The sequence below is a fragment of the Triticum aestivum genome, chromosome 7A (assembly GCF_018294505.1).
Source record: "Triticum aestivum cultivar Chinese Spring chromosome 7A, IWGSC CS RefSeq v2.1, whole genome shotgun sequence".
NCBI classification, from domain to species: Eukaryota; Viridiplantae; Streptophyta; class Magnoliopsida; order Poales; family Poaceae; genus Triticum; species Triticum aestivum.
Window position 1 is genome coordinate 170,951,112 of NC_057812.1, and position 72,089 is coordinate 171,023,200.

A 72,089-nucleotide genomic window follows, 5' to 3' on the forward strand; every position below is an offset into this window, starting at 1 on the left:
GTTAACAGCCATCGATCGATCGCTCGGGTTCAGTAACACGTAGCCTGCAGTGCAATCGCTCGGGTTCAGTTAGAGCCCAACGCCTCGCTCGGGTTCAGTTAGAGCCAACGCCTCGCACACATGTGCATACGTGTACGAGAGAAATGCACATCGCTCGGCCCCCGACCTCCCACCATAACCGGGAACTCCCCGAAATTTTCCTCCCCCTCGCTTCTACCACGGTTTTTTCTGTCATGGACGGCCCAAAGAATGTCATGCAGCTGCGTCTTCGGCCCGCCCAGGACGAAAATCCCATTTTCTGTCATGATTTTTTGTCATAGAAGTAGGAGCCCACCACATCTATGATGATATCGGGTTTTGTCACAATTATCGTCATAGAAGTGTCATATGTATGAGAGAGAAAAAATTCGTTCGACCCAAAATGTCACGGATGTGTCTTTTTTTGTAGTGGTAGATGGAACAGGACCCGACGAAGGAGCTCTCTATGGTCTCGATGGACCTCACCTTGCTCCACTGCCCCTTGTGCCTCCGCCCCTTGAAGCCTCTAGTGTATGAGGTTCGAATACACCTCGTTCGTTTGGCTGATCGAGCAAGGTGTGGGTTTCTTGATTGATGTGTTGTTCGATTGATTTCTGCAGTGCAAGGGAGGGCACCTGGCCTGCGCGGACTGCCGTGTCGAGCGCCCGGGAACTAGCGGAAGTGACAGAAGTGTGAGCGTGGCGGTGGCTTCGACGTGCGGAACACGACGGTGGACGTAGTCCTCTCCTCGGTGAGGGTGGAGTGCCTGCACGAAGGGTGTGGGCTATATGTCACTTACCACAAGCTCGCCGATCACTAGAGCGTGTGTTTGCTCGCACGCTGCAATGCCTCGTGCCCGTCTGCAGCTACAAAGGCCCGCCGCCGACGCCCTCCCACCACATTAGCACCGTGCATCCCATGCTCGTGCACCAGATCCAGTATGGCAAGGTGCTCCAGCTGCAAGTGACACTGTCGGAGCCACGGCTCTTGCTGTTCGCGGAGGAGGACGGCTGCATGTTTTTCTTGGTCGGCACCGTGCTAGACATCGGCGCTCCTATCATCGTGTCAATCATCTGCATCAGAGCGGGGTCGTTCCCACTGCCGCACTACGTGGCCAAGCTGTGGGCGAACGGCCCGCCGGGGGAGCCCAAAGGCAGGACCGACACCGTCAAGGTGGAAATGGAGGTGACAAGCAGCAAGGATCCCGACGACGTCACCGTGCAGGAGCTGACCTTCTTCACAGTTCCTCCCAAGCTGCTGGCCGGGGATAAGCTGGTGTCCCTCCACATTCAGATTGACAAGCTCACGTCCTAAATGATTCTACAGTGCCTTCTGTTTATCTTAGTAATATGCTAATATAGGGGTTAGCTCGGTCTAGTTTAGCTTAAGAGATGGTGGGTTTTGGTGGCGATGCAACAATTACTTTGACATTAGATCAGCAGTTAAAGTAATTTTCAACGGTCGGACGGATATTTTGTGTCTGTTGGATATAAAGATCCTTTGGGTAAGAAGTATAATAGCTTATATGCTTGTTTGTTCAGGAAGTATTGCATACTTGTGCGAGTTGACGCAACACATCAAAGTAGTACTACTACTAGTAGTACTCCCTCCGATCCTAATTTCTCTGCGCATAAGGTTGGTCATAGTGGGAGTAACATACTAGGTAGTAACATAGATGCCACATAAGGAAAAATGATGAGGTGGCAAGTAATTAATGAGGAGAGGGGCAAATAGAGTAACGTAAATATGTTACCATCACATAGCGCTTTCCAATGCAAAATGAGTCTACAAAGTAATAAATGAAGACATCTATGTTATCACATACTAGCTCCTTTCCGGTTTATAGGGCTCAATTCAAAAATCTCACCAACCAACATAGATGGTGAGTGGCGGAACAATTTTTGCAGTTTACAAAACCACTCAATTAATGCGCTTGGTTTCCTCAAAAATTATGTTTACCAATGCATTAATTGCAATACATGCATGAATAAAGTACATGCATTGGTCAATTTTCTCTTAATACTTGCATGCAATGATTTATTGCACCTTAAAATCTGAACATGTGATGGGGAACAACCAAATTGAGACTTATAAAATGGGAAAACTAAAATTTTGAGATAAGCACTATAAACCGGAAAGGAGGGACATATGCATCTTAGTACTAGTCTATGTTACTATCCACTATGAAGGTAGTAACATAGACTAGTAGCATATGCATGTTAGTACTAGTCTATGTTACTATCCACTATGACCAGCCTAAGTCGAGGCACAGATACCAAGGAGGGCCTGGTTGTGTCTATACTTGGACAACTCACCCGATTGCATGCGCACTAGGCAGACGAAGCTCGTTTCGTGTTAGTGTCGTGTGCAGCCCGCACATTAACCAAAACATCACGCCTCCAGCTTAACCTCCGCGTTTTAAACTTCTCAATCTCAAGGCCAAGGAGCAACGTGAAACCTATGATAGAGCCAATCAGATGGTTGACAACACTAAAATTTGTAGCTATAGATGCGTGTGTGAGAGAGGACGAGTGCGTGCGTGCACCTCTTCTCTTCATGCATAACGTACTAAACTAATAGTACAAGTGTATGTGGGTGGCATCGACCTAGGGAGAAAGAGATGGTGCGCACGAGAAGTCCTGAGAGATAGGTGTAATGCGTCTGAAAAAAAGACTAGTCTATAGCTCGCCACGAGGCTATTCCTGTCGAACGCCCCAATAACTGTAAGATATGTATCCGACGATGCCAGTTATTGCACGTACACAGCAGTAGAAAAAGAACTACCATGGCATATGCTACACCACGGCCGAGAACACGTGCCCACGTTACGCCATCTGGGAATAGTTTGAAACTAGAACCGTCAATAAATTTTGAGCTTGTGTCTCGTCACATTCCAAATTACTACTACCACGCTATATTTAATTGCAAACCTGTTCATACCGATCACAACCTAAACGGTTTCCCACTTAGGAGTGTATTAGTACTTGGTTATAAATACTATTATGACAAGATGACTGCACAACACACCTCAACTCCTCATCCACAAAAACAAACAAGTCATTCAGCATCCTTCCCTTGCGTCTGCCATTGCCATCTTGAGTTCTGGGTCGAGAGATTACCACCAGGGAGAGGCGAGTAGGGGGGAAGCGGAAGCACGAGAGATGTCCTAACTCACCACAAAAGCAGATGACATGTCCCGCCGCGAGGAAGTAGCAGCACAGAGGTCCTGCCGCGCCGCCAAAGAAGCACGAAGGTCCCGCCACGCCGTCGATGCGGCAGACTGGTCCGGTCGTGCCGCGGAAGCAGCAGAGATGTCCCACCGCGCTGCGAATGCAACAGAGATGTCCCGCCGCGCCGCGGTGGCCTGGGAAAATGTCTCGCAGGCAGGCGACGACTCTTACAGGCGCATGCATGCGATCGTCCATAGCCAGATGGATCAGATCTTCGGCTGGGCGAGGTTGCAGGACAACATGAAAGCCTCGTTTGAACAAGCTACCGGTGTCATCCGGCAACTAAGGGAGGGCAATGAGAGGCTCTGGGCCGAGCGCGACCTGCTGAGGGCGAAGATTGTCCGAAGTGTAGAGTAGCAAGAGGAGACCAGTGCCTTATTGAAGAGGACCGGCGTCATCGTCAAGAAACTTATGGACGAGAATGACATGCTTCACATCGAGTGCCAAAGGCTGGTGGAGGCATCTGTGGATGCTCTCAAGTAGCGTCTTGAGGACACGACAAAGCTCATCGCCGCTCGCCGCGGAGACTAGTTCCCGCGGCCTGCAACAACACATCAAGAAAGTAGAGATCAGCGAGCCAGATCGTTGTCTTCTTCTTTTGCCCTTGTGTATTTCGGGCGTAGCCGCATGTGATTTTTTAATCGTCTTCTTAATTATGTAGGACAATTATTATCCACTATCGTCGTCCTTATATATTCATCGGTCTTGCTATAAGTCACAGTAGATGCTATATAGGTCCGTCGGATCTTACATCAAGATCCGTGCAAAAATTTCTTTTCAGATTTTCTTTTCTCTCTCTTAAATCTCAGTTGAGTGAGACATAGACACGCCATTAAATAGAGGCTCGGGCGCCATTAATGGAGACCTTGGGAGAGAGGTGGACGACAAACGGAGGTCAAAGGGCTCTCCTACCGATAAGCACACGTAGGGGTCTGATCACACGCCTCCCGTACTCAAATAGCTACCCTGCATGGCGCCTCCTAGCTAATAAAAAGGGGATGCGTGGCGGCACGTAAATGGTAAATAGAACGCCCACGGTTTCAATAATACTTGTGTTTCCGATTGTAACGTGACAACACTTGTTCCAAAATGACTTTGTTGATTGTTAATGTGTGCACCTTTGCAAATCGGACAGCAAAATTACCACGGCATGTTGGTGCCATGTCATGACACCAAGCCAAGTTTCATGATTTTCATGCGTGTTTTGGATTTAAAGGAATTAAAAAAAACAAGTTTATCAATGTTTCCAGCCGAGCCACGATGCCCAGATGTTTGAATTTCATTCCCATTTCTTGCATGGGACCTAGAAATTTACCCAAGGACACACATGTGGATTTAAAGGAATTAAAATAACAAGTTTATCAATGTTTCCAGCCGAGCCACGATGCCCAGATGTTTGAATTTCATTCCCATTTCTTGCATGGGACCTAGAAATTTACTCGAGGACACACATGTGATTTTTCAACCAACTTTGGTGCACTGGAGCATGTGCTTGTATTTCAAATTTGAATTATGCACACAAAGGTGACACGTTCCCTCTTAGAACCACGAGCCTTCTTGAGAGAAGCTCCAGTTTGCAAGAAACTTATACCAAACCTTGTTCCTATTCTGCCTATTTTTTTACCACGGCATGGTAGTACCATGACATGACACCATGCCAAGTTTCATGATTTTCAGGCGTGTTTTGGATTTACAAGAATTTTAAAACCAAGTTTCTCAATGTTCTCGGCCGAGCCACGATGCCCAGATATTTGAATTTCATTCCCATTTCTTGCATGGGACCTAGAAATTCACCTGAGGACACACACATGATTTTTCAACCAAATTTGGTGCATGGGAGGATGTGCTTGTAGTTCAAATTTGAATTATGCACATTAAATGACCAGAAACTCAATTAATGTATAAAAAGGCCAAACGAACCCGGAATAATTCCAAAATTTAGCAGGGCAGTCATGTAGTTCTATGTTGCCTCTCTAAAGAAACTCAAGGGGGCAGCGTATATTGTTTCGCACTCAAAGGTGACACGTTCCCTCTCAGAACCATGAGCCTTCTTGAGAGAAGCTCCAGTTTGCATGAAGCTTATACCAAAATTTGTTCCTATTTGGCCAAATTTTTTACCACAGCATGGTAGTACCATGACATCACACCATGCCAAGTTTCATGATTTTCAGGCATGTTTTGGATTTACAAGAATTTTAAAACCAAGTTTCTCAATGTTCTCGGTCGAGCCACGATGCCCAGATGTTTGAATTTCATTCCCACTTCTTGCATGGGACCTACAAATTCACTCGAGGACACACATGTGATTTTTCAACCAACTTTGGTGCATGGGAGCATGTGCTTGTAGTTCAAATTTGAATTATGCACATTAAATGACCAAAAACTCAATTAATGTATAAAAAAGGCCAAACGAACCCGGAATAATTCCAAATTTTAACAAGGCACTCATGTAGTTCTATGTTGCCTCTGTAAAGAAACTCAAGGGGGACAGCATATATCATTTCACACTCAAAGGTGACACGTTCCCTCTCAGAACCACAAGCCTTCTTGAGAGAAGCTTCGGTTTGCAAGAAGCTTATACCAAAACTTGTTCCAAATCGGCCCAATTTTTTACCACGACATGTTAGTGCCATGACATGACACCATGCCAAGTTTCATGATTTCCATGCGAGTTTTGGATTTACATGAGTTTAAAAACCAAGTTTCTCGATGTTCTCGACCGAGTCACGACGCCTAGATGTTTGAATTTCATTCTCATTTCTTGCATGGGACCTAGATATTTACCCGAGGACACACATGTGATTTTTCAACCAACTTTGGTGCACTGGAGCATGTGCTTGTATTTCAAATTTGAATTATGCACACAAAGGTGACACGTTCCCTCTTAGAACCACGAGCCTTCTTGAGAGAAGCTCCGGTTTGCAAGAAACTTATAACAAAACTTGTTCCTATTTTGCCATTTTTTTACCACGGCATGGTAGTACCATGACATGACACCATGCCAAGTTTCATGATTTTCAGGCGTGTTCTGGATTTACAAGAATTTTAAAACCAAGTTTCTCAATGTTCTTGGCCGAGCCATGATGCCCAGATGTTTGAATCTCATTCCCATTTCTTGCATGGGACCTACAAATTCACTCGAGGACACACATATAAACCCATCTTTTTATCCTCGATGGCAACAATACAATATGTGTCATTTCCCTTTCTGTCATTGGGATCGAGCACCGCAAGATCAAACCCAATGCTAAGCACTTCTCCCATTGCAAGAAAGATCAATCTAGTAGGCCAAACCAAACTGATAATTCAAAGAGACTTGCAAATATAACCAATCATACATAAAAGATTTCAGAGAAGAATCAAATATTGTTCATAGATAGACTTGATCGTAAACCCACAATTCATCGGATCTCGACAAACACACCACAAAAAGAGTTACATCGAATAGATCTCCAAGAAGATCGAGGAGAACTTTGTATTGAGATCCAAGGAGAGAGAAGAAGCCATCTAGCTAATAGCTATGGATCCGAAGGTCTGAAGTAAACTACTCACACATCATCGGAGGGGCCATGGAGTTGATGTAGAGGCCCTCCGTGATCGATGCCCCCTTTGGCGGAGCTCCGGAAAAGGCCCCAAGATGGGATCTCTTGGGTACAGAAGGTTGCAGCGGTGGAAATAGGGCTTCATGGTGCTCCTGGTTGTTTTCACGGTATATGAGTATATATAGGAGGAAGAAGTAGGTCGGTTGAGCCACGAGGGGCCCACGAGGGGAGAGGGCGCGCCCCCTACTTCGTGGCCACCTGTAAGTGCATCTAGTGCCACCCCTAGTTGGTTTTGGAGTATTGACGACAAACCTAGTTGAGGGACTAATGTGTTTGTGAGAATTGCAGGATAACACAGGTAGAAGTCCCTCATTGATTCGGTTTTCCTACTAGAGATGACCCCTAAAAATGTATGAAGACATTGAAGTCAAAGGTGGTATATGAAGACATTCACATTGAAGACTATGACAAGAGAAGACATCGCATGAAGCCTATGGAGCTCGAAGACATAGATCTTTCGCAGTTCTTTTTCTTCTTTGTTGAGTCATAGGAACCACTGTACTATTAAGTGGGGTCCAAGAGAACCAGTCAGAATGACTGAAGTGATGCCTAACCAAAACCTATGTCTTCGAGTGAAGACTATGAGAGCGAATCTTGTCCAGAGTCGGACAAGTCAGCTTTGCTTGCAGCCCAAGTAAAGTTGTCGTGTGAGTTTGAACTCTGACCGTTGGAACACGTGTCAGTTCCTTAGTGACCCAGGGTCATTTCGGACAAATCAGGTCGGATTGCCTAGTGGCTATAAATAGCCCACACCCTACAACCATAAACGGTTGGCTGCTCAGAGTTAGTGTACGGCTTTTGTCGTTTGAGAGCAACCCACCTCGAAGCCTTTGAGAGAGAATTCCTTGTGAGGATAAAGCCCTAACCACCCAAAGCCAAAGAGAATTAGGCATCACTTAAGTCTTCTTGTCTGTGTGATCTGAAGACTTATTACACTTGAGGACTGTGCATCCTCCAGCCGGTTAGGCGTCGCGTTCTGAGCATCCAAGAGACATTGTGGATCGCCGGTGAACGAAGTTTGTGAAGGTTTGGGAGTCTACCTTGAAGACTTACCAGAGTGATTGGGCGAGTTCTGTGTGACCCTAGCTCAAGGGGAATACGGTGAGGACTGGGTGTCCTGAGCTGCGTGTTCAGGACTGGGTGTCCGGGACTATGTGTCCTCAGGTTTAAATACCTAGCCGCCCTAACTAGACGTACAGTTGTCACAGCAACTGGAACTGGTCCAACACATCATTGTCTTCAACAAGTCACTGGTTTCATCCTTCCCTTCTCTTTACGTACTGTTACTCCTTGTGAAGACATTGTATGATTGCACTATCTTTTATCTTCACTGAGTGACTGCGTGTTCTATTTGGCTTCATAATTTCTTCCTACTTGATCCTTACTACATTGCTGATCTTAGTCATTGTGCTTTCACTCTATTGAATACTTGACTATGGCTTGCCTAGTGTAGTCTACCTTCCGCTGCAGGGTAATAGGTTTATTTCGGTTGTTTGTCTTCATAACTTCCATGTTTTGAAGACTTTCATAAAAATCGCCTATTCACCCCCCCTCTAGTCGATATAACGCACTTTCAATTGGTATCAGAGAAAGGTACTCCCTTGTTCTGTGTGATTCGGTTTAACCACCTGGAGTTTTAGCTATGTCGACTGCAGGGATAATTAAAGTCTCTGCTGCGTGCCCCGTCTTCGATGGAACTGAATATCCCTACTGGAAGAATAAGATGTGCATGCATCTTGAAGCCATTGACGTCGACCTATGGTATGTCGTCAAGAACGGCGTTCCCAAGGCTGGAGAAGGTGTCACTACTGCTGACGTCAAGAAGTTCGTTCAACTGGACTCTACTGCCAAGAATATCATCTGTGGTCATCTGACCAAAGGACAGTATGGCCGCATGAGTGCTTTGGAAACATCTAAGCTAGTCTGGGACTGGCTCTCCAAGGTCAATGAAGGCGTCTCAACCCACAGAGATCAGAGAATCAGTGTCCTTCGCAACCTCTTCAACCGCTTCAAGAGAAATGACAATGAGAATGTCCAGCTCACATTTGATCGACTCACTGGCATCACGAATGAGCTTCAAGCCCTTGGCGCTACTGAGATCACCAAGCATGAAGTCGTCAAGACACTACTGAGATCACTTGACAGTTTGTTTGACACCCTAGCCCTGATGATTCAAGAACGTCCTGATTTCAAGACACTCGAGCCGTCTGACATACTTGAGAGGCTCAACACACATGAGTTTCAGCTTTCTGAGAAAAGAGATATCTACGGTCCAAACTATGGGCGAACTCGTGCCTTGAAGGCAAAAGTTGTCTCCTCATCTGAAGAGGAATCTGACAGCAGTTCTGATGATCCTGAAGACATTGGAAGGGAACTTGCTATGCTTGTCAAGAAGTTCCAAAAATTCACCAAGAAGAAAGGCTTCAGAAAGTCTTCCCGATCAAGCTCAAGGAATGATGAAGCTTCTGCTCATGACTACAAGAAGAAAACATGTCACAAGTGCAAGAAACCTGGCCACTTCATCTTTGAGTGTCCGCAGTGGGACAATGAGAACAAAAAGAAGAAGAAGAGCAAGGAATATGACTCTGACGACAAGAAGAAGAAGAAATACTCAAAGTCCTCTTCCAGGTCTTCTTCAAAGTCTTCATCACACAAGAAGAGCTCATCTGGCAAGGCACGTGCGTTTGTTGGCAAGGAAATGGATTTAGAGGAGGAGTCCGCTTCTGAGGAGGCGGAGGTGGAGTCTGAGGAGGAGTCCGATTCTGGCGTCACAAGTCTGGCTACAGCATATGTTGCCAAGTCCATCTTCAACACTGAAGACAATGACCTCATCACCGACACCAATGCAAATGACAAGGACTACTCCACTCCTACCTACTGCTTCATGGCACGCGGTGCCAAGGTAAACACACGCACTACTCACTATCAAACATCCAGTGACGATGACTCTGATTGTGGTTCAAAACCCAGCTACAAAACACTTGCTAAAATTGCAACTGAACAACAGAAAGCCATGGAACATATTCAAAAACTGTTAGACAAAAGCGATGATCTGTTAGGCGCTGAAATGACTCGTTCTGAGTCCTTAATTGAAGATATAAAAAATCTTCACATTAAGTATGAGGAACTTGAAAGTCGTCATGAAACGCTCTCAACAACTCATGAAAAGCTTTCCTATGATTATCTTCAAAGGAAGCAAGATCTTGAGAAATTGAGAGCGGCTCATGAAGATCTTCAAAAGGAAAATGAGTCACTTCGCTCCAAACAGATCAGTTACGCTCAGGAAGGATTTGAACCACCATGTCTTAAGTGCATTGAGCGTGATAATGCTACTACTGTTGCTGAATGTTCTACTGCTGCTACTGTTGCAATATCTTCAACTGTTGATGTGGGAACTAACCCCTCTACTGAGGATTCCACTGCTATTGCTCATGAGAATGCTAGGTTGAAGACATTGCTTGAAACATGGATGTACAAAAGTCTTAAAGGGCATCAGACACTAAGTGATGTCCTCAAAAAGCAGATCTTGAACCGAAACTCGAGGAAAGAGGGTGTTGGGTTCGTAAGGAAAATGAATGCTGATGGCTCTTACTGGAAACCTGAGCAGTACCCCAAAACCACATGGGTTGCTGCAAAGGAATCTTCAAAAGATCTATCCAATCTATCTGGCTTCTCTTGTGCAAATCCCATTGTCATTGATGAATCCTTTGATGCGAACTATAAACTGTTTAAGAATCAAAATGGTGAAGTGTTTGCCAGGTACATTGGTACTAACTGCAGGAATGGACCGCCTATGAAGAAGATCTGGGTTCCGAAAAAGTGTCTGGAGAATCTTCCTTTGAATGTCATCATGACACCACACGTGAAGAAGACAAACCTCAGACCACAGACTTCATACGGTCCAAAGGCTTCATATAGACAGAGGACTCACTTGAGTCACACTAACGCAAATGTTTTGCAGGGAAACCGTACTCAGGCCTATGAATATGAGCGCGGCTCATCAAACCGCCATGTTCATAAGACCAAGAACTATTCTGCTTATTCTTATGAGTACTATTGTCCGCCTGCAAGACTTGTTGCTAGGGCTCCAAAGCCAAAATTCTCAGACGCTGCACTTAGACTTATTGCTTCTAAGCCACCCTTAAAGATGTGGGTGGCTAAGAAAGCTTAACTCTCTTTTGCAGGGAAAGGTCTCCAGAAGAAAACCAAAATCGTCTGACGCTATTGCTGGGGACCTTAAACATCTTGTAGGGTGCAAGATCAAATGCCCGAATGGTCTTACTATGTACTTCATTCCTGAATCACTTTCTACTCTCCCTATCAGTCCTAATCTGGATCTAAGCTTTCATAACCCACTGGTTCGTCAAATGTTCTTGCTTCACAATTCTCTTCGTGAAGCCTATCCCCCTAACTGCACTGTAGGGTACGACACCAGCGTCTTCAGAATGGATTATTGATAGTGGGTGTACCAACCACATGACTGGCAAAAGAAGCCTTCTTATGGACTCAACCTTACGTCCATCCGACAAGAGTCACATCACATTTGCTGACACTGGTAAAAGTAAGGTATTGGGTCTAGGTAGAGTTGCAATCTCAAAGGATCAACACATGGATAAAGTCATGCTTGTTGAATCCCTTGGCTTCAACTTAATGTCTGTCTCAATGCTTTGCGATTTGAACATGATCGTAATATTTGGAAAATATCATTGCCTTGTACTAATGGAATCTGACAAGTCTCTAGTGTTTGAAGGATATCGGAAAGATGATTTGTACGTGGTAGATTTTTCGGCAGGACCACAGCTTGTCGTATGTCTTCTAGCAAAGGCTTCAGAATGCTGGCTCTGGCATCGGAGGCTAGGGCATGCTGGCATGAGGAACCTCCACACCCTTGCAAAGAAGAAGCATGTCATAGGTATCGAGGGCGTCAAGTTCAAGAAAGATCACTTATGCGGTGCCTGTGAAGCAGGGAAGATGACGAGGGCCAAACATCCCTCGAAGACAATCATGACAACCACTCGACCCTTCAAACTGCTCCACATGGATCTTTTCGGTCCCACTCATTACTCAACTCTTACTACTACTTCTTGCCTCTATGGCTTTGTTATTGTTGATGATTATTCTAGATATACTTGGGTGCACATAATCCTTTACAAGGCTGAAGTGCAGGATGTCTTCAGACGCTTCGCCAATCGAGCTATGAACAATTATGGCGCCAAGATAAAGCACATCAGAAGTGACAATGGCACTGAATTCAAGAACACTAGCCTTGATACATATCTTGATACCTTGGGCATCACACATGAATTCTCGGCCCCGTACACGCCACAGCAGAATGGCGTCGTCGAATGCAAGAATAGAACACTCATTGAGATGGCCAGAACGATGCTAGATGAATACAAGACCCCAAGAAAATTCTAGCCTAAAGCCATTTATACTGCATGCCATACAATCAATCGTGTTTATCTTCACAAGCTTCTGAACAAGACATCTTATGAGCTCCTTACTAGCAAGAAGCCAAATGTCAGTTACTTCAGAGTATTTGGTGTCAGGTGCTGGATCAAGGATCCACATCACACTTCAAAATTTGCACCAAAAGCACATGAGGATTTTATGCTTGGATATGGAAAGGATTCGCACTCCTACAGAGTCTTCAATCTATTTCTCTATAAAGTGGTTGAAACAGTGGATGTGAGATTTGATGAGACTAACGGTTCACAAAGAGAGCACCTGCCAAATGTGCTAGATGAAGTTCCATCCAGCGAATCAATCAAACTAATGGGAACTAGAGAAATCATACCCTATGAAGCTCAACCTGAAGAGGAACTTATCATCTCCGCACCTGATCAACCTGAAGACAATGCTCAGTCTGAAGACAATCCCACTAACAATGACAATGATCAGCAAGAGCAAAATCTTCGCCCTGTACATCCTCGTGTTGCCAATGAAGTGCAGATTGAGAGAATAATTGATAGCATCAATGCACCTGGTCCGCTTACTAATTCAAGGGCGACTCAGCTGGCAAATTTCTGTGGGCACTTCGCATTCGTCTCAATAACAGAACCCAAGAAAGTTGAAGAAGCCTTCATGGAACCTGAATGGATTCAAGCTATGCAAGAAGAGCTTCAACAGTTTGAGCTGAATAATGTATTGGAACTGGTTAAGCGTCCTGATCCTTGGAAGCACAACATAATTGGCACCAAATGGATATACCGCAACAAGCAAGATGAGCATGGTCAAGTTGTCAGAAACAAAGCTCGCCTCGTTGCTCAAGGATATACTCAAGTGGAAGGCATTGACTTCGATGAAACATTTGCTCCTGTGGCTCGAATTGAAGCCATACGCATACTGCTGGCCTATGCAAATCATCATAACATACTTCTATATCAAATGGATGTGAAGAGTGCTTTTCTCAATGGCAAGATTGAAGAAGAAGTGTATGTTGCACAACCGCCTGGCTTTGAAGATCCAAAACATCCTGACATGGTATACAAGCTCAACAACGCACTATATGGCCTCAAACGAGCCCCTCGGGCTTGGTATGACACACTCAAATACTTCCTGAAGAGCAAAGGCTTCATACCTGGTTCCCTCGACCCCACTCTCTTCACGAAGACATATGATGGTGAACTGTTTGTGTGCCAAATATATGTGGATGACATTATCTTCGGCTGCACCAATCAGAAGTACAGTGAAGAGTTTGGATATATGATGCAAGAGCAATATCAGATGTCCATGATGGGAGAGCTGAAGTTCTTCCTCGGTCTCCAAATACGACAACAACGCAACGGCATCTTCATATCTCAAGAGAAGTATCTCAAAGATTGCCTGAAGAAGTTTGGTATGCAAGACTGCAAAGGCTTCACGACGCCAATGCCAGCCAAACATCATCTGGGTCCCGACGACAATGGTAAAGAGTTCGATCAAAAGGTATACCGCTCCATGATTGGTTCTTTACTTTATCTATGTGCATGTAGGCCAGATATTATGCTTAGTGTTTGCATGTGTGCTCGATTCCAAGAGGCACCAAAGGAGTCGCATCACTTAGCTGTGAAGCGAATTCTTCGATATTTGGCTCACACCCCAACTCTAGGATTATGGTATCCAAAGGGCTCAGAGTTTGATCTGGTTGGATTCTCGGATGCTGATGATGCTGATGACAAGGTGGATCGCAACTCTACATCAGCCACATGTCATTTTCTGGGACAATCACTTGTATGTTGGTCTTCAAAGAAGCAGAACTGTGTACCTCTCTCCACTGCTGAATCTGAATACATTACTGCTGGATCTTGCTGCGCTCAGCTTCTGTGGATGAAGCAAACACTCAAGGACTATGGCATTCATCTGAAGCAAGTGCCACTCTACTGCAACAACGAAAGCGCCATCAAGATTGCCAACAACCCAGTTCAGCACTCGAAGACAAAGCACATTGAAATTCGTCATCACTTTCTCAAAGATCATGTTGTGAAGGAAGATATTGATATCATACACGTCAACACTGAAGAGCAATTGGCAGATATCTTCACCAAGCCCTTGGATGAGAAGAGATTTTACAAGTTATGGTGTGAGCTAAATATCTTGGAATCCTAAATGTCCTGTGATTAGGCACACATCCTAACACTTATGCATATTGATGACTTAGATGTGCAACACACGAAGAAAAGTATATCTTCAATCAATGAAGACATATATTCTAAGTGTGAATACATTAATGTGGAATTTGACTTCGGAGCGCCACGATAATTGTGCGCCGTGTCTGGGTCTAATACTTCCTATACGGTGGGTAAAGCCACCACCAAACTTTCTGTTTGAAGTGCTTCACTCATGGTGTTACATTAGCTATGTCTTCACATTTGGTTTGGCTTCAATCTTAACATGTCTTCATGATTATCTTCACTATGTTGATTATATATATATATACATATACTAGTGTTCTGTCCTCTACAGCATTCACTTATAGCTATGTCTTCTTGTTGAATCTTTTGAACTAAGTGAATGTGATCGGACCCTAACCTCTCTATGCTTTCTATCTCAAACTCTATCTCTCCAAATCATATGCATTCCATTGAAACTGTCGAATGTCCTCTCTGCATCCTTGTCAGCAGAAGATACAGAGACAACCATTAAGTCCGTTTTCAATGCTCATTCCTTCACCTGAAACCCGGGGAAGTGGGAACGACCACCCGACAATCCAGGCGTGCATGGGACGTGGAACAACCCCCGATATGCTGCATGACGGCCATGTTCCCATCAGATGTGAATCGCCAGGGGCACCTGTGTAATAACGCAGTGCTGCCCCTGTACCTATAAATACATGCCTCACCACAGTCATTATCTCTTCTTCCACTCTCGCACAAACCCTAGCGCCACCGCTAGCACTCGACGATGCCGGCGACGAAGCGCTTCGCTGCCGCAACCTCTCCGATGCCGTCTTCACGCCGACCGCGGACATCGTCCTCTCCGCCGTCGCCGTAGGTGTCCTCCGTCGCCAAGTTAGGGCACGGAAGATCGAACTGCTCAGCCTCCTCTTCCACTCCGTCTAGCAGTTCTTCGTGTGGTAAATAAAACCTCCTTTTTACGCCCCCCTTTGATCCTATAGCTTTATCACTTTATACCACAAGCAGTTTCTATTCACACAAGTTGGATCCCTTTCATACTGCATCTCTTAACATGCCTAGTATATTCACTTATGCTTCACACAGTAGTTAGATTCCTCACTTGTACTGATCTGTGGATTCGTACAAATCTGGAACCAACTCCTTATCTATGAGTGAATGTCTTTGCACGATGAGGTCAACGTCTTCTAAACTGATTTATCTTCAAAATCTTCTGAGAATGCATATGACCTCTTCCCCTTCCCTCGCACCTTAACGCTGTCACAGGTACATGTCCGTGGGAGAATCCCTTGGTTCTCATAGTCTGCATTCATTTGCAGAATTCTTACAGCATCACATAAATTCTCCCGAAGCCAGTTCCTGTTTGTCCAGCAAGCGAAAACCTTTGAAGCCTCTGAACGTATTGAAGCCTTTCAGATTAAGGTTCATGGCTTCAGAAAAATCAGCAAGGAAGGGTGGCAGAAAGCGTCGAGGAGAAACATCAAGAGATCTGCCCGATGACCTCTCAGAGCTGTACAAGACAGATCCTAAAGAGGATTACAATCAGCACAAGACACGAATCCAATGGATTCGACGCTATTGGGCAGAATAGTGGTTCAAGTACAGATTTGTGACCAAGGAATATGCTGAAAAGAATGCCATCAAGCGACCATGGGGAGACATCCTCTACAAAAATCTTCAACCCAGGACCAGAGATGAAGCCATTGAACAAGGCTTCTATCCCTGCATGGTCCTTGGACCACAACCTGCAGATGCTGACCCATCGTCCCTGCTATGGTGTCATGACGACATTCTGTTCAAGCGCAACTTCCAGTTTGCCCAGAACTCAGCAAAGCAAAACAAGAAGACATTGGGACTTGACTTCAACCCTGGTCCTTCTGCTCCAAGGGCTGACGGCACACGTGATGCAGAACCCAATGTCGTCGGTCCTTTCTACAACCTTGAAGGTCTCATCACCCATATCTTGGTTCAAGGGACTGCCGTGAACGAGCCTGCAGATGACGCTGAATCAGATGAAGCTCCTGCAGCACCGAAACCAAAGAAGCATCCAAAAGCTTCAAAGCCTGCCTCTACTCCAAAACTCTCACGGGCGAAGCCACTGGCAACTGCACCTCCTGAAGACAGTGTGCAGTCTAAAGATTTGTCACGCATCTCCAAGCCCCAGAAGGTCAAGATGCCTCTGCCACACACCGGCCAAGAGCTAACAGCTGCTGCCATTCTGCGCAATGATGCCATTGATCTGTCAAGTGATGAAGATCTTGCAGATGATGCTCTTGAGCAACTTATCAAGAGCAAAGAAGAAGCAGAAATCTTCAATCATCTGCCTCTCTTTGATGTAACAATCATCCACAACTTCATTGATGAATGGTTTGACACGCCAAACATCAGCTTCGACGATCTGCAACTACTCATTGGCCTCAGTGTCGCCTTCCATGGCGCCATTGCTTCAGAGTTAACTATCGCCCAGCGCATTGTTGAACTGAAGCAAAAGATTGACTATGAAAAGGCTCAGTTCAAGAAGCATATGGCCAAGCTGAGCATGTAAGAGGTGAAGAACTTCAAGATTATGTTGCACGAGCTCAAGGAAGCCTTTCTCAAGAAACGTGCAGAAGCTCAGGGTTCTCGTGAGCGCATGAAGGTTCTGGCTGACAAATGTGTGAAGGCCTACAATGAGGCTGAGAAGCGCAAGGCCCTTGGGTGTCCTGGCATCGACCCCGGGATGGCCGCAAAGAAGATGAAGAAGCCCACTACGGCTGAACCTGACGCACCAAGGCAGGAAGCAGATCCCGTTGTCTTCCCAACTAGAATGACTGGCTCGAAGCCAAAAAGCCGGTCAACCGCTTCAGAGCTCAAGAAGACAAGGACTGCTGAGGCTGAAGCCAGGAAGAGGAAACATCCTGAAGCCTCTCCTACTGCCCCCTCCAAGAAAAAGAGGAACACCAAGAAAGAACGGGCTGCTCCCACAGAGCCTTTGATAGTTGAACCCATTTCCATGGTTCGTCCTAACGCTGAACGCCAACTGACAATCCATGAGCCTGCTTTCACAAAGGCTCATGAAGCTGAAGACTTTCCAGCAGCTGATCCCATTGCTGCTGAAGACATTGGTCAACATGACCATGTAGAAGATGGTGCAGTCCTTCCTCAGCTCGAGCACAACGAACTCATCGGCATTGGTCGTCCTCTGACGCCAATCGCTCAGGATGCTTCATGGGATGATCACCCACAAGAGGATGAAGACTTTGAGGCCCAGCCAACTCCAACTACACAGGCGTCGCCTGCGTTGCGCAGGCTTCGCAAAGGACCTAGGCCTCCAGTCTCTGCGTCTGAAGCTGAAACTGCTGAAGACATTCCGGCTGCATCAGCCAATGAAGAAGAAGTCCCACAAGTTGCTTTTGTTGCCCATGAAACTTCTTGCCGCACATGGAAAGGGCTGACACTGATGTGTTCTGAATATGATCTTCAAGAGGATGGCTTCACTGAGCGCTTCAAGTTTGACTCCACACCTCCTCGAAGGGCAGTGCTGCGACGAACTCCATCTCTTGAAGACTCTGAGTTCTCTTCCTCTGCTGCAACTGTAAATGCCAGAGTGATCGAGGATGACGACGATGCTACTTCACCGCCGCCTCCTTCAGCACGCTTCGACTCTGCTCCAAGCTCTTCTGCACCGCCAAACACCACCAACGACCCTGCTGCTTCACCTACTCTTCATGGGAACGAGTAGATGCTCTATGTCCTCAAACCTTTTTGGTACTTGCTGACAAAAGGGGGAGAAGCTGAGTTTGATAGTCTTCAAGCGGGTCCATATGGGCGGGTGCTTTATATTTTGCTTCGTGTTTACAACTCTCGTTTTGATACATTTGGTTCTTTGAGTTGTAACACTTAAAACTCGATGGTCGTCTGCTACCTATTTGCCACCTTGTGATGCGATGGTAAATTCCGCATGTGCGATGGTAAATTCCGCACTTAGATCATTTTGCAGACGTCCATTTTCCATTATGCATGTCATTATCTTCACATACCCTTTTCATGCATAGTGGATTGTCATCATAAGTTGAAAAGGATCTCCACAAGCAGAACCTGCCATGTGTATTTGCATTCCAAAAGCAAACTACATATATGCACATCTTCAGGGGGAGCCCTTGCAACTTATGAAGACAATTCCTTATCCTTTACAATTTCACACATTATATTCCCCGTTGAAAACTTCAACTAGTTTGTCATCAATCACCAAAAAAGGGGAGACTGTATGTGCATCTAGTGCCACCCCTAGTTGGTTTTGGAGTATTGACGACAAACCTAGTTGAGGGACTAATGTGTTTGTGAGAATTGCAGGATAACACAGGTAGAAGTCCCTCATTGATTCGGTTTTCCTACCAGAGATGACCCCTAAAAATGTATGAAGACATTGAAGTCAAAGGTGGTATATGAAGACATTCTCATTGAAGACTATGACAAGAGAAGACATCACATGAAGCCTATGGAGCTCGAAGACTTAGATCTTTCGTAGTTCTTTTTCTTCTTTGTTGAGTCATAGGAACCACCGTACTGTTAAGTGGGGTCCAAGAGAACCAGTCAGAATGACTGAAGTGATGCCTAACCAAAACCTATGTCTCCGAGTGAAGACTATGAGAGCGAATCTTGTCCAGAGTCGGACAAGTCAGCTTTGCTTGCAGCCCAAGTAAAGTTGTCGTGTGAGTTTGAAATCTGACTGTTGGAACATGTGTCAGTTCCTTAGTGACCCAGGGTCATTTCAGACAAATCAGGTCGGGTTGCCTTGTGGCTATAAATAGCCCACCCCCTACAACCATAAACGGTTGGATGCTCAGAGTTATTGTACGGCATTTGTCGTTTGAGAGCAACCCACCTCGAAGCCTTTGAGAGAGAATTCCTTGCGAGGATAAAGCCCTAACCACCCAGAGCCAAAGAGAATTAGGCATCACTTAAGTCTTCTTGTCTGTGTGATCTGAAGACTTATTACACTTGAGGACTGTGCATCCTCTAGCCGGTTAGGCGTCGCGTTCTGAGCATCCAAGAGACATTGTGGATTGCCGGTGAACGAAGTCTGTGAAGGTTTGGGAGTCTACCTTGAAGACTTACCAGAGTGATTGGGCGAGGTCTGTGTGACCTTAGCTCAAGGGGAATACGGTGAGGACTGGGTGTCATGAGCTGCGTGTTCAGGACTGGGTGTCCGGGACTGTGTGTCCTCAGGTTTAAATACCTAGCCGCCCTAACCAGACGTACAGTTGTCACAACAACTGGAACTAGTCCAACACATCATTGTCTTCAACAAGTCACTGGTTTCATCCTTCCCTTCTCTTTACGTACTGTTACTCCTTGTGAAGACATTGTATGATTGCACTATCTTTTATCTTCACTGAGTGACTGCGTGTTCTGTTTGGCTTCATAATTTCTTCCTACTTGATCCTTACTACATTGCTGCTCTTAGTCATTGTGCTTTCACTCTATTGAATACTTGACTATGGCTTGCCTAATGTAGTCTACCTTCTGCTGCAGGGGAATGGTTAAGCCATAGTCAAGTATTCAATAGAGTGAAAGCACAATGACTAAGAGCAGCAATGTAGTAAAGATCAAGTAGGAAGAAATTATGAAGCCAAATAGAACACGCAGTCACTCAGTGAAGATAAAAGATAGTGCAATCATACAATGACTTCACAAGGAGTAACAGTACGTAAAGAGAAGGGAAGGATGAAACCAGTGACTTGTTGAAGACAATGATGTGTTGGACCAGTTCTAGTTGTTGTGACAACTGTACGTCTGGTTAGGGCGGCTAGGTATTTAAAACTGAGGACACACAGTCCCGGACACCCAGTCCTGAACACACAGCTCAGGACACCCAGTCCTCACCGTATTCCCCTTGAGCTAAGGTCACACAGACCTCGCCCAATCACTCTGGTAAGTCTTCAAGGTAGACTCCCAAACCTTCATAGAATTTGTTCACCGACGATCCACAATGTCTCTTGGATGCTCAGAACGTGACGCCTAACCGGCTGGAGGATGCACAGTCCTCAAGTGTAATAAGTCTTCAGATCACACAGACAAGAAGACTTAAGTGATTGCCTAATTCTCGTTAGCTCTGGGTGGTTAGGGCTTTATCCTCGCAAGGAATTCTCTCTCAAATGCTTCGAGGTGGGTTGCTCTCAAACTACAGAAGCCGTACACTAACTCTGAGCAGCCAACCGTTTATGGTTGTAGGGGGTGGGCTATTTATAGCCACTAGGCAATCCGACCTGATTTGTCCGAAATGACCCTGGGTCACTAAGGAACTGACACGTGTTCCAACGGTCAGATTTCAAACTCACACGGCAACTTTACTTGGGCTGCAAGCAAAGCTGACTTGTCCGACTCTGGACAAGATTCGCTCTCATAGTCTTCACTCGGAGACATAGGTTTTGGTTAGGCATCACTTCAGTCATTCTGACTGGTTCTCTTGGACCCCACTTAACAGTACGGTGGTTCCTATGACTCAACAAAGAAGAAAAAGAACTACGAAAGATCTAAGTCTTCGAGCTCCATAGGCTTCATGCGATGTCTTCTCTTGTCATAGTCTTCAATGAGAATGTCTTCATATACCACCTTTGACTTCAATGTCTTCATACATTTTTAGGGGTCATCTCTGGTAGGAAAACCGAATCAATGAGGGACTTCTACCTGTGTTATCCTGCAATTCTCACAAACACATTAGTCCCTCAACTAGGTTTGTCGTCAATACTCCAAAACCAACTAGGGGTGGCACTAGATGCACTTACAATCTCCCCCTTTTTGGTGATTGATGACAAACTAGTTGAAGTTTTCAACGGGGAATAATTGTAAAGGATAAGGAATTGTCTTCATAAGTTGCAAGGGCTCCCCCTGAAGATGTGCATATAAGTAGTTGGCTTTTGGAATGCAAATACACATGGCAGGTTGTGCTTGTGGAGATCCTTTTCAACTTATGATGACAATCCACTATGCATGAAAAGGGTATGTGAAGATAATGACATGCATAATGGAAAATGGACGTCTGCAAAATGATCTAAGTGCGGAATTTATCGTCGCACATGCGGAATTTACCATCGCATCACAAGGTGGAAAATAGGTAGTAGACGACCATCGAGTTTTAAGTGTTACAACTCAAAGAACCAAATGTATCAAAACGAGAGTTGTAAACACGAAGCAAAATATAAAGCACCCGCCCATATGGACCCGCTTGAAGACTATCAAACTCAGCTTCTCCCCCTTTTGTCAGCAAGGACCAAAAAGGTTTGAGGACATAGAGCATCTACTCGTTCCCATGAGGAGTAGGTGAAGCAGCAGGGCCGTTGGTGGTGTTTGGCGGTGCAGAAGAGCTTGGAGCAGAGTCGAAGCGTGCTGAAGGAGGCGGCAGTGAAGTAGCATCGTCGTCATCCTCGATCACTCTGGAATTTACAGTTGCAGCAGAGGAAGAGAACTCAGAGTCTTCAAGAGATGGAGTTCGTCGCAGCACTGCCCTTCGAGGAGGTGTGGAGTCAAACTTGAAGCGCTCAGTGAAGCCATCCTCTTGAAGATCATCTTCAGAACACATCAGTGTCAGCCCTTTCCACGTGCGGCGAGAAGTTTCATGGGCAACAAAAGCAGCTTGTGGGACTTCTTCTTCATCGGCTGATGCAGCCGGAATGTCTTCAGCAGTTTCAGCTTCAGAGGCAGAGACTGGAGGCCTAGGTCCTTTGCGAAGCGTGCGCAACGCAGGTGACACCTGTGTAGTTGGAGTTGGCTGGGCCTCAAAGTCTTCTTCCTCTTGTGGGCGATCATCCCATGAAGCATCCTGAGTGATTGGCATCAGAGGACGACCAATGCTGATGAGTTCGCTGTGCTCGAGCTGAGGAAGGACTGCACCATCTTCTACATGGTCATGTTGACCAATGTCTTCAGCAGTGATGGGATCAGCTGCTGGAAAGTCTTCAGCTTCATGAGCCTCTGTGAAAGCAGGCTCATGGATTGTCAGTTGGCGTTCAGCGTCAGGACGAACCATGGAAACGGGTTCAACTATCAAAGGCTCTGTGGGAGCAGCCCGTTCTTTCTTGGTCTTCCTCTTTTTCTTGGAGGGGGCAGTAGGAGAGGCTTCAGGATGTTTCCTCTTCCTGGCTTCAGCCTCAGCAGTCCTCGTCTTCTTGAGCTCTGAAGCGGTTGACCGGCTTTTTGGATTCGAGCCAGTCATTCTAGTTGGGAAGACAATGGGATCTGCTTCCTGCCATGGTGCGTCAGGTTCAGCCGTAGCAGGCTTCTTCATCTTCTTTGCGGCCATCCTGGGGTCGATGCCAGGACGCCCAAGGGCCTTGCACTTCACAGCCTCATTGTAGGCCTGTACACATTTTTCAGCCAGAACCTTCATGCGCTCACAAGAACCCTGAGCTTCTGCACGTTTCTTGAGAAAGGCTTCCTTGAGCTCGTGCAGCATAATCTTGAAGTTATTCACCTCTTGCACGCTGAGCTTGGCCATATGCTTCTTGAACTGAGCCTTTCCATAGTCAATCTTTTGCTTCAGTTCAACAATGCGTTGGGCGATAGTTAACTCTGAAGCAATGGCGCCACGGAAGGCGACACTGAGGCCAATGGGTAGTTGCAGATCGTCAAAGCTGATGTTTGGCGTGTCAAACCATTCATCAATGAAGGTGTGGATGATTGTTACATCAAAGAGAGGCAGATCATTGAAGATTTCTGCTTCTTCTTTGCTCTTGATAAGTTGCTCAAGAGTGTCATCTGCAAGATCTTCATCACTTGACAGATCAATGGCATCATTGCGCAGAATGGCAGCAGCTGTTAGCTCTTGGCCGATGTGTGGCAGAGGCATCTTGACCTTCTGGGGCTTGGAGATGCGTGACAAATCTTCAGACTGCACACTGTCTTCAGGAGGTGCAGTTGCCAGTGGCTTCGCCCGTGAGAGTTTTGGAGCAGAGGCAGGCTTTGAAGCTTTTGGCTGCTTCTTTGGTTTCGGTGCTGCAGGCGCTTCATCTGATTCAGCGTCATCTGCAGGCTCGTTCACGGCAGTCCCTTGAACCAAGATATGGGTGATGAGACCTTCAAGGTTGTAGAAAGGACCGACGACATTGGGTTCTGCATCACGTGTGCCGTCAGCCCTTGGAGCAGAAGGACCAGGGTTGAAGTCTAGTCCCAATGTCTTCTTGTTTTGCTTTGCTGAGTTCTGGGCAAACTGGAAGTTGCGCTTGAACAGAATGTCGTCACGACACCATAGCAGGGACGATGGGTCAGCATCTGCAGGTTGTGGTCCATGGACCATGCAGGGATAGAAGCCTTGTTCAATGGCTTCATCTCTGGTCCTGGGTTGAAGATTTTTGTAGAGGATGTCTCCCCATGGTCGATTGATGGCATTCTTTTCAGCATATTCCTTGGTCACAAATCTGTACTTGAACCACTGTTCTGCCCAATAGCGTCGAATCCATTGGATTCGTGTCTTGCGCTGATTGTAATCCTCTTCAGGATCTGTCTTGTACAGCTCTGAGAGGTCATCGGGCAGATCTCTTGATGTTTCTCCTCGACGCTTTCTGCCACCCTTCCTTGCTGATTTTTCTGAAGCCATGAACCTTAATCTGAAAGGCTTCAATATGTTCAGAGGCTTCAAAGGTTTTCGCTTGCTGGACAAACAGGAACTGGCTTCGGGAGAATTTATGTGATGCTGTAAGAATTCTGCAAATGAATGCAGACTATGAGAACCAAGGGATTCTCCCACGGACATGTACCTGTGACAGTATTAAGGTGCGAGGGAAGGGGAAGAGGTCATATGCATTCTCAGAAGATTTTGAAGATAAATCAGTTTAGAAGACATTGACCTCATCGTGCGAAGACCTTCACTCATAGATAAGGAGTTGGTTCCAGATTTGTACGAATCCATGGATCAGTACAAGTGAGGAATCTAACTAATTTGTGAAGCATAAGTGAATATACTAGGCATGTTATGAGATGCAGTATGAAAGGGATCCAACTTGTGTGAATAGAAACTGCTTGTGGTAGACAGTGATAAAGCTATAGGATCAAAGGGGGCCGTAAAAAGGAGGTTTTATTTACCACATGAAGAACTGCTAGATGGAGTGGAAGAGGAGGCCGAGCAGTTCGATCTTCTGTGCCCTAACTTGGCGACGGAGGACACCTACGGCGACGGCGGAGAGGACGATGTTCACGGTCAGCGTGAAGACGGCGTCGGAGAGGTTGCGGCAGCGAAGCGCTCCGTCGCCGGCGTCGTCGAGTGCTAGCGGTGGCGCTAGGGTTCGGGCGAGAGTGGAAGAAGAGATAATGACTATGGTGAGGCGTGTATTTATAGGTACAGGGGCGGCACTGCGTTATTACACGGGTGCCCCTGGCGATTCACATCTGATGGGCACGTGGCCGTCATGCAGCATATCGAGGGTTGTTCCACGTCCCATGCACGCCTGGATTGTCGGGTGGTCGTTCCCACTTCTCCGGGTTTCAAGTGAAGGAATGAGCATTGAAAACAGACTTAATGGTTGTCTCTGTATCTTCTGCTGACAAGGACGCAGAGAAGACATTCGACAGTTTCAATAGAATGCATATGATTTGGAGAGATAGAGTTTGAGATAGAAAGTATAGAGAGGTTAGGGTCCGATCACATTCACTTAGTTCAAAAGATTCAACAAGAAGACATAGCTATAAGTGAATGCTGTAGAGGACAGAACACTAGTATATGTATATATATATATAATCAACATAGTGAAGATAATCATGAAGACATGTTGAGATTGAAGCCAAACTGTGAAGACATGGCTAATGTAACACCATGAGTGAAGCACTTCAAACAGAAAGTTTGGTGGTGGCGTTACCCACCGTATAGGAAGTATTAGACCCAGACACGGTGCACAATTATCGTGACGCTCCGAAGTCAAACTACACATTAATGTATTGACACTTAAAATGTATGTCTTCATTGATTGAAGATATACTTTTCTTCGTGTGTTGCACATCTAAGTCATCAATATGCATAAGTGTTAGGATGTGTGCCTAATCACGGGACATTTGAGGATTCCAAGATATTTAGCTCACACCGTAACTTGCAAAATCTCTTCTCATCCAAGGGCTTGGTGAAGATATCTGCCAATTGCTCTTCAGTGTTGACGTGTATGATATCAATATCTTCCTTCACAACATGATCTCTGAGAAAGTGATGACGAATTTCAATGTGCTTTGTCTTCGAGTGCTGAACTGGGTTGTTGGCAATCTTGATGGCGCTTTCGTTGTCGCAGTAGAGTGGCACTTGCTTCAGATGAATGCCATAGTCCTTGAGTGTTTGCTTCATCCACAGAAGCTGAGCGCAGCAAGATCCAGCAGCAATGTATTCAGATTCAGCAGTGGAGAGAGATACACAGTTCTGCTTCTTTGAAGACCAACATACAAGTGATCGTCCCAGAAAATGACATGTGCCTGATGTAGACTTGCGATCCACCTTGTCACCAGCATAATCAGCATCCGAGAATCCAACCAGATCAAACTCTGAGCCCTTTGGATACCATAATCCTAGAGTTGGGGTGTGAGCCAAATATCGAAGAATTCGCTTCACAGCTAAGTGATGCGACTCCTTTGGTGCCGCTTGGAATCGAGCACACATGCAAACACTAAGCATAATATCTGGCCTAGATGCACATAGATAAAGTAAAGAACCAATCATGGAGCGGTATACCTTTTGATCGAACTCTTTACCATTGTCGTCGGGACCCAGATGATGTTTGGCTGGCATTGGCGTCGTGAAGCCTTTGCAGTCTTGCATACCAAACTTCTTCAGGCAATCTTTGAGATACTTCTCTTGAGATATGAAGATGCCGTTGCGTTGCTGTCGTATTTGGAGACCGAGGAAGAACTTCAGCTCTCCCATCATGGACATCTGATATTGCTCTTGCATCATATATCCAAACTCTTCACTGTACTTCTGATTGGTGCAGCCGAAGATAATGTCATCCACATATATTTGGCACACAAACAGTTCACCATCATATGTCTTCGTGAAGAGAGTGGGGTCGAGGGAACCAGGTATGAAGCCTTTGCTCTTCAGGAAGTATTTGAGTGTGTCATACCAAGCCCGAGGGGCTTGTTTGAGGCCATACAGTGCCTTGTTGAGCTTGTATACCATGTCAGGATGTTTTGGATCTTCAAAGCCAGGCGGTTGTGCAACATACACTTCTTCTTCAATCTTGCCATTGAGAAAAGCACTCTTCACATCCATTTGATATAGAAGTATGTTATGATGATTTGCATAGGCCAGCAGTATGCGTATGGCTTCAAGTCGAGCCACAGGAGCAAATGTTTCATCGAAGTCAATGCCTTCCACTTGAGTATATCCTTGAGCAACGAGGCGAGCTTTGTTTCTGACAACTTGACCATGCTCATCTTGCTTGTTGCGGTATATCCATTTGGTGCCAATTATGTTGTGCTTCCGAGGATCAGGACGCTTAACCAGTTCCCATACATTATTCAGCTCAAACTGTTGAAGCTCTTCTTGCATAGCTTGAATCCATTCAGGTTCCATGAAGGCTTCTTCAACTTTCTTGGGTTCTGTTATTGAGACGAATGCGAAGTGCCCACAGAAATTTGCCAGCTGAGTCGCCCTTGAACGAGTAAGCGGACCAGGTGCATTGATGCTATCAATTATTCTCTCAATCTGCACTTCATTGGCAACACGAGGATGTACAGGGCGAAGATTTTGCTCTTGCTGATCATTGTCATTGTTAGTGGGATTGTCTTCAGACTGAGCATTGTCTTCAGGTTGATCAGGTGCGGAGATGATAAGTTCCTCTTCAGGTTGAGCTTCAGAGGGTATGATTTCTCCAGTTCCCATTAGCTTGATTGATTCGCTGGATGGAACTTCATCTAGCACATTTGGCAGGTGCTCTCTTTGTGAACCGTTAGTCTCATCAAATCGCACATCCACTGTTTCAACCACTTTATAGAGAAAGAGATTGAAGACTCTGTAGGAGTGCGAATCCTTTCCATATCCAAGCATAAAACCCTCATGTGCTTTTGGTGCAAATTTTGAAGTGTGATGTGGATCCTTGATCCAGCACCTGGCACCAAATACTCTGAAGTAACTGACATTTGGCTTCTTGCCAGTAAGGAGCTCATAAGATGTCTTGTTCAGAAGCTTGTGAAGATAAACACGATTGATTGTATGGCATGCAGTATCAATGGCTTCAGGCCAGAATTTTCTTGGGGTCTTGTATTCATCTAGCATCGTTCTGGCCATCTCAATGAGTGTTCTGTTCTTGCGTTCGACGACGCCATTCTGCTGTGGCGTGTACGGGGCCGAGAATTCATGTGTGATGCCCAAGGTATCAAGATATGTATCAAGGCCAGTGTTCTTGAATTCAGTGCCATTGTCACTTCTGATGTGCTTTATCTTGGCGCCATAATTGTTCATAGCTCGATTGGCGAAGCGTCTGAAGACATCCTGCACTTCAGTCTTGTAAAGGATTATGTGCACCCAAGTATATCTAGAATAATCATCAACAATAACAAAGCCATAGAGGCAAGCAGTAGTAGTAAGAGTTGAGTAATGAGTGGGACCGAAAAGATCCATGTGGAGCAGTTCGAAGGGTCGAGTGGTTGTCATGATTGTCTTCGAGGGATGTTTGGCCCTCGTCATCTTCCCTGCTTCACAGGCACCGCATAAGTGATCTTTCTTGAACTTGACGCCCTCGATGCCTATGACATGCTTCTTCTTTGCAAGGGTGTGGAGGTTCCTCATGCCAGCATGCCCTAGCCTCCGATGCCAGAGCCAGCATTCTGAAGCCTTTGCTAGAAGACATACGGCAAGCTGTGGTCCTGCCGAAAAATCTACCACGTACAAATCATCTTTCCGATACCCTTCAAACACTAGAGACTTGTCAGATTCCATTAGTACAAGGCAACGATATTTTCCAAATATTACGATCATGTTCAAATCGCAAAGCATTGAGACAGACATTAAGTTGAAGCCAAGGGATTCAACAAGCATGACTTTATCCATGTGTTGATCCTTTGAGATTGCAACTCTACCTAGACCCAATACCTTACTTTTACCAGTGTCAGCAAATGTGATGTGACTCTTGTCGGATGGACGTAAGGTTGAGTCCATAAGAAGGCTTCTTTTGCCAGTCATGTGGTTGGTACACCCACTATCAATAATCCATTCTGAAGACGCTGGTGTCGTACCCTACAGTGCAGTTAGGGGGATAGGCTTCACGAAGAGAATTGTGAAGCAAAAACATTTGACGAACCAGTGGGTTATGAAAGCTTAGATCCAGATTAGGACTGATAGGGAGAGTAGCAAGTGATTCAGGAACGAAGTACATAGTAAGACCATTCGGGCATTTGATCTTGCGCCCTACAAGATGTTTAAGGTCCCCAGCAATAGCGTCAGACGATTTTGGTTTTCTGCTGGAGACCTTTCCCTGCAAAAGAGAGTTAAGCTTTCTTAGCCACCCACATCTTCAAGGGTGGCTTAGAAGCAATAAGTCTAAGTGCAGCGTCTGAGAATTTTGGCTTTGGAGCCCTAGCAAAAAGTCTTGCAGGCGGACAATAGTACTCATAAGAATAAGCAGAATAGTTCTTGGTCTTATGAACATGGCGGTTTGATGAACCGCGCTCATATTCATAGGCCTGAGTACGGTTTCCCTGCAAAACATTTGCGTTAGTGCGACTCAGGTGAGTCCTCTGTCTGTATGAAGCCTTTGGACCGTATGAAGTCTGTGGTCTGAGGTTTGTCTTCTTCACGTGTGGTGTCATGATGACATTCACAGGAAGATTCTCCAGACACTTTTTCGGAACCCAGATCTTCTTCATAGGCGGTCCATTCCTGCAGTTAGTACCAATGTACCTGGCAAACACTTCACCATTTTGATTCTTAAACAGTTTATAGTTTGCATCAAAGGATTCATCAATGACAATGGGATTTGCACAAGAGAAGCCAGATAGATTGGATAGATCTGCTGAAGATTCCTTTGCAGCAACCCATGTGGTTTTGGGGTACTGCTCAGGTTTCCAGTAAGAGCCATCAGCATTCATTTTCCTTACGAACCCAACACCCTCTTTCCTCGGGTTTCGGTTCAAGATCTGCTTTTTGAGGACATCACATAGTGTCTGATGCCCTTTAAGACTTTTGTACATCCCTGTTTCAAGCAATGTCTTCAACCTAGCATTCTCATCAGCAATAGCAGTGGAATCCTCAGCAGAGGGGTTAGTTCCCACATCAACAGTTGAAGATATTGCAACAGTAGCAGCAGTAGAACATTCAGCAACAGTAGTAGCATTATCACGCTCAATGCACTTAAGACATGGTGGTTCAAATCCTTCCTGAGCGGAACTGATCTGTTTGGAGCGAAGTGACTCATTTTCCTTTTGAAGATCTTCATGAGCCGCTCTCAATTTCTCAAGATCTTGCTTCCTTTGAAGATAATCATAGGAAAGCTTTTCATGAGTTGTTGAGAGCGTTTCATGACGACTTTCAAGTTCCTCATACTTAACGTGAAGATTTTTTATATCTTCAATTAAGGACTCAGAACGAGTCATTTCAGCGCCTAACAGATCATCGCTTTTGTCTAACAGTTTTTGAATATGTTCCATGGCTTTCTGTTGTTCAGTTGCAATTTTAGCAAGTGTTTTGTAGCTGGGTTTTGAACCACAATCAGAGTCATCGTCACTGGATGTTTGATAGTGAGTAGTGCGTGTGTTTACCTTGGCACCGCGTGCCATGAAGCAGTAGGTAGGAGCGGAGTAGTCCTTGTCATTTGCATCGGTGTCGGTGATGAGGCCATTGTCTTCAGTGTTGAAGATGGACTTGGCAACGTATGATGTAGCCAGACTTGCGACGCCAGAATCGGACTCCTCCTCAGACTCCACCTCCGCCTCCTCAGAAGCGGACTCCTCCTCTGAATCCATTTCCTTGCCAACAAACGCACGTGCCTTGCCAGATGAGCTCTTCTTGTGTGATGAAGACTTTGAAGAAGACTTGGAAGAGGACTTTGAGTATTTCTTCTTCTTCTTGTCGTCAGAGTCATATTCCTTGCTCTTCTTCTTCTTTTTGTTCTCATTGTCCCACTGCGGACACTCAGAGATGAAGTGGCCAGGTTTCTTGCACTTGTGACATGTTTTCTTCTTGTAGTCATGAGCAGAAGCTTCATCATTCCTTGAGCTTGATCGGGAAGACTTTCTGAAGCCTTTCTTCTTGGTGAATTTTTGGAACTTCTTGACAAGCATAGCAAGTTCCCTTCCAATGTCTTCAGGATCATCAGAACTGCTGTCAGATTCTTCTTCAGATGAGGAGACAGCTTTTGCCTTCAAGGCACGAGTTCGCCCATAGTTTGGACCGTAGATATCTCTTTTCTCAGAAAGCTGAAACTCATGTGTGTTGAGCCTCTCAAGTATGTCAGACGGCTCGAGTGTCTTGAAATCAGGACGTTCTTGAATCATCAGGGCTAGGGTGTCAAACGAACTGTCAAGTGATCTCAGTAGTGTCTTGACGACTTCATGCTTGGTGATCTCAGTAGCGCCAAGGGCTTGAAGCTCATTCGTGATGTCAGTGAGTCGATCAAATGTGAGCTGGACATTCTCATTGTCATTTCTCTTGAAGCGGTTGAAGAGGTTGCGAAGGACACTGATTCTCTGATCTCTCTGGGTTGAGACGCCTTCGTTGACCTTGGAGAGCCAGTCCCAGACTAGCTTAGATGTTTCCAAAGCACTCACGCGGCCATACTGTCCTTTGGTCAGATGACCACAGATGATATTCTTGGCAGTAGAGTCCAGTTGAACGAACTTCTTGACGTCAGCAGCAGTGACACCTTCTCCAGCCTTGGGAACGCCGTTCTTGACGACATACCATAGGTCGACATCAATGGCTTCAAGATGCATGCGCATCTTATTCTTCCAGTAGGGATATTCAGTTCCATCGAAGACGGGGCACGCAACAGAGACTTTAATTATCCCTGCAGTCGACATAGCTAAAACTCCAGGTGGTTAAACCGAATCACACAGAATAAGGGAGTACCTTGCTCTGATACCAATTGAAAGTGCGTTATATCGACTAGAGGGGGGGTGAATACGCGATTTTTATGAAAGTCTTCAAAACATGGAAGTTATGAAGACAAACAACCGAAATAAACCTATTACCCTGCAGCGGAAGGTAGACTACACTAGGCAAGCCATAGTCAAGTATTCAATAGAGTGAAAGCACAATGACTAAGAGCAGCAATGTAGTAAGGATCAAGTAGGAAGAAATTATGAAGCCAAACAGAACACGCAGTCACTCAGTGAAGATAAAAGATAATGCAATCATACAATGTCTTCACAAGGAGTAACAGTACGTAAAGAGAAGGGAAGGATGAAACCAGTGACTTGTTGAAGACAATGATGTGTTGGACCAGTTCCAGTTGCTGTGACAACTATACGTCTGGTTAGGGCGACTAGGTATTTAAACCTGAGGACACACAGTCCCGGACACCCAGTCCTGAACACGCAGCTCAGGACACCCAGTCCTCACCGTATTCCCCTTGAGATAAGGTCACACAGACCTCGCCCAATCACTCTGGTAAGTATTCAAGGTAGACTCCCAAACCTTCACAGACTTTGTTCACCGGCAATCCACAATGTCTCTTGGATGCTCAGAACGCGACACCTAACCGGCTGGAGGATGCACAGTCGTCAAGTGTAATAAGTCTTCATATCACACAGACAAGAAGACTTAAGTGATTGTCTAATTCTCTTTGGCTCTAGGTGGTTAGGGCTTTATCCTCGCAAGGAATTCTCTCTCAAATTCTTCGAGGTGGGTTGCTCTCAAACGACAGAAGCCGTACACTAACTCTGAGCAGCCAACCGTTTATGGTTGTAGGGGGTGGGCTATTTATAGCCACTAGGCAACCCGACCTGATTTGTCCAAAATGACCCTGGGTCACTAAGGATCTGACATGTGTTCCAACGGTCAGATTTCAAACTCACACGGCAACTTTCCTTGGGTTGCAAGCAAAGCTGACTTGTCCGACTCTGGACAAGATTCGCTCTCATAGTCTTCACTCGAAGACATAGGTTTTGGTTAGGCATCACTTCAGTCATTCTGACTGGTTCTCTTGGACCCCACTTAACAGTACGGTGGTTCCTATGACTCAACAAAGAAGAAAAAGAACTGCGAAAGATCTAAGTCTTCGAGCTCCATAGGCTTCATGCGATGTCTTCTCTTGTCATAGTCTTCAATGTGAATGTCTTCATATACCACCTTTGACTTCAATGTCTTCATACATTTTTAGGGGTCATCTCTGGTAGGAAAACCGAATCAATGAGGGACTTCTACCTGTGTTATCCTGCAATTCTCACAAACACATTAGTCCCTCAACTAGGTTTGTCGTCAATACTCCAAAACCAACTAGGGGTGGCACTAGATGCACTTACCCCTATATATTAAGGGATGAAGTAGACCAAGGCCATAAGTTTCACTAGTGGCTTCGTGCTCAAGTCGATAGCATGACGTATTACGGTGGGTGAACAAATGATTGTCCAGCAATTAAGAAAAAAGTGATAGGTATGAGATAGTCCGGTTCTGATATGAATACGGCCTATGGCAGTCGAGACAGTGGACCCGACTCCTGCCTACATTACTACTATAACCAACACATGACCGCTTCAGCATGCATCGAGAGTAATAAGTCTAACACAGAGTACACATTGAGTTAAGTGAGATGATGCAGAGGGAAAACCAAGCAATATAATATAAACCCACTCTATCGCCTCGATGTGCAACAATACAAATACGTTCGTTTCTTTCTGTCCACTACTAGGAAAAGACCTACTAATGGCGCACCAGTTTTGCCTACTAATGGCACATCACTGGTGCGCCATTACTAGCACGCCACTAGTAATTTTTACTAATGGCGCACCACTGGTGCGCCATTAGTATCTGGTATACTAATGGCGCACCACCAAGTGCGCCATTAGTATATAAAACCATGCGCCATTAGTGTGCCTTCCAGGGGCCATATTTAACCATGTGCTTTGGCACACTAATGGCGCACTGCGGATAGATGCGCCATTAGTATACTTGGCATACTAATGGCGCACTCTGTCTTGATGCGCCATTAGTATCCTTTGGCACACTAATGGCGCACTCTGTCTTGATGCGCCATTAGTATCCTTTGGCATACTAATGGCGCACCTTGTGGTGATGCGCCATTAGTATGAATATTTGATTTTTTACTTTTCTGATTTTTGCACAGGTTACAAAATATATTATTTGACAGAATATAGACAGTAGCACACAGCAACAACAGATTCATCGAATACAATAGAAGATTAGTCTCCGAATACAATTCATCATATTAATCTCCGAATTCAAAAGACCGAACAAAGATAAAACATTACAAGTCTCGAGACCGCGAGTATCGAGTTTGTCTTCACATTACAAGTCGATATCAATCATCTAAACTACCATCACATAGAAGAGAGCTGCGGTCATCACGATGAGCATCATCGCGATCAAACTGGTCTTCATCCGGTTCCTCCAACGCTCCCTCCTCTCTCCCGCTAGATAGCGGGCGTATCTAGATTCGGCCTCCGCCCTAGTGGTGTACCCTTTGTAACTGTTACCGCTGAAACGGTGAACCTGTCTCCGACACTCCTCCCAGTCGTCGTAGACTCCGGGAACCTTACCCTTGTACACGACATATGACGGCATCTCTATGCACAAGCCAAACAACAGACAATACATACATAAGCAATATATAAGTATGCAACAAAAGGATCGGAAGAGAAAAGCAAGACATTAATAGCACGATTCATGGTCCTACTAATAAATAGCATCAATTACATCTAAGTTGAACGACTGTCCAAACCAAAGAGACATACAATTCATTAAAGTTTAATTACAACATGAGCCAATCAATGTTTCAGAACTACACATCACTACTTTCGACTCGACTCATGGACAGGAGCGTGGATGAAGCCGCCGTCTGTCATGATGGTCATGAAATCGCGGGCGTTGTCAGCCTGCATTTGTAGCATTCCGTCTATCTCAATGTTGGACGGTTGATATCTGAGGAAGAACTGCCCCGAGGTATGAAGGACATCTTGATGGATGATGTCCGCAAACTCCGACTGGATGCGAAAGAATTCTTGTCTGATGTCCGCGTCCTGGATTGCCGACAAGCTCGCGGCCCAATCTTTGAGATTATTTGGTAGCAGAAGGTGATGATGGTCCCTTACGATCGCCCGCATGTGATGGAGGGCGTAGTAGGCATCCTTCTGACCGCCAGGCGGCTGCTTGACGCAGCAGAACATCGTATTGTGGGCGAACACGTGCTTGCCGTACTTACGAACTGCCCTGATGAAGGTGCCTCCAGATTTGGCGTAGCCAGGGAGAACATCATCAAGAACTTTCTTGATATTTGTGTAGTCTATCTTGGAGTTACGGTTCGGGTTGAAATACGTGGCCGTGGAATATTTCGGGCTTAAGAGGATGAGTGTGCAATGTGTGTCACTGCACAGAACACGGAATGTTAGAAAAAAAAGAACGATCGAAATCTAAGAAATCATATGTTACGGGGTGGTTAAGGGATGACTTACTCGGGAAAGTAAGCCACAAGGAAGTTATCGTTATCTGGGTTTGCCAGAATGACGTCTTCAAGGTGTGAACTCGCGACTTGGCGGTCCCCAGCGCTGCTCAAGAGCTTGGCACGCATGTAGAAGGGGTCGACGATCACGATGTCCGGGGTCTTGTCTCTAATGATCCGCATCTCCATACTCAGCGAAAACAGCCGAACGAAGGTGTAGTGCAGCGGATGAAGGTTAAACATAGCAAAGATGTCATCAAACCGCAGGACGATCGTACCCCCGATGGCGCCATCCACAAAGCCCTTGCCCTCTGGCACCTTGGCCACGAAAACCAGGTATGCCACATCATTCTCTCTGAGACGTCGCTTCTCCAAAGAAAGAACAATGTCGTGTAGACTCCGCATAGCACCGGTTGCAGCATTGAGCATATTTGTCGGTAGCATCGCCATACCCGCCACATGCACCCTCCTCGAGATATCCTTAGGTGAAGGTGGCCCGTCCTGAGCACGGATCGTACTCGGTGCCAGCTGGCTCACACTGGCGCCCTTTTTAGTCAGCCGTTTCCGGCCCTTCTTCTTGATCTGCTGTAATGGGACCGAGTTCTGCTCACAGACCGCCTTCTTGAGCGTGTTGGGGCTGATAATATTTGGCACCTCCGCTATCTGAGGCTCGGTGAAGGCGGCAGCTGAAGGTGTCTCCTGAGAACTGAATGCCAGACGACACCTGTTGTAATTGGGTTTCTCCGCCATACCAGCTAGATCGCGGTCGTCTTGTTTGGGTTCTTGAGAAGGAGGCCCGCAGAACTCGTCACCGTACCCATGTTCGGCAAAGTACTTATCGACGTTGGTAAATGTACCATCGTCGTTGTCGTCGTCGTCTGGATCCTGTGCCATATGCATGTCCGGATCCTGTGCCATAGGGATGTCCGGCATGTCCGGTAGCGTTGCGGCATTCTTGCCATGGCTTGGCGCCGGCATGACTGGCGGTCTTGTCTGTGGGTGGTGTCCCCCGCCCCCAAACAAATCTGGCTCTTCGGCCAAAGCAGGGGCCAGCTTACGCAGGCGCTGAGGGTCATCTCATCTTCTTCATCGGCCCCAGCGGGTCGAATCGGAGGTAACAGCTCGTCGCAGCCTACAGCACCCGAACCACTTCAACCCTATACATTGTGGGTGGCATCGGATTACCGTGGAACACGGGGTTGCCCGGTTGAACGATTTTGCCCTTGGTGACATCGACCAACTCGCCGCACACGAAGTGCAGGAGAGTGCAAGGAACGTCGGCGGCGCCCTGTGAAAACATGTAGGGCGTCAGGGATGCCCAGTCAAAGGCAAGGAGATGAAGTCCTCGGCTGAGAGGCTTAGTTACCGTGATGCCGTCGAGCTCGGCTAATGTCGAGGCACCGCCAACGGTGGGCGTGCAACTGACGGAGGGGCCGCTTGCTGGCGAGGTGCCGGCCAGCGTACACCCGGGTGCATTAAGCTCCAATGCCGGCGTCGGAGACACCAATACCGCCGCCGCCGGAGACACCAATGGCACCGCCGCCGTAGACACCAATACCGTCGCCGCCGGAGACACCAATGGCGCTGCCTGCGCGTTGTGCGACTTGCTGGCCGTGAAGCTGGGAATCGGGGGCGGCCCCTGTTGGCCACCCGCAATCCACGTCGTTATCCCATGAATCAAGGTAGGCATAATGCCGATGAGTGCCGATCCCAGTTGTTGTTGCACTTGCTCTTGGACCATCTCTGGAATCCGCGCCACTTGCGCCTTGAGTGCTTCAACCTCGCGCGACTGGCTTTCTGAGCTGGTCTTTTTCTCCTTTCACCCACCAGCGGTATAGTATGACAACCATTTTGTGGACAAGCCTTTGCCGGCCACACGACCAGCTGACGTTGGCTTACTGAGCTTATCCTTGTTTTTCATTATGTTCAACGCCCTATTTAAAGGGGTGTCGAAAGCGGAGCTCTGAGACGACCCTGCGCTACTGCTTTCTTTGTCCTGCGGAAGGAACGTGAACCATTTAGAAATATTGGGGATTAATTAGAATGCAACCATATGGAGCTAATAACGCGGGGGTGTATTCCTTACCAGAACAAGCTCAAGCTCCTTGGTCTTCGGATCCGTGGTAAGCTCCTTTGTTACCGGGTCCTCCTTGTACCGGGCCCTGAGAAAGTTCCTGGTCTGCTTGTCACTGTATTTCTCAAAGCGGGGCGGTAGGCCTTGCTCGGCACGCTCTGCGTCCTCCTTGTCCCATACAGGCTCCACCACTCTGTAACCGCCGGGACCGAGTTGGTGGACCCCTATGTTCAACTGCCGCATTTCTTTCCCCCACTTACTTGATTCGGAGGTTGCGGGGCTCTCGCACTTGATCTTGAACTCCTTGTAGTCATCTTCGCTCATCAAAGGATATTTCGCCTTGATCTTCTCATAACTATCACCTTTGTCAATCATTGCCTTCACCGTACTTTTCCAAGTAGACAGGGCCGTGCTCATCATCGTGAGGGCGGCACCGTTCACTTTATTACCCAAGAGGCGTGTGTTTGCGAACTCAGCGGGGAACTTGTATTGTTCGTGCAGCTTCGTGAAGAGGAGGCTACGCAAATTCCCTCAGTCCTTATGCCTTAGGTTCTCGGTGTTGATCGAGGCGGTGCTCCGGAGAATGCACCCGAGCTGAATCGAGTACCCCTTGACTACATGTTTGGGCGCCGTCGGATGCCCGTCAGAGTTCAGTTTAGTAAATTCCTCCCTGACGGTGCCGAGCATGTTCGGGCGCCAGTCCTTGCGTTATCTCTTCGGTTGGCTGCCATCTGTGCGTGCGCCGCCATCATCAGTGGTGGCATCCATGGCGCCATCATCAGTGGTGTCATCCCCGACGCCACTAGGGGTTGTGTAGTCAGGATCGGTGTCTTCCGCGGCGTCCTCATAGCGGTGAGGTTCTTCCTCCAACTCCTGGGATAGCTCCCAGAATTGCTTGTTGCCCGAACCGCCGGCCTCATCGTTGTGGGCCATGTTTCGCTCTAAATAGGAAAAAAGTTTGGTCAAAAAGTTGGTTATTGTCAAGGAACAAGATCATGGTCTCATCATTTAGGGTTTGTCGACACCGAGGCATCCTAAAAGCTAAGCTTTTATCATTTAGGGTTTGTCGACGCCGAGGCACCCTAAAAGCCTAAGCGTACATCATTTAGGTTCTCATCGACACCGAGGCACCCTAAAAGCCAAGGTTTCATCATTTAGGGTTTGTCGACGCCGAGGCACCCTAAATGCTAAGTTTTCATCATTTAGGGTTTATCGATGCCGAGGCACCCTAGGTTGGGCCTAATCACTTGGCACTAATCAGTTGGCTCTATTGCCACCTATGTTGGGTTTATCATCTAGGGTTTATCGATGCTGAGGAGAATTTCTAAGTTGGGCCTAATCACTTGGCTCTATTGCCACCTATGGTTTAATGCAGCAAGAATAAAGGGGCAGTTGATCCTACTTAATTAAGTACTAAGATACCCCGGCCCATGCATTAGTAGCAAGTACCTCATATGTCCGATTTTTAGCAAAGTCATGCTAAAATTCACGGAAAATTTCAGCATGACCTTTGCTGAAAATAGGACATATGGAGTACCCGAATTTGCCGGAACGGAAGTTAATCGACATTCCGGCAAACTCAAGGGCCTCTCGGGGTACCTGCAAAATCATCACGACACGAAAGGCCTCTCAAGGGCCTCAAGCAGTAGCGGCGTCTCCCAGGACCCCATTTTTTTGCTAAATTTCTTTGAGCAACAATTAGAGCAGAAAATTCAGCATATTTCTATACATTTTTTTTGTACACATAAGATAGAAATGTAGTGCTGAAAGTTTAATGCTTACAAAAGACTTGCTGAAATAGTGAAAAATATGGAGTCACCAAGCTGGCTAAGAAACTCCCAAAGTCCACTAGCAAATCCAAGATCTAATCCTGTTACACACATCATAACAATTTAAGATAATTAGGATAAGGATAGTAGGAAATGAAAAAGAAAGAGCTCAAAAAACAATCACAACAGAAAAATAATAAAAACCTAGTCCTAGAAGAAAATAAATCCTAAAAGAAAAGAAATCTTAAATAATAAAAAGTTTGCATCTGAGCCACCCTTCCAATCCAGCAGTCTTGTAATCTCCGACTTCAGTGTTTCTGGTTAATAGTTCAATATATTTTTATACAATATATGACCCACTGTCCATAAAAAATGTTAATGTCCATCAAAACAACTCAATAAATGTGTTCCCAAAGATCACAAAAATGCACTACAACTCTTTTTGAAACATACACTAATAAGATGAAAGTTTCCCTTCCGGATTATCTTGACACTTTACTTTAAACACTTCTTTACATGCAGCATTTGTCATAACTACTGGAACATAGATATACATAGCTAGTTCTTTATATGCGTCAGACTAAATAAAAATCTGGCTACTGAATGAACAGGAGGGTAGTGAGCCCAATTTGTTAGTCCATTATCAAAGCATATGACACCAAAAGCAGGATAAGTTAAGCTCCAGAATTCTAGTTTCCATGATTACTGCTTGGTTGCATGAAGAAATAATTAAAAAAAATAATACAGTGTGTAAATTGGATCCCGTGTTACTAATTAAGACTGGTTTCGTCACTGATCAATATCCTGCAGTCCCCGTTTCGAAAAAAATTAAACCATTTCAAAAAAAATCCTGCGGTCCTACTCCAAACCTTACTATGAGAACAAAACCTCAGTATCCCTCTAGGATGTGAAGATTAGCACTTCCGACTGCCCTATAGCTCAATCACATAACGATGTGACTGCTACCAAATATATTTAACTGAAAAAATATGAACATGTTTATTCCTAATTGATTGAATTGGAATAACATCTGATTCAGTAGTAAGTAGAACACAGCAAGTCATGTCCAATTTCACAGGGACATACAAAGAACAATGAGACCAAGACATGAAACCACTAATCTAAAATGTATTTGCAGGGCATCTATTTGGTTGATTATTCAAGATAATTAAAACAATGTGCAGTACACCAAACATGAAAATGTGCGGCAGCAAACTGAGGGCACATCTCCATTGATTTATTGCTGATTGGTCCCGCAAAAAAAAGATTTATTGCTGATTGGATAAAATGCCTAGCATGAGCACTAACAGATTTGCATCTAATAAACAATCCCTAGCAGAAGATAATCACAGAATCCCTAGCACGAGCTACCCCATTTCCTTCACCACTACGTACTGGGGTCGGGTCGGGTCGGGTCGGGTGGCAGCTAGACCTAGACCTAGACCAAGCTACTAGATGGAAGAGAAGAATTGTAGAGCAACCTTGGGGTGGGCGGGGAGAGGAGAAGCGGAGGGAGGGAGCACCTTGGTTGGGGCGGAGCGGCGAGGGCGACGGGGCGACGGAGCGGCGAGGGCGACGGAGCGGCGAGGGCGACGAGGAGACGGAGCGGCGAAGGTGACGGACGGGAGGATGAGGCGCGGCGGACGGTGGCGGTCGCTCGCTCGCTTCTGGGGTTGGGTTGGGGGTGGGTCGATCGATCTGGTGGCGAGAGAGAGAGGGTTGGGGTGGGTCGATCGATCTGGCGAGGGAGAGGGAGATATCTAGGGGGAAGCTTACTAATGGCGCACCACACCTCGGTGCACCATTAGAAATCTTTTTTTGATAGCAATGGCGCACCCCGCAGCGGTGCGCCATTAGAAATCTTTTTTTAGATAGCAATGGCGCACCCCGTAGTAGTGCGCCATTAGAAATTTTTTTATTACAGTTCGAGCACAGGTTATATTGCACCTAACCCAATCCACATCAGAACCCGCCCACTAGCCCGACTGGTCAGCACGCAGCACACACACCAGGAGCTCCTGGGTTCGATTCCCAGGCTCCGCAATATTTTTTTGTTTTGCATTTTAAATGATGTTTGATATTTATTTGTGTTTAAATATGTTCAAACTTGTTTAAATCATAACAGTAATATTTTTTATAAAAACAGTAATAATTTTTTTAAAAATATATTCAAATTTGTTACTTGAAAATATCATCGGTGGCGGCGGTGGAGCGGGGGAGGGTGCGGGGGGTCGGGTGCTTGTCGGCGGCGGTGGAGGGGGATCGAGATCGAGTGTCCTCATGAATTCAAAAAAGTGCCCGTGAAATTTAAAAATAGTCATGATATCAAAAAGTGCCCATGAAATACAATCGAGAAATGAAGACTACGATTTAAATACAATCGATCTTAGCTAGCTATCTGTTCACAATCTTCTTGCCCTTCTTTTTCGCAAATGGAGTTCTTCTGTGGAACGGACGTCCTTTAGGTAGGGTGGTCCTGCTTCTTATTGTGGTGTGTGCTGCTACTTCATCGTCGTCGTCATGTTTGATCTTCGGGTCGCCGTAGTTGTCGAAGTCTTGCTCATTGGCTACTCCATCCATTCCGATGATCTTCCTTTTGCCTCTCCTCACGACAACACGACTGGGCTTTGACGGGTCGGTAATGAAGAAGCATTGGTCCACTTGGGAAGCCAGTACCCATGGCTCATTTTTCGCGGTGACGTTTGCGCCCGCGGTCTTGGATTTGGCTTCGGGTATAACCATGGTGGTGAAATACCGATCTTCTTTTAGGACGCTCTTGGCCCATCTGACACGAAACATCGGGACCTTCTCTCCAGTGTAGCTCAGCTCCTAGATCTCCTCGATCCTTCCGTAGTATCTGTCCTTGTCGTTACCGGTGTAGGATTCCATCATTACCCTGGAGTTCTGATAACCATCGCTCTTCATGTCCTTGTTCTCGGTGTAGAATGTGTAGCCATTGATATCGTACGCCTCATAGGTCATCAGGTTGTGCTCGGCGCCCTGTGACAAGGCGAATATGAGTTGTTCTTCCGCGGAAGAATCCTCATGTAAAGGGTACGACAGAAGCTTCTGCTTGAACCAACGCGTGAAACATGAGTTGTGCTCTTTGATTATATCTCCGTCCGTCCACTGTTGGCCTCGGTCATTGTACGTCTTCTCAATAAAGGTTTTGTGCTCTACCACCCAAGGATCGACCACGTCTATGTGTTGTAGTGCGACTAGGTTTGCTCTTTCAAAGTCGGCGAGTCGACCCTCGAAGTCGACATGCATTTCGCGGCGACCCTCACGGTGACCCCATCCAGCGAGCCTGCCAAGGTGCCTGTTGACGGGCAGACCAACGGGGTTCTCGATGCCTAGATAATTCATGCAGTAGGAGATGCACTCTTCGGTCAGAAAGCCCCTGGCTATACTTCCCTCTAGACGTGACATGTTCCGAACGTATCCTTTGATGACACCATTCATCCTTTCGAACGGCATCATGTTGTGCAGGAACGTCGGCCCGAGTTGGATGATATCCTCCACGATATGGACCAGAAGATGCACCATAACATTGAAGAATGCGGGCGGGAAGTACATCTCAAGCTTGCATAGTATCACCATGATCTCTTCCTGTAGCCTTCTGAGTTGCCTCACGCCAATCGACTTCCGAGAGATGATGTCGAAAAAGTTGCATAGGCCAAATAGCATTTCACGGACGTGCGCGTCCATGATCCCACGGATTGCAACTGGAAGTATCTGCGTCATCAGCATGTGACAGTCGTGAGACTTCATCCCGCTGAACTTCTGCTTCGCTGGGTCTAGGTATCTGCTTATCTTCCCCGCGTAACCGTAAGGAAGTTTTACTCCTACGAGGCAAGTGAAAAACTGCTCGATCTCCTCCTGACTTAGAGTGAAGCACGCGGGAGGGTAGTCACTTCCGGTCTTCTTGGCCTTTTTGCCTTTGCGACGAGTTTCTGTGTCCTGCTTCGCCTCATCATCATCATCATCATCATCATCATCATTAGCGTGAAGCTCCTGCCTGATGCCCATTGATTTCAAGTCTGCCCTTGCTTTCGGCCCATCTTTGGTCCTCTCTGGCATGTTGAGCAGGGTACCAAGCAGACTCTCGCACACGTTCTTCGTGATATGCATGGCATCAAGGCTGTGAGGCACACGGTGGATCTTCCAGTACGGCAAGTCCCAGAAAACAGACCTCGTTTTCCATACCTTCAGCAGCGGCTCTGGCGCCTTTCGCTTCTATCCCGGATCTGGCGCCTTTTTCTTCTTTCCCGACAGTGGGCAATCTTTCCAATTTTTCAACAGCTCGTCTATTTCCTCGCCGCTCCTCGTACGCGGGCGTTTTCGGGGTTCCGTTTCACCATCGAACAGATCCTTGCGTTTCCTCCACGGGTCATCATCGCTAAGCCACCTTCGATGTCCCATGAACACAGTTTTCGAAGATCCGGGATCTCTATCTAGCTAGCAATATGTTGTGTCATCCATGCACCTTACACATCCAGAAAATCCATGGACTACCTGCCCCGCGAGATATCCGTAACCGAGATAGTCGTGCACTGTCGTGAGCAGTGCTGCTCTCATAGGGAAATATTCTTTCTCTGCGGCGTCCCACGTATTGGCTGGCGTTTTCCACAGCGTGTCTAGCTCCTCTTTCAGCAGCCCCAGATACAGATTGATGTCGTTCCCTGGTTGTTTCGGCCCTTCAATTAGTATACTCATGTGAATGTACTTCCTCTTCATGCACAACCAGGGGGGAAGGTTGTACATCCACACAAACACAGGCCATGTGCTATGTGTGCTTCTCTGGCTGCCAAACGGATTGACTCCATCGGTGCTCGAGCCCAGCACGATGTTCCTTGGATCCTTCCCAAATTCTGTGTATTCGAAGTTCAACGCTTGCCACTGGCTCGCATCCTTAGGGTGACTCAGCATCTTCTCCTCCCTATCTCTGGATCATTTCCGTCATCTTCCCGCTTCTTCTCCTCCCTATCCGCGTGCCAACGCAGGAGCTTTGCTACCTTAGGGTCCATGAAATACCGCTGCAGACGAGGAGTGATCGGAAAGTACCACACCGATTTTTGAGGAGCTTTCTTCCTCTTCTTGTATCGAGTGACGCCGCACACCGGACATATGGTAGACTCTGCGTGCTCGTCCCGATAAATGATGCAATTGTTCATGCACACATGGTATTTCACGTGCGGTAAATCCAGAGGACACACGATTTTCTTCGCCTCCTCGAAACTGGTCGGGCACTTGTTCCCCTTGGGAAGACGTTTGTGCCAGAATGACATGTTCTCGTCGAAGCATGCGTCGGTCATTTTGTGTTTTACCTTCATCTCCAGAGCCATGAGCGTTACTTTCAGGCGGGTATCCTCGGGCCTGCATCCTTCATACAATGGAGTAACCGCGTCTATCTCTAGTTGATCCAGCTTGGCTTTCTCTCTGGCGGCGGCTCTTGCGTTATCCGTCTGCTTGAGAAGCAGCTCTTGAATATGAGGGTCCTGTACCCAGCCTCCATCGTCGTCTGCTCCGACATCTTCATCTTCATGATCATGCCCTTTGTCTTGATCTTCCTCATCATCATGTACGACATGATCTTCTACATGATGACTGTGTACAGCATCACCGTCGTGATCATGTCCTAGAGATTCTTCGTCTTCTCGCCCGCCCTCGCCACGGTGGTACTTGTCTTGTTGCCCTTGCTCATTTCTTGCCCGCCCCCCATGGACGACTTCATAGTCATCTTCATCACCTTGCCACCGATATCCATCCATGAAACCACACAAGAGCAGGTGGTCCCGCACCTGCCCGGAATCCGGGTCTACAATAAGGCTCTTTAGCTTGCATCTTCGACATGGACATCTTATCTCCGTCTCGTTCTTTTGAAGCATCTCGGCCTTCGCGGAGCTCAAAAACCTATTCACGATGCCTTCGGTCATCGTGCGGACCATGGTCGCCTGCGGGGTCGAGCAAAACGATATTTTAGAACCAAGAAAAAATTTGGCATGACCTTCCCTAAAAATAGGGCCAAAAAGAATGCATAGTGCCAAAATTCTCGCCGAAACGGAAATGAATCAAAATTCCGGCAAAATATTGGCAACTATCGCATTTCAAATACCGGTACCTGCAAACACAAACATATATGCAACACCACAAACACATGCAACACCACAAACATACATAGATCTAGCTAGGCCACAAAAAGTGCATGTGCACGTTGTTGGAGCGAGCTAGGGAGAAAAAAAAGTAGATCTACATCATGAAGATAGCTTTCCCCTTACTTACCTATCAAAAAAAGGTAATTTCACCACTTAATTTTGATGAATCTATGGTGGAAATGAGGTGAGGAGGAGGAGGCAGCCAAAAGCTTGGAGAAGAAGGTGGAGGGAATGAAGTGGGGAAAGTGAGTGGGTAGGTGTGGGGCTGTCCAAAATATCTTGTTGGGGTCCCAGGTTACTAATGGCGCACCACCTGCACATGCGCCATTAGTAACCCTGGTTACTAATGGCGCACCTGCAGGTGGTGCGCCATTAGTAGTTTTGTAGAAAAGTAAATATATATATATATATATATATATATATATATATATATATATATATATATATATATACTAATGGCGCACTTTTATAGGGTGCGCCATTAGTAGTTTAAACTACTAATGGCGCACGGTGAGGCGGTGCGCCATTAGTAGTTTTGCAAAAAAAGAATTAAAAAAATCAGTACTGGCGCACTCCTTGTCTGGTGCGCCATTACTAGTTAGAACTAGTAATGGCGCACCAGACATAGGATGCGCCATTAGTATGTATGTAAAAATAAAAAAATTATCACTAGTGGTGCACCTGTTTTCTGGTGCGCCATTAGTGTCTTCCACACTAATGGTGCATCACCAACTGGTGCGCCATTAGTATATAGTAGTGGCGCACTACTTCCCTGGTGCGCCATTAGTGTCAATCCTATCTATAACCCTTTTCCTAGTAGTGGTCATTGGGATCGAGCACCGCAAGATTGAACCCAAAGCTAAGCACTTCTCCCATTGCAAGAAAGATCAATCTAGTAGGCCAAACCAAACTGATAATTCAAAGAGACTTGCAAAGATAACCAATCATACATAAAAGATTTCAGTGAAGAATCAAATATTGTTCATGGATAGACTTGAGCATAAACCCATAATTCATTGGATCTCGACAAACACACCACAAAAAGAGTTACATCGAACAGATCTCCAAGAAGATTGAGGAGAACTTTGTATTGAGATCCAAAGAGAGAGAAGAAGCCATCTAGCTAATAGCTATGGACCCGAAGGTCTAAAGTAAACTACTCACACATCATCGGAGGGGCCATGGAGTTGATGTAGAGGCCCTCCGTTATCGATGGCCCCTCCGTCGAAGCTCCGGAAAAGGCCCCAAGATGGGATCTCTTGGGTACAGAAGGTTGTGCCAGTGGAAATAGGGTTTCGTGGTGCTCCTGATTGTTTTCAGGGTATATGAGTATATATAGGAGGAGGAAGTAGGTCGGTTGAGCCACGAGGGGGGAGGGCGTGCCCCCCTGCCACATGGCCTCCTTGTTGGTTGCTTGACATCCACTCCAAGTCCTTTGGATCACGTTTGTTCCAAAAATCATGCTCCTGAAGGTTTCATTCCGTTTGGACTCCGTTTGATATTCCTTTTCTGCGAAACTCTGAAATAGGCAAAAAAACAGCAATTTGCACTGGGCCTTGGGTTAATTGGTTAGTCCCAAAAATATACAAAAGTGTATAATAAAGCCCATTAAACATCCAGGACAGAATATATAATAGCATGGAACAATCAAAAATTATAGATATGTTGGAGATGTATCAGCTTCTTGAGAGAAGCTCCGGTTTGCAAGAAGCTTATACCAAAATTTGTTCCTATTCGGCCAATTTTTTTTACCACAACATGGTAGTACCATGACATGACACCATGCCAAGTTTCATGATTTTCAGGCATGTTTTGGATTTACAAGAATTTTAAAACCAAGTTTCTCAATATTCTCGGTCGAGCCACGATGCCCAGATGTTTGAATTTCATTCCCATTTCTTGCATGGGACCTAGAAATTCACCCGAGGACACACATGTGATTTTTCAACCAACTGTGGTGCACGGGAGCATGTGCTTGTAGTTCAAATTTGAATTATGCACATTAAATGACCAAAAACTCAATTAATGTATAAAAATGGCCAAACGAACCCAAAATAATTCCAAAATTTAACAGGTCACTCATGTAGTTCTATGTTGCTCTGTAAAGAAACTCAAGGGGGGCACCGTATATCGTTTCACACTCAAAGGTGACACGTTCCCTCTCAGAACCATGAGCCTTCTTGAGAGAAGCTCCGGTTTGCAAGAAGCTTATACCAAAACTTGTTCCAAATCGGCCCAATTTTTTACCACAGCATGTTCGTGCCATGACATAACACCATGCCAAGTTTCATGATTTCCAGGCGAGTTTTGGATTTACATGAATTTAAAAACCAAGTTTCTCGATGTTCTCGGTCGAGTCACGATGCCCAGATGTTTGAATTTCATTCCCATTTATTGCATGGGAACTAGAAATTCACCCAAGGACACACATGTGAATTTTCAACCAACTTTGGTGCACTGAGCATGTGCTTGCAGTTCAAATTTGGATTATGCACATTAAATGTCCAAAAACTCAATTAATGTACAAAAAAGGCCAAACGAACCTAGAATAATTCCAAAATTTAACAGGGAACTCATGTAGTTCTATGTTGCCTCTGTAAAGAAACTCAACGGGTGGCAGCATATAACATTCCACACTCAAAGGTGACATGTTCCCTCTCAGAACCGCGAACCTTCTTGAGAGAAGCTCCGGTTTGCAAGAAGCCTATACCAAAACTTGTTCCAAATCGGCCCAATTTTTTACCACATCATGTTAGTGCCATGACATGAAACCATGCCAAGTTTCATGATTTCTAGGCAAGTTTTGTATTTACATGAATTTAAAAACCAAGTTTATCGATGTTCTCGGCCGAGTCACGACGCCCAGATGTTTGAATTTCATTCCCATTTCTTGCATGGGACCTAGAAATTCACCCAAGGACACACATGTGATTTTTCAACCAACTTTGCTGCACCAGAGCATGTGCTTGCAGTTCAAATTTGGGTTATGCACATTAAATGTCCAGAAACTCAATTAATGTATAAAAAGCCAAACGAGCCCGGAATAATTCCAAAATTTAACAGGGCACTCATATAGTTCTATGTTGCCTTTGTAAAGAAAATCAGGGGGAGGCAGCGTATATTGTTTCGCACACAAAGGTGACACGTTCCCTCTCGGAACCACGAGGCTTGTTGAGAGAATCTCCGGTTTTGCAAGAAGCTTATACCAAAACCTTTTCCAATTCAGCCAAAAATTATACATATGAAAACAGGGTTTAGATTATCCCGAACATCTCGCCACCTAGACCAATGTACTCTGATTTGAATTCAACACAAAATGGATACAAATATTTGAATAGGAGATTCTATGTTACATGTAGTTCACAATGAAATATGATTACTGCTATATGCATGCTTTTTATCAAGATAATATTTAAATGATTGTATAAACTGACAACAATTGTATTCAAATAAGGAAAATTGATTCAAATTTAGTCCATATGGTAGATGACAATATATACGTTCATAGGGTGGAGTTAACTGTTCATATATGATGGAAGATCAAAATGTAGGACTAGATCCATTATAAACCGCAAGGTCACCTAACGATATATTTGAATTCAACATAACGTGGATTCAAAATTTGAAATTTGAGATCCTGGCATTTGTAATCATATAGAAAGGGACATGACTTTTTCTTTTGGTGGGAATTGATTTGTTTTTTTTTGTTGTTGACGGAAGTGCGAATCGATTTTGTATTGTATAGGGTAATCTTATTCTCCCAAATTTTTTTACATTTTTCTTATAGTTTTTTCAATGACATTTATAGCAATATAGTAAAAGGGGACATGACTCTCTTGTGTCTTGTATGAATTTTTTTTGTACAAGTTAAGTTTGTTCTGCCGAACAAGGAATTCGTGCCTTGTTATCCAGAAATTTTCAAGCTCGAGTATCTTTTGTCTCATCTGCTTTGAAACTCCCGCCTCTTCAACCCATGTCGCGCCTTGTTATCCCGAAATTTTGACGTGCGCGAAAACTCCCTCCTCATCCGAAATCGGTCCCGCAACCCAGACACGTGAAATCCCCCTTCTACGCCTCAGCCGGAAATGTTGGCTCGACGTCGTGGTGTCAAAACCGGTGGGGGTACGCTGGTAACTTACCCTACATTTCGAACAAGTGCGTCCCTAAGCCATGGATCCCCCTACCTTCCCCTTCGCCCCCCCCCCCCCATTCATACACCGAGGCCGCCAAAACCCGCGAAACCCCACGCTCCTCTGTCAGCCTCCCGATCGCTGCCCAGCCGGAGACTCTTCCCCGACGACGTAGTCCACCGCAACAGCTCGTCGTCCCTCATCCCCCGCACTGGATGAGCATCTGTCGTCAATCTCGTCGTCCCGTCGGATTAGCCGCCCCGTCCTCCACCTACAAGGAGCTGCCCCGATGTTTGCCTCGTCTATCGTGCCACCTCCATCCCCACAGCCCCATCTTGACCTGCCCCACCGGAACCGTAGCACCCTCACCAATTCCTCCAATGAATCCGAGGCCAAATCGGTGCCACCAAGGAGGTTCTGCACTCACCGCTTCATTTAATCTTTTATTCGATCTCACGGGGCTGCCGGTGCTCGATACCGAGTAGCCATGGCGGGTCTCCATCAACGGTGCTGTTGCCGGCCACTTCATCCATGGCGTCTCTCCCCCATGTCGTTGCTTCCTCGGCAGCGACTTCCACACTGGCACTAGGTGCTCCACCTCTCGCTCGTGTTGCGGCTCTGTTCTTGCTGTCGGTCACGCTGCTGCACTGCTCTTGCTTTCGTTCGTGCTACTTCTCTGCTTTGCTATTGTTGTCGGCCGTGCTGCTGCTCCGCTCTTGCTCTCGTTCGTGTTGCTGCTCTGCTCTTGCTCTCGCTCGCGCTGCTGCTGCTGCACGACCTCCGGGAGCTACAGGAGTTGCTGCTTTAGCACTCGCTCGCGATGCTGCTGCATGACTTGCTCTCTTCTAGTGTGTTCCCTGCTCGAGCGTCTGCTAATTTAGATAACTGCTTCTCTGCTACTAGTGCTCGAACGCCCTAAACATCTATTGCAATGCTCTGCTGCTAGTTCAATCAGTTTCGACAGTAAAATTCAGTTTCGACTGTAAAGTTCAGTTTCTTCAGTTAAGTTCAGAGTGAATAATATTTACAACATCTGTCGGAGCGGCCGTGGCACGGCTGATGCGTTTTACATCTAGCACTTTTGGGTGATGTATTTTACATCATCTATTGCACATGATATTAGAGTCCCACTTCAGATTAACGTTGCATGTTTTGTCCTGCTTCAGCCTCGCCGTCGTACACCTCATCGGAGCTGCTCCAATGATGGAACCATCCATTATAGTGGAGCAGTACCCTCGGCGCCTGCGACGTCTTGAGCTTGCGTTTGTTTTCCTCGAAGAGGAAGGGATGATGCAGCAGAGTAGCGTAAGTATTTCCCTCAGTTTTTGAGAACCAAGGTATCAATCCAGTAGGAGCCCACGCTCAAGTCCCTTGTACCTACACAAAGCGATAGCTACTCGCAACCAATGCGATTAGGGGTTGTCAATCCCTTCACGGTCACTTACAAGAGTGAGATCTGATAGATATAATATTTTTGGTATTTTTGGTATAAAGATGCAAAGTAAAAAAGTAAAGGCAAAGTAAAAAAGCAAAGCAAGATTAAAGTCATGGAGATTGATATGATGAGAATAGACCCGGGGGCCATAGGTTTCACTAGTGGCTTCTCTCAAGAGCATAAGTATTCTATGGTGGGTGAACAAATTACTGTTGAGCAATTGACAGAATTGAGCATAGTTATGAGAATATCTAGGCATGATCATGTATATAGGCATCACGTCCGTGACAAGTAGATCGAAACGATTCTGCATCTACTACTATTACTCCACTCATCGACCACTATCCAGCATGCATCTAGAGTATTAAGTTAAAAACAGAGTAACGCCTTAAGCAAGATGACATGATGTAGAGAGATAAATTCATGCAATATGAAGAAAACTCCATCTTGTTATCCTTGATGGCAACGATACAATACGTGCCTTGCTGCCCTTCTGTCACCGGGAAAGGACACCGCAAGATCGAACCCAAAGCTAAGCACTTCTCCCATGGCAAGAACTACCAATCTAGTTGGCCAAACCAAACGGATAATTCGAAGAGACTTGCAAAGATAACCAATCATACATAAAATAATTCAGAGAAGATTCAAATATTATTCATAGATAGACTTGATCATAAACCCACAATTCATCGATCTCAACAAACACACCGCAAAAAGAAGATTACATCGAATAGATCTCCACAAGAGAGGGGGAGAACTTTGTATTGAGATTCAAAGAGAGAGAAGAAGCCATCTAGCTACTAACTATGGACCCGAAGGTCTGAGGTAAACTACTCACACTTCATCGGAGAGGCTATGATGATGTAGAAGCCCTCCGTGATGACGGCCCTCTTCCGGCGGAGCTCCAGAACAGGCCCCAAGATGGGATCTCGTGGATACAGAAAGTTGCAGTGGTGGAATTAGGTTTTTGGCTCCTGTTCTGATCGTTTGGGGGTACGTGTGTATATATAGGAGGAAGAAGTACGCCGGAGGAGCAACGAGGGGCCCACGAGGCAGAGGGCGTGCCCTAGGGGGGTGCGCCCCCCCCACCCTCGTGACCGCCTCTTTTGTTCCTTGGAGCAGGGTCCAAGTCTCCTGGATCACGTTCGGTGAGAAAATCATGTTCCCAAAAGTTTTATTCCGTTTGATATTCTGTTTCTTCGAAACACTGAAATAGGCAAAAAACAGCAATTCTGGGATGGGCCTCCAGTTAATAGATTAGTCCCAAAAATAATATAAAAGTGGAAAATAAAGCCAAATATAGTCCAAAACAGTAGATAATATAGAATGGAGCAATCAAAAATTATAGATACGTTGGAGACGTATCAGGCATCCCCAAGCTTAATTCCTGCTCGTCCTTGAGTTGGTAAATGATAAAAAGAGAATTTTTGATGTGGAGTGCTACTTGGCATAATTTCAATGCAAATCTTATTAATTGTGGTATGAATATTCAGATTAGAAAGATTCAAGACAAAATTTATATTGACATAAAAATAATAATACTTCAAGCATACTAACAAAGCAATTATGTGTTCTCAAAATAACATGGCCAAAGAAAGTTATCCCTACAAAATCATATAGTCTGGCTATGCTCCATCTTCACCACACAAAGTATTTAAATCATGCACAACCCCGATGACAAGCCAGGCATTTGTTTCATACTCTAACTTTTTCAAAACTTTTTCAATCTTCACGCAATACATGAGCGTGAGCCATGGATATAGCACTATAAGTGGAATAGAATGGTGGTTGTGGAGAAGACAAAAAGGAGAAGATAGTCTCACATCAACTAGGCGTATCAACGAGCTATGGAGATGCCCATCAATAGATATCAATGTGAGTGAGTAGGGATTGTCATGCAACGGATGCACTAGGGCTATAAGTATATGAAAGCTCAAAAAGAAACTAAGTGGGTGTGCATCCAACTTGCTTGCTCATGAAGACCTAGGGCAATTTGAGCAAGCCCATCATTGGAATATACAAGCCAAGTTCTATAATGAAAAATTCCCACTAGTATATGAAAGTGATAACATGAGAGACTCTCTACTATGAAGATCATGGTGCTACTTTGAAGCACAAGTGTGGTAAAACGATAGTAACATTGTCCCTTCTCTCTTTTTTCTCTCATTTTTTTTGTTTGGGCCTTTTCACTTTTATATGGCCTCTTTTTATTTGGGCTTCATTGGCCTCTTTTATTTATTTTATTTTTTATTTTTCGTCCGGAGTCTCATCCCGACTTATGGGGGAATCATAGTCTCCATCATTCTTTCCTCATTGGGACAATGCTCTAATAATGATGATCATCACACTTTAATTTTTCTTATAACTCAACAATTACAACTCGATACTTAGAACAAAATATGACTCTATGTGAATGCATCCAGCGGTGTACCGGGATATGCAATTTGACAATGATGGAGTGTGTCATGATAAACGGAACGGTGGAAAGTTGCATGGCAATATATCTCGGAATGGCTATGGAAATGCCATAATAGGTAGGTATGGTGGCTGTTTTGAGGAAGGTATATGGTAGGTGTATGATACCGGCAAAAGGTGCGCGATATTAGAGAGGCTAGGAAAGGTGGAAGGGTGAGAGTGCGTATAATCCTTGGACTCAACATTAGTCATAAAGAACTCATATACTTATTGCAAAAATCTAGAAGTTATCAAAGCAAAGTATTACGCGCATGCTCCTAGGGGGATAGATTGATAGGAAAAGACCATCGCTCGTCCCCGACCGCCACTCATAAGGAAGACAATCAATAAATAAATCATGCTCCGACTTCATCACATAACGGTCACCATACGTGCATGCTACGGGAATCACAAGCCTTAACACAAGTATTCTTTAAATTCACAACTACTCAACTAGCATGACTTTAATATTATCACCTCCATATCTCAAAACAATTATCATGCTTCAATCTTTTCTTAGTATTCAACACACTCAAAAGAAAGTTTCACAAATCTTGAATACCAAGCATATTATTATTAAGCAAATTACCATGCTATTAAGAGATCTCAAAATAATTTAAGTGAAGCATGAGAGATCAATAGTTTATTTAAAACAAATCCACCACCGTGCTCTAAAATATCTAAGTGAAACACATAGAGCAAACTTATCTAGCTCAAAAGATATAAGTGAAGCACATAGAGCAAAACTACTTAGCTCAAAAGATATAAGTGAAGCACATAGAGCAAAATTATCTAGCTCAAAAGATATAAGTGAAGCACATAGAGTATTCTATCAAATTTTAATTCATGTATGGCTCTCTCAAAAGGTGTGTACAGAAAGGATGATTGTGGCATATTAATACACAAAGACACAATAATACAATACGCTCCAAGCAAAACCCATATCATGTTGGTGAATAAAAATATAGCTCCAAGTAAATTACCGATGGAAGTGGACGAAAGAGGGGATGCCTTCCGGGGCATCCCCAAGCTTTGACTTTTTGGTGTCCTTGGATTATCTTGGGGGTGCCTTGGGAATCCCCAAGCTTAGGCTCTTACCACTCCTTGTTCCATGATCCATCAAAAGAATTCACCCAAAACTTGAAAACTTCACAACACAAAACTCAAAATAGAAAACTCGTGAGCTCTGTTAGCGAAAGAAAACAAAAGACCACTTCAAGGTACTGTAATGAACTCATTATTTATTTATATTGGTGTTAAACCTACTGTATTACAACTTCTCTATGGATTATAAACTATTTTACTAGCCATAGATTCATCAAAATAAGCAAGCAACACACGAAAAACAGAATCTGTCAAAAACAGAACAATCTGCAGTAATCTGTAGCTAGCGCAAGATGTGGAACCCCAAAAATTCTAAAATAAATTGCTGGACGTGAGGTATTTCTCTATTAATTATCTTCAAAAAGAATTAACTAAATAGCACTCTTCAAATAAAAATTACAGCAGTTGTCGTGAGCGCTAAAGTTTCTGTTTTTTACAGCAAGTTCAACAAGACTTTCCCCAAGTCTTCCCAACAGTTCTACTTGGCACAAACACTAATTAAAAACAAAAAACACAACCAAAACAGAGGCTAAATAATTTATTTATTACTAATCAGGAGCAAAAAGCAAGGAATAAAAATAAAATTGGGTTGCCTCCCAACAAGCGCTATCGTTTAACGCCCCTAGCTAGGCATAAAAGCGAGGATAGATCTAGGTATTGCCATCTTTGGTTCTAGAGAGAAAGAGAGCAAACTTGTTATCTATGGAATTAATCTTTCTATTCGACAGAGCACATGTCCATTAATGGTAGAAGAAAGATTAAGAATGTTGCGGAAATTGGCATCTAGGCTAGCTTTTATCTTTTTAATAGATTCGTTTTGGTAAGAAAGCAAGAGAGATGTAATTTCAGTTTTCTCATTAATGGGGTGCCCAAATATTGTTTTTATCCTCTCATAGGTATCTATGGGGTCCCCTTCAAGAAAACCCCCTCGAAAATAGAATCTAAGACTTGTTTGAACGAAGTGGGTAGCCCAACATAAAAGCTTTTCAAGCAAACCTTAATTTGATATTGGGGTACATAGCTAACCCGGATCCTTAACAGCCTATCCCAAGCATCTTTCAAAGATTCATCAAGTAAATAACGAAAAATTCCAGAATCATCTTCATCAAAATTACTAAGGTTCTCATTGATAACTCCGGCAAGTTGTTCTATAGCATTCCGATTTATGAGTTTAGATAAGATAGCAGGATTTTCTAAAGCACTAGAACTTGGGAGAGAACCCCCAACTCTTTTTGGTTCTGACATAGCGAGGGAAAAAAGGCAAATAGAGAGGGAGGATAGAGAGAGAGAGGGCGAATAAAATGGCAAGGGTGAATTGGGAGGAGAGGAAAACGAGAGGCAAATGGCAAATAATGTAATGCGGGAGATAGGGATTGTGATGGGTACTTAGTATGTTGACTTTTTGCGTAGACTCCCCGGCAACGGCGCCAGAAATCCTTATAGCTACATCTTGAGCTTGCGTTGGTTTTCCCCGAATAGGAAGGGATGATGCAGCAGAGTAGCGTAAGTATTTCCCTCAGTTTTTGAGAACCAAGGTATCAATCTAGTAGGAGCCCATGCTCAAGTCCCTCGTACCTGCACAAAGCGATAGCTACTTGCAACCAACGCGATTAGGGGTTGTCAATCCCTTCACGGTCACTTACGAGAGTGAGATCTGATAGATATAATATTTTTGGTATTTTTGGTATAAAGATGCAAAGTAAAAAAGTAAAGGCAAAGTAAAAAGGAAAGCAAGATTAAAGTGATGGAGATTGATATGATGAGAATAGACCCGGGGGCCATAGGTTTCACTAGTGGCTTCTCTCAAGAGCATAAGTATTCTACGGTGGGTGAACAAATTGCTGTTGAGCAATTGACAGAATTGAGCATAGTTATGAGAATATCTAGGCATGATCGTGTATATAGGATCACGTCCGTGACAAGTAGATCGAAACGATTCTGCATCTACTACTATTACTCCACTCATCGACCGCTATCCAGCATGCATCTAGAGTATTGAGTTAAAAACAGAGTAACGCCTTAAGCAAGATGACATGATGTAGAGAGATAAATTCATGCAATATGAAATAAACCCCATCTTGTTATCCTCGATGGCAACGATACAATACGTGCCTTGCAGCCCCTTCTGTCACCGGGAAAGGACACCACAAGATCGAACCCAAAGCTAAGCACTTCTCCCATGGCAAGAACTACCAATCTAGTTGGCCAAACCAAACGGAAAATTCGAAGAGACTTGCAAAGATAACCAATCATACATAAAAGAATTCAAAGAAGATTCAAATATTATTCATAGATAGACTTGATCATAAACCCACAATTCATCGGTCTCAACAAACACACCACAAAAAGAAGATTACATCGAATAGATCTCCACAAGAGAGGGGGAGAACTTTGTATTGAGATTCAAAGAGAGAGAAGAAGCCATCTAGCTACTAACTATGGACCCGAAGGTCTGAGGTAAACTACTCACACTTCATCGGAGAGGCTATGATGATGTAGAAGCCCTCCGTGATGACGGCCCTCTTCTGGTGGAGCTCCGGGAACAGGCCCCAAGATGGGATCTCGTGGATACAGAAAGTTGCGCCGGTGGAATTAGGTTTTTGGCTCCTGTTCTGATCGTTTGGGGGTACATGTGTATATATAGGAGGAAGAAGTACGTCGGAGGAGCAACGAGGGGCCCACGAGGCAGGGGGCGCGCCCCCCACCCTCTTGACTGCCTCTTTTGTTCCTTGGAGCAGGGTCCAAGTCTCCTGGATCACGTTCAGTGAGAAAATCACGTTCCCGAAAGTTTTATTCCGTTTGGACTCCGTTTGATATTCCGTTTCTTTGAAACAGTGAAATAGGCAAAAAAACAGCAATTCTGGGCTGGGCCTCCGGTTAATAGGTTAGTCCCAAAAATAATATAAAAGTGGAAAATAAAGCCCAATATAGTCCAAAACAGTAGATAATATAGCATGGAGCAATCAAATATTATAGATACGTTGGAGACATATCAGCGTCGTTTCGAGAGGCCTCTGATCTTCTTCCCCGCCTCTGACAATCACACCAGCATCACCATCCTCCACGTCCAACCCAATGATGCTGAGGTCGACAAGGCTATGACAAAGAGGTTGCACACTCGTTGCATCACTTTGTTACTCTGCATTCACGTTAATCCCTCAGGGATCCTTTGCTATGGAACGACTATGGTACTACTATTCATGCATTTGGTTAGAAGGAGTGGAGCAAAGCAAAATTGGAGGATTTTTTCCTTTGGTGTCTCTTTCAAAGAAAATACGTAGGAATTTTAATATCCACTTGGACGTCCTTTTCAAATTAATATGCATGAAGAACTGGACTAATTGCATTACTAGCATAATAAGATTCTTATTTTTTTCATTTTCACGTGGTTTGACTTTAATTTGACTATGTTTCTCCATTCCTGTGTTCCTCCAATTCATGTGAACCAAACACCCAGGTTGATAGAAATCATATGTTTCCAAATGCTCTGTTTTGCACGTGCATTCCTATACTATTCTTGTGTTTTTCCTGTCCCTGCATTTATAGAATCCTCCAATTCTAAGGAGCCCTTACAAATTTACTTCATTTTCAAATAGGCGTCAAAGAAAACTATGTGTGTTATGTCCTGCTCCTGTCGTGCCGTCATCCACCCCACCTGAGATGCACCATCGACAGAAGCGTTCATTGTAGCAGAGATTCCCCTTGCAGTCTTTCTTTTGCCGCCTCGGATCATCTTCCCCATTGCCGGCAGCCACGCCAACTGCATTACCATCATCGACTGAGTAGATGAACCTGAGGACTACACAGTTCCGGAAGAGAGGTCGCAGTCTTTCGTGTTTGCTTATGTTATACATCGGTTATTATTACCTGCTTCTTTTATCGTTCAGACTTGAGTTTTAAAATGCCCATGGGTCTCATATCGAGGCAGCAATGAATAGTATTTGTCTACTATCTGGTTCATCTGGGGTCTTCTATGTGGTTCATGTTGGGTGGGCAACAAATAGTAGATGATCCATTGTCTGTCTTTTTAAACTGAAGCTATAATCTACCTGTTATCAATAGTTTTGGATCTATCCACTCGTTTGCTACCATTAGTCTTGATTTCTGCATGCACCCCTTAGGCCTTACAAAATCTAACTAATTTTTTTATTATGCATGTCAGTTATTGTACACAATCGTACTGAACATGTAGAGAAAAAGAGAAGACCGTTGCGTGGGAATATAATGTCATGCAGATGCTGCTCCATGGTGGGCGAAGTGCCCCCCCCCCTCCCGCCATTCCAGATTGTATTCCAGAGGAAGACAACTATTTAGATGGGGATTCAGAGGGAGCCGACCACTCCTATTTACCACCTGAGGTGTTTGCTCTAACCTGGCATGCTGATGTTGGTCATATCATGCATATGGCGCCTCGCATTTCTTACATTATACATCTTATATGTCATCAGCTTAGTTTAGATTTGCTTTGTGTGAATGCCACCTGTTTGGTTTCTATATCATACTCCTGCTGTTCCTAAATATTTGTCTTTTTAGAGATTTCAACAAGTGACTACATACGGAGCAAAATGAGTGAATCTACACTCTAAAATATGTCTATATACATCTGTATGTGGTAGTCCATTTGAAATCTCTAAAAAGACAAATATTTAGGAATAAAGGGAGTATATGGGAATTATGAAATGCCATCTTCTTTATCCAGGCATCATATATGTGAATCATGCAATGCCATCCTGTTTAACCAGTCATCGTATATGTGAATTGTATCGTGCCATATTTTTTTCATAATGTATTCCATTTGTCAACAATGTTTATACATTCATCTACTCTTCCTGTGCGTCGACCATTTGAGTCGGTCATGGGAAAATCTGGAGTGAAAACAAGGTCTTCTGAGCAGTCAGTGCTACCCGTCGATGCAGATTTCTTGCAGGTTACAGATAGCTCCTGAGAGGAGGATTCAGAGACAGTTGACCAGTGGTATCCCCCCCCCCCCGAGGTGCATGCTCTAACTTGGCAGGGTTATATTGCTCATATCATGCATATGGTGTCTTGCATTGCCATGCCATCTGCTTAGATTAGACATGCTTTGTGTGAATGCCTCATGTTTGCTTTCTATATCAGATATGTGAATTATGCAATGCCATGTTTTTCAGCCAGTTATCATATATGTGAATTATGCACCACCATGTAGCCAGACATCATTATGTGAATTATCCCATGCCATCTTTTTTTCATTATGTATTCCATTTGTCGACAATCTGTGTATATTGAACTACTCTTCATGTGTATTAGCCATTTGAGCCAGTTATGAAAAAATCAGGAGTGAAAACAAGGTCTTCGGAGCAGGCAATGGTACCTGTTGAAGCATATATCTCGATGGTTACAAGGAGCTCCTCAGAGGAGGATTCAGAGACAGATGACCAGTCCTATATCCCACCTGATGTGTATGCTCTAAGTTTCAATGTTTATATTTCTCATATCATGCATATGTTGTCTTGCATTGCTTAGTTTAGACATCATATGCACAATATTGAATTCCATCTGCTTAGTTTAGAGATCATACATGCGAGTGCCAGCTGCTTAGTACATGAATAAATTATGTTAATTATATCATGCCATATTGTATACTTGACAACATTTATGTGAATTATTTCATCCCAACCTATTTTAGAAAGACATCATATAGTTTTGCCATGTCATTCTGTTTAGATACTCATCATATGTTGAATTATGCCATTATATCCTGTTAAGTTATCCATCATATATCTGAAACTGTATCATGCTATCCTGTTTAGTTAGACATCATATATGTGAAATTGTGCCATGCTGTCCTGTTTGGTTAGACAACATATATGTGAATTACCACGTCTGTCTATCATACAATGTTTGTACATTAAATTTATTTTCTTGTTTATCAGCCATTTGAACTAGAGGGGGTGATGGCAATATCTAAGGGAGCAAAAACCCGTTCTTCACAAAAGACAGTGCTACCCATCGATGTAGATAGAACCATGGTTGTACTAGGCCACAAACTAGCCCCACCACACATAATCGAGACTTTTCCAGATTGCACACTTACACCGTTGGGCGGAGAACCAACTACAACTCATCTAACCCCAACCCCAGCGGATAGTAACCCACTTCTAGTTGACAAAGCACCATGTCCACCACATAGTACCCCTACACGAGCAGTTTGTAAAGCAACCGCAGTGCCCAAAGCACGAAGACCACCACAATGAACCCAAACTCCACGTTTAAAGCAGAAGAGCAACTGTTCTCAGGTCAGATTCCGTAGCTATGGTCCATACTCATTTGTTGTTGCATCACTGTACTTAATCATGCTAACTACTTTCAAATTTGAAGGATCCAATTGAAACTCCAATGGCGCAACAGGTATGTTTTAAACCTATTTCATTAACTGGATTGTTGTTCTAACTTCTTGCTCTATGTTGTGACGCCCCAAGACCGGAGCTTCAGATACCTTCCTTGGGTTCCGAGTTTCGTTGGTGTTTTGTTTGGTTCGTTGCATTCGTCATTGCATCATGTGCATTGCATCATGTCATCATGCAACCCATTTTAAAAACTCAACTAAATAAATTGCATAGATCGTTGATCTATTTAAATCGAGGGATATTCACAATGGTGATTTCTCTTATAACATATTCAAAGTCTCCCAATATTATTAGGGAGCTACAATAAATATTCCATTCGTATGGGATCAACCCAAACAAACTTTCATTTCAAATCTCTCTCATTTTTTTCAAATATTCTAAGTCCTTGATCCTTCTCCAAATACTTCAATTCCAGTTGTGGCACTTTGAAATTTGTCAAAGTATCTCCATGCCAGTTTCCAACTCAACTTGTATTTATTTGGCCCTCCAAATAAATATTTTGCTTCTATCTCCTTTCTGTAAATAGTAAAGGAAAATCATTTTTTTCCTTCTTTTCTTTTAATCCAGCCTGCTAGGCCTCCTATTTTTTTCCTCCTTTGAGATGGCCCAAGGCCCAGCCGGCGCCCTCCCCCTAGGCCTGGCCGATCCCCTCCAAACCCTAGCCCGATCGCTCCCTTCCTCCATTTTCCATCCAGCGCCGCCAGGGGCCTTCACTCGAGGCCTTTTCCCCCATCCCCCTCGATCCCCATTCTCTCGATCCCCTTCATCCAGCGCCGCCACAGGGGAGGGGCCCCTTGTACAAGTGCCCGATCCCCATCGCCTCCTCACGTCCCTTGCCGCGCAGCGCCCGATCTCCTCGCTGCTGCTTCCGCCATGGCGTCGTGCCCTGCTTCTTCTCCCGCGCCGACGCCCTCCTTCGGCTGCTCGTGCCTACAGCTCCGTCCGCGAGCATGTGCAGCCATGGCACCACAAGAGCCCGCACCCGACCCCCTAGCCAAGACCTTGGTCGCCGACGCGCCTCCTTGCCTCTGTGCCTTGCCTCACCTCCTGCCTCCCTCTGCAGCGCCAGGCCGCAATCGCGCCTCCTCCTCGCCGAGTCCCCGTCGCTCGAGCGCTCGAGGAGAGGAGCTCCTCAAGCACCTGCGCCCCGCACACGGCGTCCTCTGCGCCCAGCAGGAGCCCCAGCATCGGTCGCCCTACACCCGTGAGCACCACTACCTCCGGCGCGTCTTAGCCTCTGTTTCCGGCGACCTTGACCTCCCCTACGACAGCCCCCTACATCGAGCAGCGGTAGCTCGACCACTGCGCATGACCCTGTGTTTGACCCCGGGAGCACTTTCGGGTCTTTCCCCAACATCGTGTCTTCTTTTTGGATCACGCCAAGATCAGGGCCCTAGTACCACGACGACAAACGCAAGTTCCGCTACCGTCGCCAAAACCCGAGACAAAGTACACTGACGGTTAGTCGAGACCGGCAAGTCACAAGATTGTCCTGGATATCGTCAAGTACCACGACGACCCTCGAAAACCTCGGATTCACCAAGTTCCCACGATGACAAGTGTGACTCTTCGGATGCGCCAAGTTCGTCTACACAAAAACGCCTCATGTCGGCAAGACCCGCAAGACGGACCCCGAACGATCGCCGTCTCGTGGACCGTGTACAACTACCGTCGCCCCGAAGACGGTGGAGTCATCAAGTACCTCTCCGAAACGAACGTGAACAACTACCGTCGCAAGAACGGGACTAGAAAGTCTGAAGACCCCAAGTACCACGACACCGATGACATGAACATCTATGGAAAATTGTGCAACTAAGAACATGAACGACTACCGCCGCCAAGATCACGAGTACGTCTACCGTCGTCATGTACCCCTACTTCCACTACGAACGTCCCGAGAACGTCTACTTCCTCTACTTGGCACCGATCGAGAACCGTCCCGTTTGCACACTTCGAAGGTATAACCCGAGACGACGTCCGTGTAACGAATGCTTGCGATGTTTGAGATGCTCATGTTCGAACCGTGTTCGAGTTGTCATTGCACGTTCCTCATTGGTTGCCATGCCATCGACCCATGGGAAACCCGGTATCCGGGATCACCCCACCATCCTTGCATGATCCGCTCATCCACATTTTCTCTTGCACCGACATCTCAATGAGTTGTCGGATCACCCGGAATGTTGTCGTGGCACCATTTCCGTGCCAGTTGGCGTGGCACCCTTTTTTGTTCCGCCATGATGACCAAAGGCTTCATAATGCTCATGTCAACTCTTAATAAAAATTGCATAAAACTTGCTCATATCATTCGCATCATGATAATAACATTTAAATGTTTAAAATTGTTGTTGCACCAAATTGATAAATGCATATGGGGATTTACCGGATTTGTTGTTGGTTATATCCGGCCTCATTTAATTTGTTTAGATAGTATAGTTTTGTTATGCTTCACCTCTTTCCATGTTAACCAACATTTAATTTTGTTGAGTATCTATGTAACACCCCGGATGTAACTTTCCCAATTTGTACTCCAACTCTTGCCGTTTCCGGCGTTAAGTTATTTTATTTTCTCGGGGTCGGGTTTTTGTCTCGGTGTGTCGTTGTCGTTGTCATGCATCGCATATCATGTCATCATGTGCATTGCATTTTCATACGTGTTCGTCTCATGCATTCGAGCATTTTCCCCATTGTCCGTTTTGCATTCCGGCGCTTCGTTCTCCTCGGGTGGTCATTTCTAGCTTTCTTTTGTGTGTGGGGATTAAACATTTCCGGATTGGACAGAGACTTGCCAAGCGGCCTTGGTTTACTACCGGTAGACCGCCTGTCAAGTTTCGTATCATATGGACTTCGTTTGATACTCCAACGGTTAACCGAGGGACCGAAATGGCCTCGTGTGTGTTGCATCCCAACACCCCTCCAATTTGGCCCAAAACCCACCTAAACCTACTCCATCATCTAGAGCGTTCGATCACGATCGCGTGGCCGAAAACCGCACCTCGTTTGGATTCTCCTAGCTCCCTCTATGCCTATATAAAGAACCCCCATTCCAAATCTCGGATCCCCCTCCCCGAAACCCTAAATATCACCTCCGCGCCGGCCGGACATTGTCCGTCCGGACCAGACGCGTCCGCACCGCCGCCACCGCCCAATCGCACGCCGCCACGTGGCCCCTGCGCCGCCGCCCACCGCTTCGGCCCGGGAGGCCCGTAGCCGGCCCCCGCGGCCCAACCGGAGCACGCCGCCGCATGTCGCCTTTCTCGCTCGAGCCGGCGAGCTCCAGCCGCCGCTCCTCCGCCCGCCGCCCTGTTCCACCTCGCCGCCGGCCGCCTCCACCGCCACCTCGCCGCCACAGGCCGCGCGCCACCGACGCCGGCCACCTCCGACCCCGTCCGGCGCCGTCCGCCGCCCGGAGCCGCCGTGCTCCTCCACGCCTCCTCTCCGACGCCGGCGCCGCCCAGCCGGTCCGGCGACCTCGCCCCGCCGGCCGCTTCTTCTCCGGCGACGGTCATCCTCGGGCTGCGTGCAGTGCTATAGTAGATCGCGCCGAATCTCAGATCTGGAATTTTCGGTTGACTTTTTCCCTCCTAACCCTAGCTCAAGTGCCCATGTTCTTAGCCCCGTAACTTTGCATCCGTAGCTCCGATTCATGCATATAGCATATCAAAATGTTCATCTCAAAGAGTACATCATTTCATTCCATTGCATCATTTTCATTTGAGTTCATCTTGATGCCCGAAATGCTGTTAGAAGAGGGCTACTTGAGTTAATTGTCAGATCTGCTACTCCATTTAGCTTTTTGTCATTTTTGCCATGATTAATGTGTGCATGATATGCCCATGAGCTCTACATATGTTTTGTTAAGGATTTTGTCATCTCTCCAGAGGTGCAACCCATGTATTTTTGTGATGTGTGTGGTGACTAGTGCAAGCTTGCAAAGTGGTGCACTTGTTAATTCTGTTTTCAGGGACAGTAATTCCACTAAGTCCTTGATCTGTTTATCCCATGATGCCATATGTTCATGTTGTTTCCTAGTGATCCGTGCCTCTTTTGAGGATGATCAGTAAGGATGTTTTGTTAATATTGTAGTGCTCTATCCATCCATGTCTTTGTTTTCAATTATGGAGCACCCTAGCCTGAGTAAATCGAGCTCTACTTTTGCTACTTTGTGAATCTGGGCAGATTGTCAACTTGTTTGCAATTTTGCCGATGATGTTGTAGTTGATCCGTGCATGCTATGTTATTGTTCTTGCCATGTCTAGCTTGCATTTTGTGTATTCTTGATGGGTGTATGCTTAGCTTATCATGACTTGCACAGTAGTGAGTGCATCGAGCTCCTAAACATGCCTACTTGAGTTATATTTCAGCATGCTCCAGTTTTCACTAAGTCTGTGATCTGATTATGTTTTTGCTATGTTCACATGCTTGCAATTGTATTTTCTGATCCCTTTTGGCTCAAGGTCACTAAGGGGCTTTTGTTAAGCTTTTTGAGTATCTCCATGCCATGCTTTACTTTGCCATGTTCAGGTCCTGTAGCATGCAGTTTTGTTGCTCCGAAGAGGGCTACCTGATCTGAAATTCCAGACAAGTGTTAATTTCACTAAGTCTGAGATTTGTTTGCCATATGCATTTTTGCCATGCTTGTTTGAACCTGCTAATGGATGATTTGGCCGTAGCTCAGTGCTAGACTTTTGTTAAGCATCTTGAATGCATCCCTGCCATGTATTTTGTTGTCATGTTTGGGTGCTGTTGCATGTTCATCTTATTGCATTTAGATGGCTACTTGCTATAAATCGCAGACCGGTGTCATTTTTGAATCGCTTGCCTTTTCCAAACCCTAACTCCGATTCCGGTGTTCTTTATATCGTTTTCAAGCGATTTCATCTCATCTTTCCAGTGGCATGCTTGGATTTCCAAGTTGAGGCTAGGTTCATGCATTTCCTGTCATATCTTGCATTTTGCATCCCGCATCGCATCCCGCATAGCATATCATCATTGCATCATAGTGTTTGTTCCTTGCACGTGGTTGATTGTGTCCTTGTTGTTTGTTTGTCTTGTTTGGGTAGAGCCGGGAGACAAGTTCGCTAACGAGGAGCCCGTTGAGTTTGCTTTCGAGGATCCAGTCAACTCTGACAACTGTGCAGGCAAGATGATCATACCCTCGAAATCACTACTATCTTTGCTATGCTAGTTTGCTCGCTCTTTTGCTATGCCAATGCTACGATGCCTACCACTTGCTTTCAAGCCTCCCAAATTGCCATGTCAAACCTCTAACCCACCATGTCCTAGCAAACCGTTGATTGGCTATGTTACCGCTTTGCTCAGCCCCTCTTATAGCGTTGCTAGTTGCAGGTGAAGATTGGAGGTTGTTCCTTGTTGGAACATTTATTTACTTGTTGGGATATCATTATATTATCTTGTTATCTTAATGCATCTATATACTTGGTAAAGGGTGGAAGGCTTGGCCTCTCGCCTAGTGTTTTGTTCCACTCTTGCCGCCCTAGTTTCCGTCATATCGGTGTTATGTTCCCGGATTTTGCGTTCCTTACGTGGTTGGGTTATAATGGGAACCCCTTGATAGTTTGCCTTGATTAAAGCTTTTCCAGCAATGCCCAACCTTGGTTTTACCATTTGCCACCTAGCCTTTTCTTTCCCTTGGGTTCTGCAGACTCAAGGGTCATCATTATTTTACCCCCCCCCCGGGCCAGTGCTCCTCTGAGTGTTGGTCCAAAATGTCAGCCGCCGGTGGCTACCAGGGGCAACTCTGGGCTGGCCTACCGCAAATTATGATGACAACACCTCAGAGCTCAACTCCCAGGGACACTTCCACTAAACACCTCAGAGCTTAACTCTATGTTGTCTTGGTGCCTCTTTCTCAGGGCACACTCAGATTGTCCAAACTTCCGGTAGGCCAGCCCAGAGTTGCCCCTGGTAGCCACCGGCGGCTGACATTTTGGACCAACACTCAGAGGAGCACTGGCCCGGGGGGGTAAAATAATGATGACCCTTGAGTCTGCAAAACCCAAGGGAAAGAAAAGGCTAGGTGGCAAATGGTAAAACCAAGGTTGGGCATTGCTGGAAAAGCTTTAATCAAGGCGAACTATCAAGGGGTTCCCATTATAACCCAACCGCGTAAGGAACGCAAAATCCGGGAACATAACACCGATATGACGGAAACTAGGCGGCAAGAGTGGAACAAAACACTAGGCGAGAGGCCAAGCCTTTCACCCTTTACCAAGTATATAGATGCATTAAGATAACAAGATAATATGATGATATCCCAACAAGTAAATAAATGTTCCAACAAGGAATGGCCTCCAATCTTCACCTGCAACTAGCAACGCTATAAGAGGGGCTGAGCAAAGCGGTAACATAGCCAATCAACGATTTGCTAGGACATTGTGGGTTAGAGGTTTGACATGGCAATTTGGGAGGCTTAAAAGCAAGTGGTAGGCATCGTAGCATTGGCATAGCAAAAGAGCGAGCAAACTAGCATAGCAAAGATAGTAGTGATTTCGAGGGTATGATCATCTTGCCTGCACAGTTGTCAGAGTTGACTGGATCCTCGAAAGCAAACTCAACGGGCTCCTCATTAGCGAACTCGTCTCCCGGCTCTACCCAAACAAGACAAACAAACAACAAGGACACAATCAACCACGTGCAAGGAACAAACACTATGATGCAATGATGATATGCTATGCGGGATGCGATGCGGGATGCAAAATGCAAGATATGACAGGAAATGCATGAACCTGGCCTCAACTTGGAAATCCAAGCATGCCATTGGAAAGATGAGATGAAATCGCTTGAAAACGATATAAAGAACGCCGGAATCGGAGTTACGGTTTGGAAAAGGCAAGCGATTCAAAAATGACACCGGTCTGCGATTTATAGCAAGTAGCCATCTAAATGCAATAAGATGAACATGCTACAGCACCCAAACATGACAACAAAATACATGACAGGGATGCATTCAAGATGCTTAACAAAAGTCTAGCACTGAGCTACGGCCAAATCATCCATTAGCAGGTTCAAACAAGCATGGCAAAAATGCATATGGCAAACAAATCTCAGACTTAGTGAAATTAACACTTGTCTGGAATTTCAGATCAGGTAGCCCTCTTCGGAGCAACAAAACTGCATGCTACAGGACCTGAACATGGCAAAGTAAAGCATGGCATGGAGATACTCAAAAAGCTTAACAAAAGTCCCTTAGTGACCTTGAGCCAAAAGGGATCAGAAAATACAATTGCAAGCATGTGAACATAGCAAAAACATAATCAGATCACAGACTTAGTGAAAACTGGAGCATGCTGAAATATAACTCAAGTAGGCATGGTTACGAGCTCGATGCACTCACTACGTTGCAAGTCATGATAAGCTAAGCATACACCCATCAAGAATACACAAAATTCAAGCTAGAAATGGCAAGAACAATAACATAGCATGCATGGATCAACTACAACATCATCGACAAAATTGCAAACAAGTTGACAATCTGCCCAGATTCACAAAGTAGCAAAAGTAGAGCTCAATTTACTCAAGCTAGGGTGCTCCATAATTGAAAACAAAGACATGGATGGATAGAACACTACAAGATTAACAAAATATCCTTACTGATCATCCTCAAAAGAGGCACGGATCACTAGGAAACAACATGAACATATGGCTTCATGGGATAAACAGATCAAGGACTTAGTGGAATTACTGTCCTAAAAACAGAATTAACAAGTGCACCACTTTGCAAGCTTGCACTAGTCACCACACACATCACAAAAATACATGGGTTGCACCTCTGGAAAGATGACAAAACCCTTAACAAAACATATGTAGAGCTCATGGGCATATCATGCACACATTAATCATGGCAAAAATGACAAAAAGCTAAATGGAGCAGCAGATCTGACTATTAACTCAAGTAGCCCTCTTCTAACAGCATTTCGGGCATCAAGATGAACTCAAATGAAAATGATGCAATGGAATGAAATGATGTACTCTCTGAGATGAACATTTTGATATGCTATATGCATGAATTGGAGCTACGGATGCAAAGTTACGGGGCTAAGAACATGGGCACTTGAGCTAGGGTTAGGAGGGAAAAAGTCAACCGAAAATTCCAGATCTGAGATTCGGCCCGATCTACTGTAGCGCTGCACGCGGCCCGAGGATGATCGTCGCCGGAGAAGAAGCGGCCGGTGGGGCGAGGTCGCCGGACCGGCTGGGCGGCGCCGGCGGCGGAGAGGAGGCGTGGAGGAGCACGGCGGCTCCGGGCGGCGGACGGCGCCGGACGGGGTCGGAGGTGGCCGGCGTCGGTGGCGCGCAGCCCGCGGCGGTGAGGTGGCGACGGAGGCGGCCGGCGGCAATGTGGAACAGGGCGGCGGGCGGAGGAGCGGCGGCTGGAGCTCGCCGGCTTGGGCGTGAAAGGCGACACGCGGCGGCGTGCTCCGGTTGGGCCGCGGGGGCCAGCTACGGGCCTCCCGGGCCTGAGCGGTGGGCGGCGGCGCAGGGGCCACGTGGCGGCGCGCGATTGGGCGGCGGTGGCGGCGTGGACGCGTCCGGTCCAGACGGACAATGTCCGGCCGGCGCGGAGGCGATATTTACGGTTTCGGGGAGGGGGATCCGAGATTTGGAATGGGGGTTCTTTATATAGGCATAGAGGGAGCTAGGAGAGTCCAAATGAGGTGCGGTTTTCGGCCATGCGATCGTGATCGAATGCTCTAGATGATGGAGCAGGTTTAGGTGGGTTTTGGGCCAAATTGAAGGGGTGTTGGGCTGCAACACACACGAGGCCTTTTCGGTCCCTCGGTTAACCGTTGGAGTATCAAACAAAGTCCAAATGATACGAAACTTGACAAGCGGTCTACCGGTAGTAAACCAAGCCCGCTTGGCAAGTCTCGGTCCAATCCGGAAATGTTTAATCCCCACACACGAAAGAAAGCTAGAAATGACCACCCGAGGAGAACGAAGCACCGGAATGCAAAACGGACAACGGGGAAAATGCTCGAATGCATGAGACGAACACGTATGCAAATGCAATGCACATGATGACATGATATGCGATGCATGACAACGACAACGACACACAGAGACAAAAACCCAAACCCGAGAAAATAAAATAACTTAACGCCGGAAACGGCAAGAGTTGGAGTACAAATTGGGAAAGTTACATCCGGGGTGTTACAATATAACCGAGAGAGAACTAAATATTTGATGTGGTGTTTCGTCCATATGCAACTCGTTGCATAATGAGCTTCACTTAAGTTGTAGTTTTGTTTGTGCACTTTGCCATGCCATGCATATTTAAACCAGACATGCATCATACTTGATTGTGCATCATGACTTGTTTATGTGATGGTTGTTTACTATGTAGTGTGCTTCTTTCCGGTGTTGCTTCCTCGGGTTGGTTCCGTTAACGTCGCGTTTGTGAGGACCCGTTCGTCTACGTCCGTTTGTCTTCTTCATGGACTCGTTCTTCTTCCTTGCAGGATTTCAGGCAAGATGATCATACCCTCGAAATCACTTCTATCTTTGCTTGCTAGTTGCTCGCTCTTTTGCTGTGCCTATGCTGCGATACCTACCACTTGCTTATCATGCCTCCCATATTGTTGAACCAAGCCTCTAACCCACCTTGTCCTAGCAAACCGTTGTTTGGCTATGTTACCGCTTTGCTCAGCCCCTCTTATAGCGTTATTAGTTGTAGGTGAAGATTGAAGCTTGTTCCATGTTTGGAACATGGATATTCTTGTTGGGATATCACAATATCTCTTATTTAATTAATGCATATATATACTTGGTAAAGGGTGGAAGGCTCGGCCTTATGCCTGGTGTTTTGTTCCACTCTTGCCGCCCTAGTTTCCGTCATATCGGTGTTATGTTCCCGGATTTTGTGTTCCTTACGCGGTTGGGTGATAATGGGAACCCCTTGACAGTTCGCCTTGAATAAAACTCTTCCATCAATGCCCAACCTTGGTTTTACCATTTGCCACCTAGCCTTTTCTTTCCATTGGGTTCTGCAGACTCAAGGGTCATCATTATTTTAACCCCCCCCCCTCGGACCAGTGCTCCTCTGAGTGTTGGTCCAACTGAGCGATGTCCGAGGCTACCAGGGGCAACTCTGGGCTGGCTTACCCGACGTCTTGCTCATCCGGCGTGCCCTGAGAACGAGATATGTGCAGCTCCTATCGGGATTTGTCGGTACATCTGGGTGGCTTTGCTGGTCTTGTTTTACCATTGTCGAAATGTCTTGTAACCGGGATTCCGAGTCTGATCGGGTCTTCCCGCTAGAAGGAATATCCTTCGTTGACCGTGAGAGCTTGTTATGGGCTAAGTTGGGACACCCCTGCAGGGTTTTGAACTTTCGAAAGCCGTGCCCGCGGTTATGGGCAGATGGGATTTGTTAATGTCTGGTTGTAGAAAACCTGAACTTGATCTTAATTAAAATACATCAGCCGCGTGTGTTACCATGATGGTCTCTTTCCGGCGGAGTCCGGGAAGTGAACATGCTGTTGGAGTTATGTTTGACGTAGGTTGTTTTAGGATCACTTCTTGATCATAGTTGTTCGACCGTGCTTTTTCCTTCTCTTCTCGCTCTCTTTTGCGTATGTTAGCCACTATATATGCTAGTCGCTTGCTGCAGCTCCACCTCATACCTTTTACCTACCTATAAGCTTAAATAGTCTTGATCGTGAGGGTGTGAGATTGCTGAGTCCCCGTGACTCACAGATACCAAAACCAGTTTCCAGGTGTCGATGAAACCGTACAGGTGACGCAACCAAGCTCAAGGAGGAGCTCGATGAAGACCTTGTCCTTTGTGTTGTTTCGTGCTAGTTGATCAGTAGTGGAGCCCAGTCGGGACGATCAGGGATCTGTGTAGCATTTGGGGTAGTCTTCTTTTATTTTGGCTCCGTAGTCGGGCCTTTATTGTATTTCATTGATGTAATGCTTTATTCATGCAATTGTGTGAAGTGGCGATTGTAAGCCAACTATGTATCTCTTTTCCTTATGTATTACATGGGTTGTGTGAAGATTACCTCACTTGTGACATTGCTTTCAATGCGGTTATGCCTCTAAGTCGTGCTTCGACACGTGGGAGATATAGCCGCATCGAGGGCGTTACAAGTTGGTAATCAGAGCCTTCCCCGACCTTAGGAGCCCCCACTGCTTGATCTAATTAGCTGACGAGTTGAGTCTAGAAAAATGTTTTGAGTCATTTAGGAATTATATATCGGAGAGTTAGGAATTCTTTTTACTCCCCAGTCCCTTCATCGCTCTGGTAAGGCATCCTAACGTAGAGTTTCGGCTCTTCTCTTCTCAAATTTCACAAAGAAAATTTAGGATCACGCGGGTATCTTGGAATCATTCCGATGGTTTTGTGACGAGAACATTGTTCTTGGTGCCTCCTGTCATTTAGGGGTTGTGGCAGTGTCCCGGGGAGTTGAGCTCCGAGGTGTTGTCGTCACAATTTTATCGTTGCAGTTCTGGAATACCTGAGTTTAGTTTCGCCGACATCGAAAATCTCTTTTATGCAGTTGTTGGTGAGATAACCTCGACGCCACCCA